At 28.1% G+C, this 53,269-nt stretch overlaps 7 protein-coding genes and 1 long non-coding RNA gene across 14 annotated transcripts; 6 read left to right on the top strand and 2 right to left on the bottom strand.

Annotated features, from left to right (window-relative positions):
• Positions 1-373: 373 nt before the first annotated feature.
• Positions 374-6,691, bottom strand: LOC132951945 (tetraspanin-33-like). Of its 2 annotated transcripts, XM_061024021.1 has the most exons (8): positions 6,298-6,668; positions 5,941-6,146; positions 5,639-5,842; positions 2,560-2,733; positions 2,363-2,494; positions 2,251-2,298; positions 2,053-2,169; positions 374-1,907 (listed from the first exon to the last, which is right to left on the bottom strand). In XM_061024021.1, the coding sequence occupies exons 2-8, from the start codon at positions 6,034-6,036 to the stop codon at positions 1,836-1,838; spliced, it is 843 nt and encodes a 280-aa protein (XP_060880004.1). In that variant the 5' UTR covers positions 6,037-6,146; positions 6,298-6,668; the 3' UTR covers positions 374-1,835. The 2 variants fall into 2 exon arrangements, with proteins under 2 accessions (XP_060880004.1, XP_060880003.1); XM_061024020.1 differs by lacking the exons at positions 374-1,907; positions 2,053-2,169; positions 2,251-2,298; positions 2,363-2,494; positions 2,560-2,733 and adding an exon at positions 3,412-4,494 and having other exon boundaries at positions 6,298-6,691.
• Positions 6,692-6,728: 37 nt separating this feature from the next.
• LOC132951946 (synaptosomal-associated protein 29) lies at positions 6,729-9,662 on the top strand. The gene is made up of 5 exons (XM_061024023.1): positions 6,729-7,536; positions 7,603-7,704; positions 8,448-8,625; positions 8,698-8,808; positions 9,221-9,662. The coding sequence occupies exons 1-5, from the start codon at positions 7,255-7,257 to the stop codon at positions 9,352-9,354; spliced, it is 807 nt and encodes a 268-aa protein (XP_060880006.1). The 5' UTR covers positions 6,729-7,254; the 3' UTR covers positions 9,355-9,662.
• A 997-nt stretch (positions 9,663-10,659) lies between these two features.
• LOC132952598 (uncharacterized) lies at positions 10,660-13,233 on the top strand. Of its 2 annotated transcripts, XR_009665477.1 has the most exons (4): positions 10,660-11,122; positions 11,205-11,268; positions 12,232-12,379; positions 13,081-13,233. It is a non-coding gene; the product is annotated as an uncharacterized LOC132952598 (long non-coding RNA). The 2 variants fall into 2 exon arrangements; XR_009665476.1 differs by lacking the exon at positions 13,081-13,233 and having other exon boundaries at positions 12,232-12,769.
• Positions 13,234-18,855: 5,622 nt separating this feature from the next.
• Positions 18,856-22,833, top strand: LOC132951877 (inositol oxygenase). The gene is made up of 7 exons (XM_061023901.1): positions 18,856-19,008; positions 19,172-19,352; positions 21,126-21,334; positions 21,596-21,732; positions 21,797-21,931; positions 22,043-22,138; positions 22,586-22,833. The coding sequence occupies exons 1-7, from the start codon at positions 19,006-19,008 to the stop codon at positions 22,692-22,694; spliced, it is 870 nt and encodes a 289-aa protein (XP_060879884.1). The 5' UTR covers positions 18,856-19,005; the 3' UTR covers positions 22,695-22,833.
• LOC132951879 (vacuolar protein sorting-associated protein 37B) lies at positions 22,746-26,066 on the bottom strand. Its single transcript, XM_061023903.1, has 4 exons — positions 25,660-26,066; positions 25,412-25,583; positions 23,241-23,323; positions 22,746-23,173 (listed from the first exon to the last, which is right to left on the bottom strand). The coding sequence occupies exons 1-4, from the start codon at positions 25,783-25,785 to the stop codon at positions 22,874-22,876; spliced, it is 681 nt and encodes a 226-aa protein (XP_060879886.1). The 5' UTR covers positions 25,786-26,066; the 3' UTR covers positions 22,746-22,873.
• Positions 26,027-28,866, top strand: LOC132951876 (NAD-dependent protein deacylase Sirt4). 5 transcript variants are annotated; one of them, XM_061023897.1, is made up of 4 exons: positions 26,027-26,086; positions 26,699-26,802; positions 26,860-27,305; positions 28,486-28,866. In XM_061023897.1, the coding sequence occupies exons 1-4, from the start codon at positions 26,064-26,066 to the stop codon at positions 28,801-28,803; spliced, it is 891 nt and encodes a 296-aa protein (XP_060879880.1). In that variant the 5' UTR covers positions 26,027-26,063; the 3' UTR covers positions 28,804-28,866. The 5 variants fall into 5 exon arrangements, with proteins under 5 accessions (XP_060879880.1, XP_060879883.1, XP_060879882.1 ...); XM_061023899.1 differs by lacking the exon at positions 26,027-26,086 and adding an exon at positions 26,115-26,467; XM_061023898.1 differs by lacking the exon at positions 26,027-26,086 and adding an exon at positions 26,115-26,486.
• Positions 28,867-33,181: 4,315 nt separating this feature from the next.
• Positions 33,182-34,648, top strand: LOC132951878 (uncharacterized). The gene has a single exon (XM_061023902.1). The coding sequence runs from the start codon at positions 33,185-33,187 to the stop codon at positions 34,040-34,042; it is 858 nt and encodes a 285-aa protein (XP_060879885.1). The 5' UTR covers positions 33,182-33,184; the 3' UTR covers positions 34,043-34,648.
• Positions 34,649-40,847: 6,199 nt separating this feature from the next.
• Positions 40,848-52,685, top strand: LOC132951866 (coronin-1C). Its single transcript, XM_061023884.1, has 9 exons — positions 40,848-41,487; positions 43,629-43,823; positions 48,131-48,285; positions 48,357-48,454; positions 48,545-48,723; positions 48,780-49,001; positions 49,069-49,275; positions 49,340-49,627; positions 50,000-52,685. The coding sequence occupies exons 2-9, from the start codon at positions 43,629-43,631 to the stop codon at positions 50,222-50,224; spliced, it is 1,569 nt and encodes a 522-aa protein (XP_060879867.1). The 5' UTR covers positions 40,848-41,487; the 3' UTR covers positions 50,225-52,685.
• Positions 52,686-53,269: the final 584 nt, after the last annotated feature.

Below are 53,269 nucleotides of genomic sequence, written 5' to 3'. Positions count from 1 at the left end.
TACATAATATGTTGTCAAGCGTTAAGCGTTCATTCAGTTTCATTTGTATTTTTGAACATCTAATAAGATTGTAAAATTTTATTTCATGTTAATATATTTTAACTATTTAATTTATAATGATATTTTGTTAACTTGGGCATCAATTGAAAACCAATAGGCACTAACACGTAATAATATGCAAATTTGTATAGTATAGTTCAACTATTAGCTTAACATTAGATACAATATTAAATTATCTTAAACGATTGGCAAAAGCACTTAATTAATTAAATTTGTGTCAAGGAATAGTAGGGCGAAGAGGAAGCGTGAAAACTATGCAAGATGATTTTTTTTTTGTAGACAAAATGTTTTTGAATAATCAACAGCCAGCAGGTAGTGTTAAAAATATATTTTTAATTGTTTAAATATTATCTTTGGTAATCTAAACAGTAAAAAAAAGTAATAAAAATGTATCACACTTAATTAGCATTATTAACATTACTATAATACACACGTATGCACTATAAATACTTACATTATCATATAAAAATACATCAGATCATATTTTTTAAGCTACAATTTAAAGAAGCACTTAACACAAAAATATAAGCAGTTTTAGTTTGAAAGTGTACTTAACATTAAGAAAAGTTGTGTAGGATTCACGTTATTCAATGTTATGTTTATTTTAATCTAGTGTTTGATTTTTTTTAAATATTTAAAATCCTAAAGAGATTTAGAACTCAGCCAAATTAAGTCATGGAGATATTCTAAATATCTTAATATTTCAGGAAAATAATAATTTTTTTGCAATGGATTTTCACCTATTTGTTTCTAATAGTACAGACTACATAGTAACATACAGTACAAATTTGAACGTTTTTATGTGTTGCGTGCTCCTTTAAGTATTTCTAAATAAATATAAAATTTAATTCCGTAAAATAATAAACAAAATATAATAAATTATCACGTAGTCAACATTAAAAAAAAAAAATAATAATGTTAGATATCGGTATAAAATATACAGGAGATTTGAAATCCACTTTACAAAAATAGTAGATATTTCATAATATGATTATTACGAAGCATCCACTATTTTAGTAACGTGGGGTTCTAAACATCCTGTATAATGTAAATAATTATAATTTTTCATTTGATTTAATTAATGATGGTAAAATAAATATTGAATAAGTAGTGAATTATGAATGAATTTAAATTACAATATAATTTAGGAATTGCATAGTATTCATGAACCAAACTAATAATGAATGAGCAAAAAATAAATTATAAAATACTAAATTTGATGTTAGAGATTACAATTAGCATCATAAATACAATTATACACGATAGGTATATTTATTTTATATTGATAAATGTTATCAATAAAATCATTATAAAATAATGGACATTTTAGTGCAGGCTAAAGGACAAAATATTAAATAATTTTTTATTACATAATATATTAGATAAATAGCCCATTATCACAGGGCGATTTCAAACTTCATTGATGTATTTTTTATTTATTTACAACCTTAAATTTGAATTGACTAAGTTAAAAAATTTAAATACATTTAGCGATACAAAAAAAATTGTCAGACAATTAAAAATTATGAACATATAAATTATAAAAAACACATAAAAATAGTTAAATAGTATTAATTAAAAATTGATAAAATAAAATAAAAATTTGAAATAATTAAAATATAGTTTTTTTTTCTATAAAAACACCACTTATGTAATAATTTAGATTTTAAAAAAGTGTTGTAGTAACTAAATACAATATTTAGTACCTTATTTTAATACCATATTATAATAGTATTATGGAAACCTTATCTTGTTTCTCATACCTTAATTATTTTTCAAGAAGCCCATCTGGATTTTTGTAAGTCAATTTGTCCTTCTAATGTTTTGGCTAAATTGATAATAAGTAGCTACAACAAGAAATATTTACAGTAAATTATTAGTAAATTAACATAGGTCTAATTAAAAGTAAGGACAGGATCTGAGATTTAGCTGTCCTTGCTCTACCAAAACCAAAACAATAACAATTAAAAATATTATTTTAGTTGTATTTACCTGAGATAGAGCAACACCTAATGCTACTCCTGCGATGGTATACAAATTTCTTTCAGCCCATATACGGATAACTTCAATACATCCACTAGTCCAAACTCTTTTACTAGCTTCAGCAACCTTATATATATGTTACATAATATGAGTCTTATAAATGTATACGACATATTAACATATTATATTTATTTATTATATACTTACAGAACTGTCTTGAGCGCCGTAACCACACATGACATTTACAAGTCCTTTCTAAATAATAATAGGTTGGCATAAATATTAAGAATACAGTAATACAATAAAAAGTTATACATACTGAAATATCTGTTGCATTGATACAACACGAATAAGGCACCCCACACTTTTCAACACTGGGTGATGTGCAGTTAAAATATTCATTTTTGGACCAATCAATATATCCTTCTGAACTAAGACCACAACATTGAAACTAGAACATAATATATAAGTATAATTTTTAATATTAAGCTGGTATTTTTATCAATATATTTTTACTTCTTTCTGAGCAAAATCTATGAGGTTTTGTAAATCTGGATCATCACGGTAAGTGTGAATAATTTTATCAGTGAATGATTCTTCCAAAGTAGCTTGCATGTTATGAGGAAAAACAAATCCGATAATTGCAATTCCCATTTCAAGTAGAAAGAATATTAAAAGACACAATGAGTACTGAAAAAAAAATGTTTCGTATTACCTATATTATATTTATCAGAGCAATTGTTTACTTATTATTAAACTTCAAAATAAATATATTTTGACAAGTTAGAGTTAACGCACGCCTAATAATTCCTTGGCTAATGCTTGGTTGCATAATTTGAAATTTGGCTATCATAGTTACAAGAAACTAATTAAAACTGAAGTAGTTAATGTTTGATTAGTTTTTTTTTTTATTAATTCTATCTTCAATAACATTTAACAACAATAAAAGTTCATAAAGGATCTCCTCATGGCAGTGATTAATGCTATTTGGAGTTCAATAAAGAAAAATATATATATATAAATACAAATCAACGAATGGTTTGGTATTCAAAGATTTGATACTTGCTAAAATAAACGTATTCAATGACTAATTTTCTGTCTAACCAATTTATATGCTCGTCAAAAGGAATACACAATATTCATCATAACTACTTTTATAAGAAAAGCAATTTATGCTTTCATGGAATTCATTTCTCACAGTTGTTATTGCATTTAATTTTGAAATGGAAATTATAACTAACAACGATTCTCTCAATTCCAAATAGTCATTAGATAATGCAATTTTCTTCCCGCACATCTTATAAATTATAATATAAAGCCTAGTTTACAGAAAATAGTAGGTGTTATAAATTACACATTAAAGAACTCTTAAGCGAAAAAAATATATTTTTTTAATAGGTGGTCCATATAATATAATTTTTAAAATACAATTTAAAATCCTTAAAATAATTTTATCAGTGTGAGTTAGTAATAAAAAATCTTATTTTATTGTATTTGCTAAAAGGTTAAAAACTAAGAATTAATTTTTGTTAGTTCAGGAAGGTAGTAATTGTAATAAAATAATTCCATTTTTCTGACTAATTTTTCAAGAAATAAATTGTCTCTCTTAACGGAAACAGTTATGCAGTCAGCTTTTGTGCAAACAAATAAATCACATTCTTCCATCCCAGTACAGTACATTTGAATTTGACACTGCGTAAAATAGACGTGGTTTTGTTTTAAAACAATCGTATTTTGTTCTTCATTGTATCTTAAGTATGGAACTCTAAGCTTTCCATTATCTTCATCAATCAATAAGGTGTCTTTACAAGTGTATGGACATTTTATTTCCAACAATTTTTTTACTTTATTATTTTGAATGACTAAACCATCTGGACTTGCACAAATCCATGGTTGTTTTTGATGTATTACTAGGCCACACTTTATAACATTGGCATTATGTATCAGAGAATACTTTTTACAAGCAAAATCTTCCATTCCAATTCCATATTCCACATATATTAAACCTTTTCCTACAATTTTTTTGTCTTTTATAAACCGTTCAGCCAATTCCTCGTTTCTATTACGTCTTGTATTTATCTGATGAGCTTTTGAACTTGCCGAGAGTCTTGTTTGTCTATGCAATCGCCAAGCACTAATATTTGCTTGCTCCTTAGTACTATACATTAAGTTAAGTATTTGGTCTCTATCAATATTTACATATTTTTTATAAAAATTCAATTGGCTGTCGTTCATTGGTTTTAAACTATTAGTGTATATTGGATACTTGGCTTGGATATTGAGTATTTCGTTATAAGAATCAAGTAGCTTAAAAATAATTTCATCATTGCTCCTGGGTTTTGACTTCTTTAATCTATCAGTATTTTTTGTACTGAAATTCGGTGTTTGTGAAACATTTAAATGGCTGACACAAACATTTGTAATCTGAGCAGCAAAATTTTTGAAAGGTAACTGAAATTAAAGGGAATAGTATTAAAATTGAAGACTGATTAGATTGATTAATACTAACCTAATTTTAATTAATTAAACATAAATTAAATATTAATTTGTACATAAAAAATATAACAAAAAAATTACAAAAAAAAATTGTGACTCACTGTCTTAAAAATTCTTAAAAACATTAAGATATTCCACTTAACATTACTTATTTGTTAAGAACACTAATATAAAATTATAAAAAATTAATAAAAATGAATTTTTAGGTATAACCTACTTGCCTATTAATGTAGAACAATGAGTATTTAAATTAAAATAACAATTAAAATAATATTAAATAATTTACATTTATAAAGTAAATTAATATTATACAAATTCCATGGAAACCCTGATTTTCAAAAAAGTTTTTTTTTCTGTAGTTAGCCAAATTTTGAACGCATATAGTAAAACCTCTAAATACAGGATACTCTAGGTTGCTGAAATGTCAGCTATTCTGAGGGTACTGTTTGTAGTTTGTTCCCAAAATTCTTCCACTATTTGGATGTGATATTAAGTGTCCACTAATTAAAGGTGTCCATTATAGGGATTTCACATTTATTTCATATACTAGCTATATGAGCATGGAGCCATGAGCCATGCCTGTGTAAACAATTTGATGCACATATAAGCTACAAGTCTCTGAATTAGATGCTTGATGTGCGTGTACGTGAGGCAAACCATTGCATATTTAGCCGTTGGTTGCTGATTGATTTTTATTTATATAATATATCATTTCAAATAGATAAATATTCTATATTTCTCTTTGCGCATGTCCGGTTTATTTATATATAACTAATTCAGAGACTTGTCGCTAATATATGCATCAAATTATTGGGACATGGGTCCATCCATAGTATATGATCTAAGGTTTTACTGTATACTTATAAGTTTAATGTTAGATTAGTAAATAACATTTACTTTTTTAAGAATATTTCATTACTCGTTAAATGGTAGAACACAAACTCAATCATATAATTATTTATTTACACAAATAAGTAAGTAACAGTGTGGCACATGTTAACCCACACTAGAACAATTTTCTTTGGAAACTGTGCCAGTCATTATGGACCATTTATCATTTAAACACTATGAAACACAAAGATTGGTAATAAATACTCACAAATTTAAGAAGTGTTGTATTTTCACGTAGAGCACCAATACATCCGGCAAAGCTAACAATGAATATAATTTGTCCGGCTATGATCAGAACTAGTGAAATATTGAGTATAACGTCTGAGAAGGTGTTCAACTTGATAGAACCCATAGTATTCCATTTTTCGTAAAATGCAAATGTGCCGGCTGCCACCAACAAACCGCCAAATAACTAAATTAACAATAATAGGTACATAATATATATTATATTGTTGTTATTGGATTTACAAATAGTTAATTGTATTACTGTTATACATGGTAAACACATACCCAAAACAAAAAGTTCAGCAAAAATATCATGTACTTGACGCAAGGGCTGACGTATGTGAAATTGTTCACGCGTCTCCGGTTCATTGCTACGGGCATGTTTATAATGCGGATGTTTGATTCACAGTAGACAAGTAACGGTCACTGTTGTATCTCATACCAAAACCAATGAAACAAGGTGAGAGACTTCTTAAAAATATTTATACTATCTACAAACAAAAAAACAATTATCAGAAACAATAATTATGGCGAGACGGACATCAATTCGCTAATGATCTCCTCGACACTCGACGTCACGCGAAGCAACGCTCCGCCGCACGAAACGTTGAAACAAACGATTAATGTTATTATTATTATTACCGTTTCTTTTGTTAACAGTCGGGAAATGAAATTTATGCGTTGTGCACGGCCGTGGACGATACAACGGCACACGCCCAGAGTGTCCGAAAATTGACAGCGACGTTCCCGGAACGTAATGATATCATCACAGACCCAGACTCCGACATGATAATATTTAATTCTGAATCATATTATTCATATTTTGTCATAAGTGTTGTCACGTTATTGTTGTTGTTGTTGTGGGACTGTGGGAGGGATCAGATTCACTATTCAGTAGTCGTGTCGCGGTGCCCACTGGCCACTGCCCTATAGTGATAGCAGTCGTCGAACAAACTAACAAAGGAAGCGAAATCTATTTAGTATTTTCAATTTTGTCATGAGTAGTGAGTAGAGTCCGTATTGTTGTGGTACTATTGTAGTTGTACCTATTGGCTATTTAGTAAACAGAATTGAGTGTGCGACCCGTGGGGCATAGACGATAGACAGCTGATAGACTACAACGAGTAACGACCTCACTCTCCATTCGCCAACTATAAGAATTATTCTGTGACTATAATAATTGTTACGATTCCGTGATAACAACATGCAAAGAAGTTCGAAACTCAATATTCAAAACATAGAGTAATTTCAAAAAAAAAAAATATCATTCCACAAAAAGGTTGATATAAAAATATACTGTGCTACATCTAATATCTAATATCTATTAATTTACTACAATGAGTACAACTACTATGGTCTATGATAAATGAATAAATGATTCATACGTCATCATAATACGTCTTTACGGCATAATATTATTATTCAAACCTATGGTATTAGGCAATATTGCAATTTATAAATTACAAATTATATTTTACTTGCCTTGAGACACTGTTTTTACTTTTTTTAGTGATTTTTAAACTTTTTTCTCTTGTCACATTAATTACTAATATTAGGTACTGTATAATTTGTTCACATTTCTTTATTGGATTTTGCAAAATGTCAAATAACCGATACGTAAGTAATTCATCGCGAGGGATATTCGACGACGAGGACGATGTAGATGACAATGAATTTATGTCCCGCGTTCGACCCAATGTCGGCTATAGAAATGACCTTTTAGGCAACAATTTTGGTAATCAAGAATTAGAAAATGCACATAGACAAAAACAACAAGTTGTTGAAACAACAAGAGATGTAGAACAAAGAACTTTACAGTCTACTGAAAGAACCTTGCGTTTACTCAGAGAGTCTGAAAATATTGGTACTGCTACAGCTGAAGTAAATAATTATAAATAAATATATTTAAACAAATGGGAATAATATTTTTGATTTTGACTATTACAGGAATTGGTTAGACAAAGAGAACAGCTGCAAAATACCGATAAACGACTTGATGAAATCAATTCTAATTTACGTGTCAGCCAAAAACATATACAAGGAATTAAAGTAAATAATATATTATAATTAATGTAAAAAAAAATCCAGATGTACCTAAAGAAAAAAAATTTCAATTTAAACCTTGAATTAATAATAATGACCTATGTTTAATATGTCAGATTCTCAGCACTATTTGTTTTCTCTCAAACCAGTCAAACCTACATTTAAATTTGTGTTCGGCATAACCTTGCTAATTAGCTTTAATTTAGAGCGAATTACCTATTATAAAACCCAAAGTTAGGAACATAATCTGTGTTTGAATGTCAGCTTTTTTTACATTATTTCTATATTTCTGCGATATATTATGAGCATATTAAATAATTGTAATATTTTACATAAGTACTCATAATTAGTGTAAAAATTAAAATATCATAAAAAAATATTAATGAATAATCCCAAATTATGTTCATAACTTGAAGTTTGATAATAGATAGGTCACTCTTATATTAAAACTAACAGCTTAAAATTGGTTCTGCTGAATGCAAATTTTCCATGTTGTGTGTGGGTTAGAGATAGAAAACAAATAGAGTGTTGACATCCTTGATTAATGGTAAAACTTTGAATTTTCTTTGCCTATACTATACACTGATTCTTTTAACAGTAAACACCCATTAACTCATAAAGTATTTACGGTTTTGAAAATATTTTGTTTACATTAATTAACTGTTTAAGTTAGGTTCTATCATTTATAAAATACCATTTTTGAAAATAAAAAATATTTTATACTATTTTGAACTGATTGTATTTTATAGAGTATTTTTGGAAGTTTTAAAAATATGCTCAGTGGTAAATCAAATTTACCACCACGTAGCGCATCAACTGAAATTGAGCCAACGGGGCCTCCATTAACAAATGAAGTGCGTAGAAGTACATTGAGTGAAACCTTAACACAAGCAAATTCTAATATTAGCTCTATGGATCAACATCCTGGTAAAAAATATATAATCATATTCTATTTTTTCAAAAGTTTTATAGTAATGTAATTTTGAAATTTATAACTAGGTTTAAGAATAAGAGGTTTAGTAGATAACGAATCAACTACACCAACTGATGTTCAATCTAATTTGGATAACAATTTGGATCAAATTCTTGGATCAGTAACTCGATTAAAAGGTTTATAAATAATTATATAACTATTTTTTTTTTTATAATAGGTAAATGCTTAACCATTTCACTGCTCCAGGTGAACTATTACACATGCAAAACATTTACACTATTCATTGCTCTATTATGTTCTTGTATTTTATAATATTATTATTTGCCGATAATCGTACAACATTAGATAACCCTTGCTACCATTATTTTGAACCCAAATAATTAGATCATATTATAGATCTCAAAATTAAAAAGTAAAAAATATTTTATGTATCATACACAGGTTGCAGAGTATAAATAGTGTAACAATGAAAAAGTTAAATAATATTCAATATTTTTTAATAAAAACATTATATTTATTTAAATAATTTTGAGTAAATAAATATAATATTCTCTTGTATCTTTTTAACATGTATTACTGTATTTATAGGTTTAGCATTGGGGCTTGGTGGAGAAATTGATTCTCAAAATGATTTAGTTGAAAACATTCTCGGTAAAGCAGATAAAGCTGACATAAATATGGAACGTCAAAACAAAGAGATAAATCGTATTTTGAAAAAATAATCAACTATGTCTATATCGAGCAACATTCCTATCACATTAGATATATTTGTAGCATAAGACTCCTATTAAAATTACTCATAATATCATACTTTGTTTATACATTTATAACGAATCTTACTTCCCTATTTATGTTTATATTACCAATTTTTCATGTTAGCTATGAAGTATTAGAATCATTGAAGTATCATAAAATTATATGAAATCATTATATGTGTCAATTCCATTAATGAAGAAAAATTGTATCAATTATATTTACTCATTATTCATTTGTATACTAATTATAAATAAATATCATATTTGCACAAATATATGGTATTAATATCTTTCATGAAAATAGTAAGTTATACTTTGTATTATTTAAAATTTTAAAATTATGTAGTTTACAACCATGGTCAGAACTCAAAGCATTTTCATATACATCGTAGATGTATGAAAACATTGCATAGTGGTATACAAATACGTTTGGAAGTATAAATAATTTAAAATATACAAAGTTTTATTTTGCATTTTTTAAAACTGTTTGCTATATCGATGCTTATTTAACAATTTATAACGTTTACCACCATAATTCATCATGTATTCATGAATTATCATTGATTATATTGTGTAGGGCAGAAAAATGTTGTTAAACAATGTAATCCTAACGATTAAAAACATGTAGTCATGTGACTTGATTTATTAAAAGACGTCATATACGAGAAGGTGGTTTCTTATATCTAATATATTCTTTTTTGTATGTTCATGAGCTATAAATTATAATATTTTTACAATTTTACTGTTGTTTCTTTAAATTTAAATTATTATTATTAAATGTCAAATATTATATTTAATTTTTTTTTTAATTTTTTCAAATGCTTATTTTTACATTTTTAGGTTTTTTGCAAGTTTTTTGGAGTATATATAAACGCATATTTTAATGTATTTAGGATCATGAATCCGTTACCTTGTTTATAACTATACAAATTAAAATCACAATTTATTATATAATCTTAGGGCTTGAAATAATTAAACTTATTAAATAATTACAACTTACAAAGTAGTACCCTTGTAGCCTGTGGTACAATATACAGACACAATTTCCACCAACTAGATAAATTAATTTTACACTAGCGTTATGACGCGTTTATTTCATAATAATATAATAATATATGATAATATAACCTAACCTAACCTAACCAATCAAATTACATAATAGAAACGATTATTTTGTACATACTTATATGCAATTACTTACTATTACATAGTATAACATGTTATTATTTGTAGGAATAATTGTTATACTCAGAACGTTATAAACTCTATTACATGACCGATGGGCTGTATCACGATTGAACATAATGTTATACTCAGACTTCAGAGTCCGGACCTAGAGCGGTGACATTTGGAGGGCGGCAAATGTTAACGATTTTTTTTTTTACAAAATTACAAAAAGTATTTTTCATTTGATGAAATCTTATTTTACTGATTTTGTGAGTGGACAAATTATTTTTATACAAAGTTACAAAAAGTATTTTTCATTTGATGAAACCAAATTTTACTAATTTTTTGAGTAGACAAATTATTTTTGTATCGACCCGCTGTCGGTCACCGACATTATGCTCCAAGTTGTCGACGAACTCCTGGGACAACGGCTTGCTAACGATTTTGGTCGCTTCGTCCGTAGTTCGTCGAAAACTTGGAGCATGAGAGAGATCGGTGGTGGACCGCGGTGACTCCAGGATCTCGTCTTCAGCCATCTCCAGTGCACGGATATTCGACTTGATCTGCGGTATATTATAGTTACTTCGGTCAATTTAATATTATACCTAGTTATAATACTTTTAGACTGTAAGTAAATAAATGATTTGCAGTGTTCGTTGAAAAATTCGATACTGAATGAAACAAAAATGAGTTGAAGACATTTCAAACTCTTAGGTACGTAGTTGTCCACAACGACAAGATTTTTATAATTTTTGTACATCGAAAAAAAAATAAATATTAGTATATTATTTATTATTTAAAAAACTCCCGACCCACTTATATATCCGACCTAGTGACTCGCACAACTCCTGGAAACCCATCACGGCGGCGTCTATAAGAAATTGGTACAGTCGTACAGATAATATCTTCTTAATGATTAACGATAATAACCGATGACAAAATGAAATAGACTAAAATGACCAACACAGTTTAACGCCTTTTATATTTTTTTGTCACGCCTGCACCGAAAGTTTGGTTTTTTGATAGCGGTTGAAGCGTTGGAAAGCGTCCTTTTTCCGTCCAGCGGGCGGTAAAGTGGGAATCCCCAATAGTGCCGGGCGGTAAAATGGAAATCCCAAAAAATGCCGGGCAGTAAAGTGGAAATCCCCAAAAGTGCTGTGCGCACATTTCACGCGCGACGCGCGCATACCCTGCAAAAACAGTAACTGAAATCTATACCTACTACGGTCGTCGGTTCCTTACAAATTATAAACTTTTGCCTTTTGGTTACATCATATAATCATATTATTATAACCTACATGCGCGACGCTTAAAATAAATAAAGCCAAATCGTTTCTTTCGTGAAATATATTGTTGTCGTATAATTATTATAGTCTAGTTGTTACATGGATCCCTGTGCATTACCTTTGCCGTTATCGATGAACGCAGAGGCGTGACAAAAATAGTATGTGTGGCTCGTGCGGGAAGGCAATTTCAGTCTTGGGCGAACTCGCCTGCGACTGAAATTAGCCCTCTTCCCACCCTTGCCACACCGCAATATACTATAATTGTACCTTCACTTTTTAATATTGGCTAGTATGCATGCTATATTAAATACCTACTCATATTTTGATATTTTTAATAGTAACTGGCTTGCATGAATTTACTTTGAAGTAATATTATTCATTTTCCTATCAGAATAGATGCTGAAGTAAAAAATCGGAGCATTTTTACTACCCCAAAAGTTGATGCCTGACAAAAAACACACATCATTGTAAAATCAAAACATCGCTACGTTCAGAATCTAAAGTGAAAAAAAAAATGTAGTAGCGGTAGTAGGTACAAGGTACTATCCTAAATTATTAATTGTAAAATCTATAATAACTCGATTAATAAGGATTTATATAATTGATCAATATTATCTAAATTAGGTATAATTTTCAGTCATGTGTAGGTAGTTGATTACTACTGATTACTGATTAGATATAGGTCAGGTCAGAGCAGGTCTACATGATTACTTCTACATGATTTCATAAAACATTTTAGTAGGTACCTATCTAGTGTACTAGCGTAGTACCTGTAATCTGTATTAATCAATTAATCATTGATGTATCCATCTACTATATGTATATAAATATAATATATAAATACCTATAAAAAAAATTTTATTATCATTATTAGGGAACGGATTTGAATGCAAATTGCATTTTTTTCTGAATGTCCGAAAACATTGGTTTCCAAGCAAAAAGTTCATTTCATACGTCAAAGAATTAAAAAATGTAACTTTTATTTTGCATTTTTTTGCATTTTTAAGACTTAAATGCATTTTTAGAGCATTTTTTGAAATTTTTAGTGTATTTTGTGGTTTTTAAGACATTTTTTCCACATTCATTCTAAAAAAAACTAAAATATCTAAATATGTATTATGTTACGAAATTACGAAATTATTGTTGACACGTGTATAATACAATGCTATGAAACAAAAGGTAAAAGTATAACGAATATACCCATCTAAATGGTATACCTATTAAGTTTTTTATTTTTTAGGGTAAAAAGAAGATGGACAGAAGATAATTGAAAATTAATTAATTAAGGTTGTATTGTATTTAAATATTTTTTATTAGATTTTTCATAATAATGTGTTTTTTATGTCTTAAATTTAAAATTTTGTTTTTATTGAATATAAAACCCATTTTTAAAGTTTTTTAGGGCATTTTTTTAGTGCATTTTTTGATGTTAAAGCATTTTTTTAAGGCATTAAATTGTATTTTTTTAAGGCATTTTTCTTGTTTTTTAGAGCATTTAAATCCGTTCCCTAATCATTATTATTCATTGTGAAACCAACATAAATAATCCTCTGAGAATCTCAAAAACACAATATAACTGAGACATGACGTCAGATGTCAGTTCATGTTACACCAGATTGACGTCACGATAAGGCATAAACTAATAATAAATCATTGGTGAAACTGGGAACTTGTGCACTCCCAAAAAATAAAAGACTTTTTCTATTATATTTTAAACTGTTCTACTCCTAATTCAAATTAGCCACAGTTAAAAAGTCCTTAACTGAATAAAAATGATTGTAATGGCATTATATATTTGTGAAATTACAAGAGTAGAGACGACCCCGTCATCCTGAAGTCTGAATAGTAGTTTTAAAAAAAATATAATTTACTGGATGGAAAAATCATGTTAAAATAGTTGTGTTAATTGTATTTTCTTAATCTGTTTCACTCACACAAACATTTGAAATTATTTTTAATTTACATATACCAACAGTGTTAAAGGTCTGGGACTGGGAGTCTGGGATTCTTTACAATTTGTGCACCACCAAAAACATTGGTCAAGGTGTTTTCAGTTTTCAATTTTTTTAGTTTTTTTTTTCAATAAATATCAATAAAGTTTTATCTGTTGGGCCAAAAAGTGTAAAAATTTAATACAAGGCTCCTGGTATATTAATACAATATCAGTTGAAAAATATTAAAAATACATAGGCACAATTTTTTTTTATAAGCATTTAAAGATCGCATTTTGACAACATTTATCAAATTTATAATTTAATAATTATTTTGCATTTAAACATGTATAAAATGTTCAACTTTTGTAGCTAAGGATTGAAAATTTAAAACAAGGTTCCACGTATATAAGTAAATATATAAATTACTTTATTCACAATAATATCATCAAATATACTTAGTAATATCATAGGCTGACAGACCGGTTTCGCTCAGAATCGTTTTTCTTATACAATGATATTATATCATTGAATTCAGATTTAACACCATCCGTTACAGTGACCACTTGTAACCTACTGTACAGCAGAGCGACATCCACTTACCCACCTTTTTTTAGTTTAATTAACTATCGTCATATAAAAATAATAGGTACCTAAAATTTAAAAAAAATTACAATTAGTTACAATTTACATTAATAATAATTGGAACTTATTATTTTCATGTAATACACAAACCGCGGCCAGTGACCTTTGTCGAGGCCTTGTATGTAAAAAATAAAAAAATAATTGGAACGTTTGATTGTGCATTTGTGCATTACATCGTAGTTTCCTTTACCTAATTATATGTACAAGACTTCTTCACCACGAACTTTTTATGCTTCAGACTTTCTTACCATTGACTTTTTATGCTTCGGACTTTTAATGACTAAATTGCCTTTCTATACAACCTCTTAATAGTAACTTCACAAATAGGTAACTTATAATAAACATGATAGGTTTAGGTTAGATCATGGGGGCCAAGTAGTGTGCTGTGTGCAAACAGTTCAACTCTTATATAGCGATACCACAATAAAAAAAAAAGGTTAGGTTAGGTTAATTTAATTTCCGGGGAGCTGTAATGCAAATCGCGGTTCTCTCCCCGGTCCTCAATAAAACGAAAAAAAAAAAAAAGGTTAAAACTAATTTATTTTTAAAATGTAACTTACGTATGGCTGTAATCAAGCTAATTAAATAATATTTGAAAACCCATTAGCATTTGGTATTTTTCAGGAAATACAAAAAAAATCTCCCTATCTAACCTTAGTAGTCGTTGTACTATTTTTTTTTATTATACCTATCTATAAAGTTGTTATGATTGTTTTAAAAATATACTATATACATATAACTTAAAAATATTTAACAATACAGTATATACATATACCCACATATTTAATCTTTTATGCAAAATATAAGTATATAAGTATCATAGGTATCATAACTAGGTACCTACTAATAACATTATTCTATAGCTTTTTAACTTGATGCGATAACTTCAAATGACCTTTTTATGTTAATAGCCTACGCGTGTATCAGCGCGATCACAACATTTGAATCTTTAAGATTTGTATAATATAGGCACCTATAGGCTAATGAGTAATTTTATAGCATTGTTAACTAATAACTATTATACATTTTAATTAATACAACCAGATAACATAATAGGAATAATAATTTTAACCTAATGACTTTTACCCATGATATACCTACACATATTTTTATATATAAATATTGATAATTACAAGTTACATGTATGAGATATATTATAATATATAATGATTAGGTACATCACTTATACAGCATAATTAGTGATGACGTATTGACCTAATATAATTTATAATATACCGTGTGTCCTCAAAAATAGGGTACAATTCAACTATAACTTAGTTCATATATATAATATATAACTCAGTAGTCAGTAGATACCCTATACCGATCTATACATATTTTTAATTCTGTTTGACGGACATGAAACTAAACTGTTGCCTGTTGGATCATAAATTCCTTTAACTTACAAATTATTGTTAACTCTTGTATGCGCAACAACTGCTAATTTAACAAGGACACACGGTATTATAAAAAAAATAATATTAATAGTAGGTATAAGAGTACTATTATACCTAATGTCCTAATACCTATATGACAATATACTAAATTAGTACCTATCTACCCAAATAATATATACACATTATATAGGTAATAATAGTAGGGTTCGAAGTTTATAGCACTTATAATCATCAAAATAAGCACTGAAATAAGCACTTAAAAATATTAAAAAGAAAAACAAAGTGCAACAAAAACGATCAACACAATTTTTTCTATATTATCGTTTAGTTTTTATATTTAACGTAAACAAATTTCATCTTTAAAAAATCAAAAACATTTAAATTTCTTATTATACTTCTTTTAGATTTTCTAAAAAATTAATTTAAAACTGTTCAAGAATAACTGAAAAAAAAATGATTAATTTGACCGGTTAGTAGATAAGCGAGCTTCGAACAAATACTAGTCGAGGGTGTTTATTCGCGTAGGTACATAGGTACTAGAAAATGTGATACAAAGGAGAAAAATTATTTTTAATTCTAGCTTTACCTTAAAGTTGATTTAATTATAAGCAAAATTTGTATTAAATGCTATAAGTCCCTGGTAATAAGTAATACTAAACTAACTAATTGGTATGTATAATAGGTACTAGGTACTTATGCTTTAGTTATGCACACCTACAGTAGAGTAGACATAATTTCTGAAAGGGGGGGGGATAAAAAAAAAACGACATATCTAAATATGAGAGGGGCAAATTGGAAAATCCCCTACCATCTCAATTTTTTTATTAAGGTAATAAAAAGCCAATAGATCCTCGTCCCCCCTTGTATACGCCCCTGCACACCTAAGCGGTTTTATTCTATGCACCTACATATAGTATCTTATCTTTTAGCGAATTGGATCAATATGGTACCTACTTTACTACTTTAGAGAGGTCATTTTTCGATTTTCTCAACAATTATGTCACGGGATAACCATCGAGAAATTACAAAAAACCGCTAAAAATGGGATTTTTATTTCTAAAGATTTGTTTATCAGCATAGAAACGAATAACAAATCGTAAAATTATCATATCAATTTAACTTACTGGCTATAATAAATACTAACAATATAAAATATCCAGACTAACAAACCGTCTCCGCTCAAAATCGTTTTTCTTATACAAATTAATACAATGATATTATATCATTGAATTCAAGTTTAATACAATCCATTATACATTGACCTAATTGTAACCTACTGTACAGCAGAGCGACATCCACTTAACCGGTTTTTTTTTTATTGATTATTCTGATAAATAATGGAAATTTTAAGTTGAAAATCGATGCATTTTTAACTATTTTTTTGATTTTTTCGTGTATAATGTATATATACAGACAAAAAATTTATTTTTATTAAAAAAACATCGCACCGCTCAGAATCTAAAATTATAAAAAAAAACGAATGGCTTACGAAACCAAAGTTGTATTTTGATACCATTTAATATTTGTAATATTAAACTACTTACTAGCAACAACAAATGTATGGATAAATACCTATATCAACAGTAATTAATGTACTACATATTTTGTAATAATTTTATATACGTATTAGTCGTATTACGTATACGTAAATAGATACAAAAAAATGTTGATGTTAATATATTATTATTATAATATAAATTAATAATAATACAAATTCGCTAATCTGTTAGATAACAGATTAGAAAAACGTGTAAATACCTACGCCATAATATTAAGTATTATAGGTATAAACTATAATATATATTAATGACTAAGGTTTTGGGAATAACGAAACGTTTAATCAATCAATTATATACATTATATACACGTAGGTATACGGGGTGATCCTTTTAACATAAGACACTCATTATTTCAGAAAACAATAACGTTTTTGAAAATATATCTTTTACATAGGTAATTTTAAGTCGTTACGAAAGTATCATTTATTTCAAGAAATAGTTTTCATTATTTTTTGTCGTTATATTTTTAGATTTTGAGCAGAGCTAGGAAGCAATTACCATTGCAGGTTTTACAATGGTGTTTATTATTTTTTTTTATCCTGTATACAAAATTTCTACCAGATACTACGATTACAACATTTAGTATCCCATATTTTAGAAAATTGTATCAAGATGGTACTTTAAAGAGGTCATTTTTCGATTTTCTCGATAGTTATTTAATGCAACGGGAAAAACCACCGACAAATTACGAAAAACCGCTAAAAACAGAATTTTAATTTCTAACGTTTTGAATATTATTTTCTATTACCATAGAAACGAATAAAAAATTATTATATTATAATATTAATTCAACTTACAGGCTATAATAAATAATAACAATATAACATATCTAGACTGACAAACCGTCTCCGCTTAGAATCGTTTTTCTTATTCAATGATATTATATCATTGAATTCAAGTTTAATACAATCCATTATACATTATTATACATTGACCCACTTGTAACCTACCGGCTACCGTACAGCAAAGAAACATCCCACTTACCAGCTTTTTTAAGTTTTGTACTCTTTTGAACGACAACATATTATATTTTTGGTTTCATATTGATATTCCGTAACAGAATATTATTGGGAGTATTTTGATTTATAAAAATCAAATTTCGGACGCAGGAGCCTGGTGGACCAACATACTTAAAATTATGTAAAAAAATATTTTAAAAAACGTAAGTAATTTTTGAAATAATGAGTGTCTTACGTTAAATGGTTCACCAGATAGCCAGGATAGGTATAGAAATATGATATCGTGTATATTATCTATCTATGATTTTCTTATTGATGTAGGTAAAAATAATTATATAATATTATAATATCGACATAAATATTGTTAATTGTTTATTTGTTCAATAAAATATTATTATTATTATTATTATTTACTACTTTTATGTGGCTAGATATAGGTAGGAGGTACTATCTACAATCGTTTATGCTAATGACGCGTGATTACTGATTATTTATAAGTATTCCAAAGTACAAATAAAGATGTTTAATTATAGGGCGTAAGGTAATTGGTAAGTATATAAGTTAGAAACTTGGTACCGAGTCAGCCACTCACACTTTTTTTCGCTAAACATTTATTAGTCAGTAAACCTATAGGATTTATTGTCAACATTATTTTGTACATCAACTATAATATAATGGTATCTATTTCTTTTTTTTTTACTACGCTTGACTATTATGTACTTTTGAATTTTATACTTACGATTTGTTATATTCTTTACATAAACATATTATATTTTATGTTAAATTTTTATCAATAGTATTTACTAATATAAACTAATATGAAAAAAAATACAATTTTAGGTAAAAAATAAAATCGCTATGCTAGATGTATCAGAACTATTGAGACCAGAGCCAGCATTTGCATCCAAACCTATTGGACGATACAGGGACTATGACATAGACCACGAGGATCCTATTAAGGAAAGAGTGAGGATCACATACACAGAGATGCACACGAATCAAACAGTAGATTACGTAAAAAGTAAGTCTAAATAAATTATTAGCCTTTAGTATAAGTCTTAGATCTTGTATATGATCTAAGGTATAAGTAGTAGTAAAAACCCTTAATCTCAAATTTAATGATGGTTTCTGGTAGTAAATTGGATCTAGTTGGTACTTCCGGAGGGCAAAAGTAAAATATTCCCAGTCGGTGTTTTCAAAATTGCGAAACAACAAGGATATTTACTCAATAATTTTGACAAATCGATTCATTTTTTTAATTTACATAGCTGAGGCATAACCATTAAGTTCAAAAGTTCCACATAAGTTATATTATTCTAACAGAAATGTTAAAATATCAAGAATGCATAATTATATTTTTTTATAGACGCTACAGACATTTTAATTTTTAAGTTCAAAACTTAACGAAATTGGATATTTAAACAGAAATAACGATTTTAGTTATTAATTATGATGTTGTTAATAAAATAATTCTAATTCAATAATTAATGTTAATCATAGGGAACATTTTGACATTACGTATGTATTGTTATTTTCTGTATCTATACATATGTGTGTTGCAATCTACATTGTAATTTTTTACAATATTGAGATTAATTTAAAAAAAAAAACTATTCTTTCGAATTTGTATTTTAATACGTCAATATTTTCAGAAAAATTATCTGCAAATTAATTTATAAAGAACGGGAGGGGGGGGGGTATGATTTTAAAAACAGAAGTTTGTATCTCTATACTCTATATTATAGACACTATTATGTAGTAAACAAAAATCTCAAGAATTATAAAATAATATTATGGTGTTTAGGTGGGTATTTCAAATAAATACCAAAAATCTGATTTTGAATAACTCGATAATTAAAGAAAGGCTTAAAGTACATTAAATTGTCAGTTGCGTTATAATATTAAATATGAATCATAACTTAGGTATGTTCTATTCGTGAATCCCGTTGGCCCAAGAATAGCATACAATTATTATGATACGAATTACAAGAATTTTCCCAATCATTGTAAAAACTATTCAAATATCATAAGATTACTGATTTCAGATTTGTACATATGGTAACCAATTTGTACACTTTATAGTTTATTTAATATTTTGACCAATGACCCGGGAACTAATTTCGTATCTATTATCAAGTATTAAAACGGCTATGTTACCTTACTTAACCTGCCTATTTAATAGGTGCATTAATTATATGCCTATATGTCTATATATTATTATTTATAATGAATACGTAGTCATATATCACTGCAGTTATTTTACAATTTTTACAAAATATTACCTATATTTATATTACCAAATAAAATATTTATTTATATTCATAATCCATACCTATGTCAAACTAATAGTAGCTGGTATACCTAATAGGTATACAGAGTGTAACAGAAATACCTGACCAATAAAAATAAAAGATTGATAATATAGTTAATATACCTACGTATCACAAAAATGATATGGATAATAAATAATTTGAGAATATATATCTAGGTACCTACGTTAGGAAATTCCCAAAAACATTATTTTGAAAAATGTATTACGTTTAAAACTAATTTATTCCAAAATAATATAGATATTTAAAAAAATAATTGAAAAATATGCTACTTGACAAATGTTTTTACCATCAAACTTTGTCTAAAATTAGATTTACGAATTGGCTATTTTGAAATGGTTTACTATTAATAGAAAATAATTTCTTTAAATGTATGTCAATTGTCAATTAAATTGTATTGTCAATACTCTCAGCTCAATAAAAATGTTAATTGTTTTTTATTTTCCAACACATTTGTAACGAAGGAAAGATGGCTGAATGGTTGTCTTTTGATAAATTTGAGGCGACTATCATGGAAGCATTGGAATCGCTCAACGATTTAGTGGACGAAAGCGATCCCGACGTAAATATTCCCAACATCGTTCACGCATTTCAAACTGCCGAACGTATACGCGCCATTCATCCACACCATGACTGGTTTCATTTGGTTGGTCTGATACACGATTTAGGGAAAGTGAGTAAACAGTACCTAAACGTGCATTTAAATTATTACGTAGGTAATTTAATATCGATTCTAAAAAAAATCTAAAGCAGTTATTAGGTATGTGAATGTTCATAACAAAAAAATAGCGAACTAGTAATACATACCTATTTTATATAAATAAACAATATATTATATAAGTAATACTATACTCGTCAGGCAATAGCTATTGATTGATTTTTATTTGGGTAGTTTGTTCACAAACGCATATTTGTTTCCTTCGTACTTATTTAGGTGATGGCTTTCAAAGGCGAACCTCAGTGGAGTGTGGTTGGTGATACATTTCCTGTTGGATGTGCATGGGCAAATTCTATAGTCTACAAAGACACCACGTTTAAAAAAAACCCAGACACGTATGACCCGAGATACAAGTAATTTTAGTATTTAATTTGTTGAGACTAATCTGGAGCCAAATTAACACTATCGTATTTTCAGCACCACATTAGGTATTTATTCAAAAAATTGTGGACTGGACAATATCTTGATGTCTTGGGGACATGATGAATACTTATACAGAGTCTTAGTACACAACAATACAACAATACCCAAAGAAGGACTAAACATGATTAGGTAGGTAATAACTAATTACTAATTATGTCGATTAATTATTTTCGGCGTATATTTAACTTTTAGGTATTTAATTTGTTTTTATAATTAATAATAATATATATTGGATTATAGATTCCATTCATTTTACCCATGGCACTCTGGTGGTGACTATGATTTTTTATGCTCTGAAGATGATTTGGAAATGAAGAAATGGGTCTTAGAATTTAAGTAAGTGGATATATTTTAAATGAAACTTAAACATTATATTGAAAATGTTTCTGTCTTTTTGCATCTTACGCATTCGAAAGGCACTTAATAAATACTTAATTATGTACTCTGTGCTTAAGGTAATATATTTGTATAGAGTTTTGAAAATGTATTAAAAAATAGATAATGTATATTATATATTATAAATTCAAACTCTAGTGGACACATACAATATAAATCTTCTAATCGATAGAAATCAGTAAATTTTAAGTGAGGAAAAATGTATTTGAAGGAGAACAAATAATTGTTTATTATATTGTAATGGTCATGACGTGATCATTTTGCAACATTTAATTAATAGTTTTCAGTTGTAAGTAATCAGAATTCAGGAAATTCCTTGTCACTCTGTATTTAATAAAAAAATTAACCAATTATTATGAAAAACTAATATTTTTTTTTCTTTTTTAGTAAATTTGATTTATATACTAAAGGAGGTGACATGCCAGATATAAAAGAATTGATGCCATATTATCAAACATTGATTGATAAATACATTCCAGGATTAATTAAGTGGTAAAGGTCAAAAAATCAAAAAGGTGTTTGCACAAGTTCAAAAAAAAAAAAAATAATAACATTCTAATAATTGTATTTTGTTCTATATACATAATTCAAATTTATAAATGTATATTTTAATAATAAAAATAATAAATGTAACATTATTGTTTTATATATAATTATTAATTAATATGTTTTGTATTAAAATTGTCTGTTCATAAATTGATTGCCTGGCATAGGCATATTAATGGGTACATTTGGATATGGCATTGAAGTAGGTTGGAAATAAAATGAATTGGGGTATCCAGGTTGTGGATATCCTGCTGTTGTTTGTTGAATGTTATTGATTGGAGGTCTGAAGGAATTATTACGTCTACTTAGCAATTCAGACATTTTATCTGCTTTAGCCTTACGCATATGCATATCCTTACGTCGCTTCAAGAACTCTTCTAAAAAGCCTTCTAAGTCAGTGTCGCCACTTAAAAATTTTTCAGCCAATTTCTAAATAACAAAAAAAAAAAAGTTTACAAATATTTTTTTGTTATAATTTTATGTAATTTATACTTACATCTGATTCTTCTTCAGTTTCACAAGAAGCAGTTTGCAACAAGGCTAATATAGTTTCTGGATTCATACTACCTTTGTGTTGTTCTAAAAATATAATTTTAATAACTGATTAAAGGATATTCAGCAAAAATAATAATATGAATAGGCAACTATTTATTTAAGTAGTATATAATTGACTTCAATTTTAATAGAAGATAAAAAAATAACTAAATTAAAATGTATGCATTTTCAATTTATTTTGAGCTCTTTGACGTATTGAACATTTTTTTTATTTAATAATAATGGATTATTACACAGAAGATAAATGATGAATAATATTAGGAACTATATTTATTTGGAGAGAGTTCATTGTATTTAATTAAAATTATTTTAACTAAGCAATTTTTTTACTACCTATATTTCATATTCTTTAAAGTAAGCCTATTCATATTATCCTATCTAAGCCTAGTCTAATAAGTAATAATCTTTTGTGAGAATCGCACAATCACATTAATGTAATTATATATGTATTAAACATGTTAAGTAACTCGAGATACTTTGAAATTTAAAATTTAAACTCATAGACCTTTTACTAATAGACCAGCTCTCTTCACGTTTCCACCGGGTCAAGATAGGTTAAGTGATTTTAAAATAAGTGCTTTTCGGTTACTGAGTTACTCTGTTACGGACTTTATATTTATACTAAACGGGCTGCATCTCTGCACCATGTTGGCGCGCGACTATCAATGTATTTGGTATAGAATGGGCTGGTCTATAAGTAAAAGGTCTATGTTTAAACTAAAAATGTCAGAGTATTAACATCATAAATAAATGGACAAGGTGTTTGAGTTTAGCATTCACATTTCAATATTAAGAAGAGTATATTTCTTAATTTATTTTGTAGCTAGGTCCCAACTAATATAGTAAAATCGAAAATTTGTATTATTCTCAAAATAAAAACAATGTCACCCATTACTTTGTGTTATTGTAATATACTATGTATAAATCAATCTATTCATACATTTACAGTAAAAATCAAATCAATTGAAAAAAATATATATAGTCAAGGTAGCTGTTTAATAAAATATTCAACAAATTGTGTATCAAAAAATTGAATACAACTGAAATTGATATAGGTATACCCTTATGTCCATATTCTCTAATGTCACCTAGTAGAAATTGGTTACCTATAAGTTTGTTACTGGTTGTAAAATTATATTAATGGTATACAAAGGTCATAAATCAATTCAATATTAGTTCAATATTTCTTAAACAAGTTGGGAAAATATTATTCTAATTTTTATTTTTTATAGATATACAACAATAACAATAATACAAATCTAAATATATTTTTATAAATCTCAAAAACCTGGTTTGGCATTTAATGTAATGATACACAGTATTTAGAAATAAAGTTAAGCTATCCCATACCAACTCCTCATAAAATCTTGATATTATTTATAGTGCATTTAAAAAAAATTGTATTTATTACTTTTAATATAATTATCATGCCAAAAAATTAACTCTTTGAAAACAAAATGGAATTATAGTGTGCAGAATTAAAATATAATAATAATGATTACATTTCAGATTATTAAAAATAATAATAGTGAGTTAATGTAAAAACTAAAAAGTATTTGTAAAAATGGTGAGACACGAGTTACCTATTTAACTCTTAACTATTTATTATACAATTACCTATCGGCAAACTTTATTTATAAATAATGAATTACCTAATATTAAATTAATACTTTTTCTCATTATTTAAATTTGATTGGTATGATGAAATTAAAAATAATAAAGATTAAAATTACTGAGGAGCTAAACATCTTATAATCGAGCCGGAGGGCCAAATTTCCTATACCTAATAATTCTAGGAGGAACTAATTGTTCCATCTAATATTTAGATAACTAAATGTCCATGAATTAATTTTGTTACGAGGCTGAAACAACCTATATTTTATATTAACATAGTAACATAATATTTTAAAACACAAAATGTAATTTATCAAGATTAACTATAGATATCAAACTATTGAAAAACTCCTTTCAAAGTTAAGGGATAACTACATACTTATGTGCAATGTCGTTAATTTTCGCTAGTTTTGTTTACAAAAAAAAAATATTTGTAAGTAATAGGTATTACACTTAATTTGTGATAGAACTCTTTTAAGTTAAAATAATTATACTTACTTAAAGTATTTACTTTCTCTGTAACACTTTTATATAGTTTTTCTGCTTCCTCGTACATTTCACATAATCTTTCTTTACCACTAACTAAATCTGGTTCTTTAGTAAGATTAAATTCAGCCAAGGATTGATTACTAGCTATTAACATTTCTTTTTCTGTATCTATTTCTTTGTTCTAAAATTCATGTTTTTTTAAAATATTAATCATCTTCAAATGATTATTATAGTTATTCTAAATCATAATTACTTACCGGTTTTAGTTCTTTAGCATACACTTCAAACTTACTATCGTCATTTAGTATTTCTTTGAGATCAGAAGCAGTTAAATGAGACATTAGCCCCATTACTGTACTTACAGCTGTTGAACTATTAAACATGATTTACTGAGACATTCGAGTGTGAAATATAAATATTATATACAGATTTCAAATAATGTAAATAAATATATATAAATGAAGATACGACAACAAGAATAATTCTAGGAGTGAATAAAACTATGAATAATAATGGATAGTAAGAGTAAATCTAAATTCATTAAAAATTGTACCCATGAATGACGAAGTATTGAAGACTGACCAGGTTGTCAAGTTGATAAAATGATAACAAACTTCAGTAAACAAAGTAAAAAAAATAACATCTGACCGATTTCAGCCGAATGCAGATTATAGCAGCATTAATGTATGTATATTATTTAATATTTATATTATCTATGCGGCATCCCCGAGCCACGATTGTAAAAAAAAATAAAGAAGTTTTTTATCAAGGACTGTCTACTGTCTAGTCTTCATGACGGACGTACCACGTACGTAGTTTTAGCCGACCGTCCAGTAGTCAACAAAAATTAGATTTGAAATTTTGAAATGGATTTCTTTAGAGACAAAATAAAAATGTTGTCCTTTTGGGCTGTGGCAGACGGCAGCATAGTTTATAGGTCTACGGACGGCAGTGGTGGCACAGAAATCAAATAACAGATTTACAATTAATATAAAATATCTTCGAATACTTTTGATCATAACATTATCACAGAATGTGATAATACTACATTATTATTTACCCATGGTAAAGTTTACATTTAATAGTAAGTTAAGGCCCATGGTAAAGTTTAATTACAGTTTAATTAGTAATTTATAGTTTCCAAATTAATAGTCCTAAATTAAAAATATTGCATTCAAAATTTAATAGTGAATATTCAATATTTATACGTATCGTTACCAATACTGTGCATTTTAATAAAATGATTTTTAAAACATGTAAAGTAATTTTAAATTCAAGTAAAAGTTTAATTTTTAGATTCAACTCTAATTTCGTACCAAAACACATGCCTGTGCAATCATCGGATGCAATTACTCTTGATCGTTTCATTAAAGAACATAAAAAAATCCTTGTATTAACTGGTAGAGTGTATCATAAATGGTTTATTTAATTATTGTAATGGTATTCATTTAACACAGGTGCAGGAATATCAACTGAAAGTGGTATACCTGATTATCGTTCTGCTGATGTCGGGTTGTACGCAAGAAGTAAAAATCGCCCGGTAATATATCAACAATTTATTAAAAATCCAGAAGTACGTGTACGTTATTGGGCTAGAAACTATGTGGGATGGCCTAGATTTTCATCAATGTCGCCTAATTATGCACATAAGTTTTTAAAGAATTTGGAAGATAAAAACAAAATTGTTCATATAATTACTCAAAATGTTGATAACTTGCATACAAAAGCAGGAAGTAAAAATGTTCTTGAATTGCACGGAACTGCATATGTTGTACATTGTTTAAAATGTGATTATACAATCGATAGACATAAATTTCAAGATGTTTTATCAAGTTTAAACCCTCAAGTTTCCATTAAAGAGTTGTACAGTGTCAGGCCTGATGGTGATGTTGAACTCACTCCAGTAAGTAAATATTCCATTTTTATTTTCTAATTGCATACATTAAAACATTTTTTCGCTTAGAACATAATAATAGGTTTATTGTCGTATATTGTATAGAAAGATTTTTTAAACTAAATACCTGTAATACACTTGTGATGTAGGAAATAGAAATTAAAATGTTTGAAAACAAATTATATATCATTATTTTCTATTGCAGTGTTATTTACTTATTGACTGAAGCACCCCATTGCCCGTATTGTTATTACTTAAAAAAAATTTATATTTATCAAGTCTCTATCTACTGTCAACTATAGCAAACAAGACGTAAATTTCATATACATTTTACCAGAATGAATTCATTTTTGAAAAAACATTGTATTTGCATACCAATTTTCCCAAAATGATCTGTAATTTTTCGGAAACAGTATGAACTACTTGCATGAAAGACCTTATATTCAATTTTCTAGTCTTAGCTTATACACATTTAATATTTTATAAGTTTTGAACTACAAATGAACTGTGGTTTTGATGAAATTCAAACTTTAAATGCTTATAAAATATAACCATGATGCCTATGTTAATATTTTAGCTATAATAAAAACTTACGTATAACATTTTTAAGCTTTTTGACCGGATAAATAATTTTTTATTGACATTTACAGAAGAAAAATAATTTTAATTAATCAAATACAGTCTAAATGAGGACGGTATAACCAAGCTGGTTACCAAACAATTTTAATAAAATTTCATTTTTTTTTCGCAATTATTCTAAAAAGCACTGAGCATTTTCAATTTCGACCTCTGAAAGTACAATTTGCTTCCAAAAACATACATCGGGCATCAAGGTTTATGATCAGAGCATTTTTTCTACCAGAAAAGTTGAGAAGTTACAAACATTTTAAAATACCTCAAATAAACGTCTGCAATTATTAGACTGGACAAAATAAAAATAAAATTGTAACTAATTTTTAAGCCCCCCCCCCCCTCATTGAAAAATCCTGCGTACGACACTGCTTTGTAGTTTGTACATAAAAACTTGATGGTCTTAATCTTTAACAAACCTTAAAATACATTTGCTTACTTCATGGGATAAAATTATCTCCTGTTACTATTTTGATTTATAAAGTATTTATAGAAAATATATAGGCAATAACCTTTGTTATAATATATATTTTACAGTTTTTTATTTATGATTCAATAGGAAGAAATTGGCGGATTTAAGGTTCCTGAATGTCCAAAATGTGAAGGAAATTTATTAATTCCACGCATTGTTTTTTTCGGAGACAACATTCCAAAAAAACGAGTTCAGAGGGTGAATGATTTTGTGGAAGAATGTGATTCACTTCTGGTTATGGGTTCATCTCTATTTGTATATTCAGGTTATAGAATAGTATTAGGAACAAAATCTGCTAATAAACCTGTTGCTGTGGTAAATATAGGGCCAACTAGGGCTGATGACTGTGTGGATTTTAAAATTGAAGCAAGATTTGGTGAAATATTACCATTGTTAAGTCCTTAATCTATCTTTAAGATTTTACTATTATGACCATTATATATTTTTAATAAAAATGTTTTGTTTTTACTTATCAGCCAAGTTTAATATGATCAGCCAATAATTTAAAAAAAATATGTTGGGTCTAAAATGTAAGTGTGTGTGTGTGTGAAGTAGGTATAATTTGTGGACCACCCCTTATATACAGACGGTTTATTTATTTATTATTTTATTTTAACAAGTAAGAACTTATTTTACAATGTATAATCTATAATTTATCTTATCTGGTATAACTTATAATGTTACTTCTGGTCCTTTTTATAATTGGCATCGCATCTGTCTTTTTTGATTTGTTGTGAAAATGAAACCATTTTTTGTATCATAGGCTTTGAAAAATAATGTTTTTCAAAATTCAATGAACATGATAATATGTGCGCTACATAAAATTATAAAACTTATTATTGAAAACAATTATACATTTTAGATATCTATACAGGTATAGTCCTATAGAACTATAGAATATAGGTATAGTACTATAGAATTAAGGATAATATTACATGGCTCAATAGTCAATTTCATAAGGGATTTGAATTTGTTCACTTGTAAATCAATTTAAGTCCAAAGTTATCTTTTGAAGTTTCACAAAATTGGTCAAAACTTTTATTAAGTATCTTTTGGAAACCGATGAAGTCTTACACCTTTTATAGCTTTGTGTAATTTACTTTTGCGGTCTTATAGCCAAACACAGAACTCATAGGCATTATAACAAAATTTGATGAATATTGTCTTTACAAAAATTATACAAAAAGTACCAACTAATGAGTAAACATGAAAGAAAGAAATGTCCTACATGATAAAATTTTCAAAAAATATTGATTTGTTTTTACTGTTAATGGACGTTTTTAGTTTTTTTTTTCTATGAACGTCAATAAATTTTTTTTTGGGTTAAAAAGCTTGAAAATTTAATACAAAGATCTTAATATATTGTTACAATGACATTTGAAAAATATTAAAAATCCAGTCACAATTTTTTTTTATAAGCATTTAAAGCTTGAAATTTGACAAAATGCGTAAAAATCATAATATGCAAATTATTTTAAGTTAGATTGTTAGAAATTCATAAAAAATTTTCTTTTTAAATCTAAGATTTTAAAATATAATACATGATTCCTTGTAATGTATGAACCTTATAAGGTTTATCAAAAATGAAATGTCTATAAGAAAGTCAAATTAAATTTTTATGAGCGTACATTTTTACAACTTTGGTTATTCACTCGATTTCTCATGTAGCGATTTTCTTATTTAGTTGTAATTCAAAAACCAATTACCGTAGACACTTGATATTTATATCACATGTTTATTTTATCACTTCCTATACTTTTGATACAATTTTCAAAATATTTTATTTGTTGGGCCAAAAAGCGTCAAAATGTAATACAAGGCTCCTGATATATTACATAAATAGCAGTTGAAAAATATTAAAAATACATAGGTACAATTTTTTTTATAAGCATTTAAAGTTCGATTTTGAACACCATTTATCAAATTTTAAATTTAAAAAGGTGGGTAAGTGGATGTCACTCTGCTGTACAGTATGTTACAAGTGGGTCACTGTAATGGATGGTGTTAAATTTGAATTCAATGATATAATATCATTGTATAAGAAAAACGATTCTGAGCGAAAACGGTCAGTCAGCCTATGATATTACCAAGTATATTTGATGATATTATTGTGAACAAAGTAATTTATATATATAACCTATTTACGTGGAGCCTTGTTTTAAATTTTCAATCCTTAGCCATAAAAGTAGGACATTTTATACATTTTTAACTACAAAATAATTAATAAATTATAAATTTGATAAATGTTGTTAAAATTTGAACTTTAAATGCTTATAAAAAAAAATTGTGCCTATGAATTTTTAATATTTTTCAACTGCTATTAGAACGATATATCAGGAGCCTTATATTAAATTTTCACGCTTTTTTTACCCAACAAATAAAATTTTATTGATATTTATAGAAAAACAAACTAAAAAAATGGAAACTGAAAATGCCCGTAAACAGCTCAAAATAAGTCAAAATATTTGGAAAATGTTAAAAACCAAAATCGATTTTCTCAAAAACAGATTTTGCGTAAAAATTCCCGTTTTTCCTTAAATTTTCTTTCGTTTTTCACGTCGCTTTTGAAAACTACTGGGAAATATTCAACTTTTATATTTAAGGATTGAAAATTTAAAACAAGGTTCCACGTAAATAGTTTACATATAAATTACTTAATTCACAATAATATCATAAAATATACCTGCTTAGTAATATATCATGAGTTGACTAGCCGTCATCGCTCAGAATCGTTTTTCGTATAAAATGATATTATATCATTATTGAATTCAAATTTAAAACCATCCATTACAATGACCCACTTGTAAGTTGTAACCTACTGTACAGCGACACCCACATTTTTTTGTTTTATGAGTTTATTATACTCGTTACTCGTGTTTACTACGACTAGTGCCAGAAGGCAGAGAAGTATACCTACATATGCCCACATAGGTACTACTATAAATACTAAAACCTATAGTATAGTTATTAATAATTCTACTATAAGTTTTATAGTATTAATACAATCCGATGGCGCAGAACTTGGAAGGTGCCTCCTCGCTCCCCTAACCCTAGGTGGACTAAACTGAGAGGTCTGTGTCTGTATGACGCCAATAAGATTATAAGACCTCGAGTTTTACAACCGGCATGCGTATAAGAAGCTATTACTTGTCATACTTGATACATTAACTGGCAGGGTTACATACAATATAGATACTTGAAGTACCACGCCCCACCCCTCACATTTAGATAATACCTAATTTGTTTAGCATTTTATTGCATTTATTTGCATTTTATATAGCAGTTTTGGAGGGCGATAAGGAGGACTGATAACTGATAAGGTGACAAAAAAATTTACGATGTGATATAAAAACAGAATTTATGGTAAGTGAGTAGTATACATTTGTATGTTCACAGTACGTTATTTTTCACGCGTACAAAAAAATGTCGAAATATTTTGAACATTTTATCATGTAGGTGCCTACAGACAATTATAATATTTTATCATAATTTTCTAAAAATTTGAAGTATCTATTTATAGTTAATTTTTGAATTACAACAAAATATCAAAAATCGTTTGAGGAGAAATTATTAACTAACGGTTGAATATCTATCGTAAAAAATGATTCCAGTGTTGGGAATAGATATCTACTACTATTATATTTTAAGAAAGTATTAATTTATTCAAAACAAATAGGCTATACATACATAATATTATACTTTAATAGTTTAATTTATTTTTTACTTAACTATTTTACTCAGATCACTTAAAATTAAATTATATTTTTACTTATTTATGCTATCTAATTACCAAGGAACACTTCCTTCACCCATAAAGTAATCAGCAAATTTATCACGAATTGTAGTAGGTGTTTTTCCTGAATAGTTGTCTGTTCTTTCATCTTCATCTTGAAACCCTTCATATGATAATGTGTCTTCAAACCTTAATGAATTACTATCTCGAACACGAACAAAATTGTGTAATAGTACACACGCTTTTATAATATTTTCAGCGAATGGTTCGGATACATTTAATGGCCTATGAAATATTCTCCATTTATTAGACATAATACCAAAAGCACACTCAATAAATCGACGAGCTCTTGAAAGCCTATAGTTAAACACTCTTTTCTTTAGTGGTAAATTTTTTCCGGCATATGGACGCATTACATTATGACTTAAACCAAACGCTTCATCTCCCACAATAACGTAAGGCAGTTTATAGTCACTCGCTCCTGGAAGTACTGAATCTTCGGGAATGGACAGTTCTTTTTTAATCATTTTTTTGTAAAAATTTGAGTTTTTAAAAATTGACGAATCGCTATTTTTTCCGTAGTCTCCGATATCTACGGCGATAAAACAATAATTTGCGTCACAAACAGCTAAGAGAACAATCGAAAAAAAATGTTTATAGTTGTAGTATAATGAGCCGCTATGTGCTGGTTTGACTACCCTGATGTGTTTTCCATCAATCGCGCCAATACAGTTAGGAAAATTTGTAATGCTACAATAGAGTTCTGCAATTTCCACCCATTTTTCTTCCGTTGGCTCTGGCATATATGCATTTTTTAAATTATCCCAAATTGCAACACAAGTCTCTTGTATGATATTACTCAATGTAGATACTCCAATTCTGTAATCGTAATGAAGTTCTGTTAATGTACATCCTGACGCGAGATATCTGGAAATAAAGAATATTCGACAAATAACAAAAAATGTCTTAAGACACTTCTACTAAATTTATTATTATTTTATTTATATAATTCAATAAAAATAATTAACTTACAAATAAAATATAAATTATGAAATGTTTTACACTGTAGTGCAAGAGTTACAAAGAAAATGGAAGAGTTTGAGGAATTCATTTTCTAGAGAACAGGCTAAAAGAAAGAATTTGAAATCTGGGTCAGGAGGAAGTACATGGAAAACATATGTTTATTATAATCAATTATCGTTTCTTTCTTCTTGTGCAGCAAATAAACTGACAACTTCAAATTTAAGTTCATCACATGATTCTCCAGATGAAAATGAAAATGACATTGAAGAAGTTAATAGCGACTTGAATGAAACTACTGGAGAAGTTTTAGAAAATGTTTTACGTCACAAGCCCGTCAAAAAGCAAAAAACTGTTGAAAATGAATATGAAAATGAATTTTTCAACTCTGTAACGAAAAGTTTACAAGAAAGGGAACGCAGAGAAAAAGTATACATGGAAGATCCAGATCGCTTGTTTATGTTGTCACTTGTTGATGACCTTAAGCAAGTACCTGCCCATTTAAAAATGTCAGTAAAATCGAATATTATGCAAGCTATATCTAATGGATTGCAGATGCAAAAACCTCCAGCTATGACGGCGAATTTTGATCCATATTGTCAACTTAATAAGCAGTACAGTATCCCCATGTCACCCTTAATTCATCATACACAATATAATAATCAATATCACCGACCACAATCCAACTTTCAACAACCATTAGTGATAACAGGGGAACAACAACATAGCCCTTGTTCATCTAATCTTTCTAATCACTCATCAACATCGAGGTCAACTTCTCTATCAGAATCGTCACAAAGCTACGTCTCTCCTATTGAAACATATCCTAATCAGTCATCAAATGAACCAAATTTAGTAACATATATAAATGATTACAATATTAATGATTGATACTTTCATAACATAAATAGTGTAAAAGTAGTTAAATATTAAAATTGTTTATCTATTATTATTTAAGTAATTTCTTTAATTTTTATATTTCTGGTTGATTTATAGCAAGTTGTTTTATCATTATTATTTTATTTTAATATTATTTTTACAAAGGTGTTTATTTTTTATTTTATTTTATTTCAACTGTTCTTATATTTTATACTAGTATGTTTTAGTTTCTTTTTATATAAATTTAGATGTTATATTTATCATTTTAACTCTAATAAATTTCAGTGTTACTTATTAAAGTACGTTTTATATCTTAATTATCTATATAGATAAAAAATAAACTTACCTTAATGTTACAGCTAATCGTTCTTCCGTAGTTATCGACTTGCGCATATTTGTATCCTCTTTTCGGATATCATATTTTATAGCATCGTGCAATTCAAAAAACGAATTCCTCGACATACGAAAATAATTAAAAAACTTTGAAGGGTATTGTAAGAGATCAGGAAATAAATTTTGAAAATGTCCTTTTTCATTTCTTTGGCTGACAATTGGATGTACCCACAATAGTCTTTGTTTTTTAATTTTTTTGTTTCGTTTTTTAATTATTAGGGCATAAAGCATGATTGCTGTATCTACGTCCATTTTAAAAAATTAACTAATTAAAAAATGTATACGTATTTTAGTATTTAAGTATTTTAAATAAACTAAAGAGCCAAAGAACCAAGAGCTCGCACCACGAATAGGCGTCTGGAAAACATTTTTACATTTTTACATTTTTACATTTCAACATAGTGAATCGGACACGAGTGTATGGTAAGTGTCTCGTGTGAAGCAATGTCTAATTTTTGTGTACGGTGGCAAGATTCTTGTAGCCGGCCACAAAGTGTCTCGTCTGAAAGCGCTCTTAGTCACAGTTTTTTTTTATACACGTTTAAAGTTCAAATCTTGAAAAAATACGGAAAAATCACGAAAATTTGCAAATTATTTTGAGTTAGAAATTCATAAAAAATTTTCTTTTTAAATCTAAGATTTTAAAATGTAATATAAGATTACTCATAAGTTTGTCTACCTTTATCAAAAAAAAAATGTCTAGAAGAAACTTAAATTAAATTTTTATGAGCGTCTGAAATTTATATTTATACAACATTTGATATTTACTCGATTTCTCATGTAACAATTTTCTTATTTTATTGTAATTAAAAAACGAATGACTGTAGATATTTGAAAATTTCACTGAATGTTTATATTAGCATTTTCTATACACCATAAAATGTTGAAAATATTTTGACTCTTTTTGAGCTGTTTACGGACATTGTCAGTTTTCAATTTTTTTAGTTTTTTTTTCTATAAATATCAATAAATTTTTATTTGTTGGGTAAAAAAGCGTGAAAATTTGATATAAGGCTCCTGATATATCGTTCTAATAGCAGTTGAAAAATATTAAAAATACATAGGCACAATTTTTTTTTATAAGCATTTAAAGTTCAAATTTTGACAACATTTATCAAATTTATAATTTATTAATTATTTTGTGGTTAAAAATGTATAAAATGTTTAACTTTTATGGCTAAAGATTGAAAATTTAAAACAAGGCTCCGAGTAAATAGGTTATATATAAATTACTTTATTCACAATAATATCATCAAATATACTTGGTAAAATCATAGGCTGACTGACCGTTTTCGCTCAGAATCGTTTTTCTTATACAATGATATTATATCATTGAATTCAAATTTAACACCATCCATTACAGTGACCCACTTGTAACCTACTGTACAGCAGAGCGACATCCACTTATCCACCTTTTTGTTTTATCACTTCTAAAATAAAAACAGTAAATGTACTGTATTATCAGAGATATTTGACTTTTTAAACAATACTATTGATTTTAAATACTGGAATTTATTTATTAATGGTAACACTATTAATTAAATTATTAATTAGTTATTGGCTATTTCTAACGTTATCACACAGTACACACTGCACGCTACGACCCACTATGAAGTCGTCTTTCTTATATTTGTATATTTGTACAATATATTGGTATACTTAGGATTACGATTATCTACCAATTTTGGGGGTACACCCACCCCTTAAAATAGGTGTGGCAACTAATACATGGGTTCGGCGCCATTGAATTTATTAATAATGATCGTAGGTAGGTGGTGTTATATTAAACTGCAAGAGGGATATGTTATGAAATTAAAGATATTAAGCATCAAGTTATGGAACAAATAAATATATATAATGAAAAGTTCAAAACCCGACATTTCAGTTGATCCTAACGATTTCAGATCATATATAAAATGTAATGGAATACTACACTTTGAAATTTTACATAGCATCCCTCTTGACAATAAATAAATCTATTATTTCCTAATTTGTGTTCTGTACTTGAAATAATTATTTCAGTTTTATAATAAGGTTTGTTGGGGGGGAAAAAAATTTGGTGTGTGTAAATGATAATTAATTTGGTATTAATGTAAAAACAGTAAATATTTTTGGGTAAGGCGCAAATATAGGTGGACAACGAGTGTGAAATCTCCCCGTGATTTTTGTTACGGTAAAATCATTGTGTTCAAGCGGGACATCCTCGCTTGAACGTTGTGAAATTACCGCAGTGAAAAAAAAAACATACTGTGAACATACAAATGTATAATACTACTCAAATGTATTATTTGGCCTTGGGTACTTCACGCGTGTAAAAAAAACCAAAAATCAGAAACTTTAAAAAGCTATAACTTAAAAACCAAAGATTTCAGCGAATTTGTTTTTTGCACCACCGTTCTAAACTCGTTAATACGCCTATGTAAGTTCTCAAACAAAAACAAAAACGTCCCCCAGTAGAGTAGTTTTATACCAAAAAATACGGTAAGTGATAACACGAATCTTCCTAGCTGTCGCGATTGTCTCGGCTCAAGTTTAGATTCAGATAGTTAGCTCCTCAACCTGTTCTTAATATACTTTAAAGTCGAAAAAAGGTAGGTACACCCACAGGAAGCAGGCCCACCGGGAAAATTATCGGCATCCCACCGGCCCAATCCGTGCCTGGGTAGGTATGTCAGCAACAATACGAGTTTTGGTTCGGTTAGCACTTGGCGCATCGCACCCTTTAGGTACATTTCCCCAGTCATGACACTCATAATTGTCGTAATTCGCCTCATCTATTTTGTCATGCATGGAAGTGTGTAGGGAACAAAAAACAGGTTGACCGGAGGGCGGCGGCAATTAATATAGTCGGTGCGAAAGAAAGCGCGATTATGATAGGTGGACGGGTCGAACTTCGTAAATGTTTCGGCGCCCGCCGCGATGTCTACCGATTATGGTGCACAAACAAGGGCCTAGGGGGGGGGAGCAGTAGCACAAAATCCGGCCTAGCGTTCGTTATGCTTCGCACCTATGTATATTGTATATTATTATGTAATGGACCGTTACGTTCGCAGTGCTCAGAGTTTGGCCGACATCTGGACTCCGCCAACTTCGACACCCAGCTCAACCAGCCTTGTGAGCCACTCGGTTCCTGACACTGCAGACAAAAGTTTACGCCGCCAGGTTAGCCGATCTCCTGAGGACCATCATCGCGTCATCGAACGAGTTTCGGGGTGGTTCCAGCGCCATGCATGCAGTTAGGTACTGACCGTTTTGCGTCCTCACTACCACACAAAATTGAAAACTACACAATTACGACCTCAGTGAGTCAGCGTCAATGAGTCCGTCCACGGAGGACTCAATTTTATATCGGGGAGATAATCACCTGTCAGCCGTCTATGCGAGGATCTTCAAAAATCCGATGACCCGCGATGTCGCCACCGTCGACCGTCACGTTAAGGTTAAACGGACGTTTCGCCCCCGGTAATTATTGAGATAAGACGTTTCGTCCTGGAGAGTTATTAGCCATACTCGCCATAGGACGTTTGGTCTCGAAATGAAAATACTACAAAATATACAAATACATAATCTGATAATCAATACATACCTACAATACAATTAAAAATAGTCAAGATTAAAATAAATCAAAATTATATTAAGTCAACACAAAATGTAGTAAAAATGAATAAATTAAAATTAAATACTATAATATTAAGATAAATTATATATTTATTTTTAGGTCAACTGGCTTATGTTTTTTAAATAGTATAAAATGTCATTTTCGTCATTATATTAGAATCCCGTACAATATGATTGCAATTTATTTTCCTTAAGGGGATTCCACCCGGTGATTTTCTGTCTTTGTCTAACACACGCGTGCAACATTGTATTTTAAACGTGTTTTTTGCCAAACATATGAATTGATCTAATGAAGCGATAAGCATTCTGAAAACAGATTTGAACTCGTCGTCAAGTCTACTTGAAATCGACTTTCCCACATTTTTGATATTATTCCCCAAATTCCAGAAAACGTCATATTAAAAAAGAGTATTTAAACAGTTTTGTATTTCAATTTCTAAGCTAAAATCAAAGAATCAAAATTGTGGGAAAGTCAATTTCAAGTAGACTTGACGACGAATTCAAATCTGTTTTCAGAATTCTTATCGCTTCATTAGATCATTTAATATGTTTGGCAAAGAATCCGTCTAAAATCCTATATCGCGCGTGTGTTAGACAAAAACAGAAAATCATGGTATGGAATCCCCTTAAAACTATTTTCGGTTATTATGTTATTTAATTTTGTTTTTGTACCAATGCAGTCGTATTGATTCAATAATTAATATATACAAGTTAGGATGTTTAATTCTTACAATTTTTTTAAAATTTATTGTTGAACCCTTCTGACACGTTGTTGGTAGTTGGTCCGACCATATCCTTCTTAAGTGGCATTGTAAACGTTCCACATGCGCGGTAAAAATATTGGTGGATGTCGTAGAAAGCGAGTTGTACTGTATTCCGTTGTTATGGATTTGTATGTCCATTTGATCAAAATACACCAAAATATCGTCTAATCCTTCCAATGATTTAAAAGAATTGGATAGTAGTGACATTCCTACACATTCCTACTCAAAGATTACATAAATTTATACATAAAAAAAATTATAAATTACCTTTTTTTACAATATTTGGAGGAAGAAATGCTAAGGCTGCAGGAATCATTTTTACAGCCTCTCTAAATTTCTTGTCTTGTTTATATCTAATGGCTAATCCACGTTCTTGAACTTTTCGCCAGATAGATTGGTTTAAATGGTAAAAACACAATTGTACGGATACTTCATTATTAAATACTTGCTTGATTGCCAGAACCAAAGAATGTTCGAAATCTATTGAAATTATTGAAAGTGATTCAAATTTTTCTTTTAGAGAAGTCAGTAATTCAATATGAGTTTCTTTATTAATACGCTGAAGTAAAGCGTGCACCACAGGAATAATAATATTGTCTATACTTGCGTGTAGTATATAAACTTGATAAAATTCGGAAGAGGGCAAGTAGAAAATGAAGAATACGGATTTGTAATGAAAATAAATCGATTTGGATCCATCATTGATGAATTTTCATCCAATTAAATATTCAGAATAGAATACATAAAAAAATTGGGCCTTGTAAGGTTTTATATATTTTTTGGTATTAATTTTGATAATATTTACTTATCATAAAAAAATTAAAAAAACACCCAGGCATTTTATTTTAATATTCAATTTATGATTTATAATACTACTTAACAATAACAATAATTTTTATATTACATAATGGCAATTTTTATAATTTACTAAAAATATAAAATTTAAAAAAACACCAACATATTTTTAACCTTTTGAGACAGTCCTAAGTCTGCTTATCTACGGAGCAGACCAAATTTTGCACACAATATTACAATATTACATGTATATAATAATATGTGTATAGGTAGTGAATGTCTATTATAAATTTTAAATCCTATATACGCTACTTGTATGAAATAGGAAGTAATTTGTGCTGTCAAAAACGTAAGCCGTTTGGAAAATTGCAGACCTTTTTATGAAAAACGTGAACGGAACAGGCCTACAGTCACATTAATTTGGGCGGTCTTTGAATATTTTTTAGGGATTAATATCTTAGCCATTACCAAAACTTCAAGGTCTATAAGCTTGTGCGACTGAAAAAGAAGCAAGAACTAGTAACTACTAAATTGTCCGTGAAACATCAAGTCTGCATTTATTATAAAAATTATAAATTTTTCGCTGCTTTTGAGCTGTATAAAATATTCAATTTTTTAACGAGAATTAAAATAATAATACATATAGTAATATAATATGTGATAACTCCATACAAATTACAATACATATTTTATAATCGAACAACGAATGTCGATAAATAATAATCGTTCGGCGTTGCATAATAATATATAATATTATAATATATCCCGTCTTGTTATAGTATACTGTATAGTTGTTGATGATATAACAGATAGGTAATAATAATAATATTATGTTATGCGTGTGCGGTGTGCAAAAGATTTCACGAGTCATGACACGAATACGAAACGCGTGTCCGCCGTGTTGACGAACAGTAGAATTAATAATAAATAATTATATTAATATAGTCGGTAAAGTATGGCGCAGTTCAGCAGAATGTAGTCGCGTACTACCGAGTACCGATATACCGCATCCGTTTGCGGTATGTCCGTATAATATGTATTTATTATATATTATATAATATATGTACACAAATACATCATGGTACGTGTCAGACGTGCGCGACGACGACGACGAGCGACACTATAGTCTATAATATAATGGTAATACCGTCGTCAAGGCGTCAACGGCGTCAACCGCTCACCGCGGTGGTGCCCGCCGCTCGTCATCGCGTGGGGGTCCCGTGACGTTGGCGGCACTGCGGCCACGGCGCTCGGTGTCGCACGCCTGCCCCGTGCGTCGTTGATTGTAAATAAACCGGCGGACCGCGGACGACCCCCGGCCATCCCATCCATCCGTCTCACCGATTCAGTAGCCAGCCGTCGCGTTTCCATTCGCAAACGCCAAATATGGTAGAGTGATTCAGTGATATTAGACGGGGACCTTTTTTTTTTCCCTCCGATTCACGGCCAGTTCGCCGCGCCGTTCAGCCGTTGTCCGCGCCGCTTAATATCGCCTTCTCCCCCCGCGCCGCGCTGTCGAGACGACGACGACGTTCCGGTTATCTTGTCCGTCTGTAATATTTATTTGATTTTTTTTTTTCTCCGTCAGCGCACATTTACACTATAATAATTATTATTAATTGTCGTGTGCGATTCGGCTGATCGACGATATCTCGCGAACTTTGGTACTTTTCAACAAAATAATACATTATTCCCGTCCGCTTAGCACACTCGCACCGCCGCCGCCGCCGCCGCCACACGCACACACTCGCGCGATATAATATACATATTATATATTTGGCTGGACCGTCGGAGCTCCGTGAGCAGTTTCCGAGATAACGCCGGGAAAAAATATCAAACATACAGATTATACTCGGAAGAGAAATTCCCGTTGCATGAGTCACCGAGGTGAGTGTTCGCTTAAAGCTATTTTGTCTAATTTATAATAAATTATTATAATATTTACCATCCAAGTCGAATTGAAAAATGATCTATTCGACTCGCGACGGGCACCCGGGTAGAGCGGTATTATTCTTACCCATGTGTAAATACCTACTACGGCTCCTAAGCTTTTGCCTGGGGGCGTGAGTCTTTTTACACTTGTGTTACACTGTTTTCAAATTACTCACTTTGAGTTTATCGGCGTGCCAATTTTATTTCACCACTATTAATTACCAGCTCGATAATCTGGATGTTGAGTACCAGATTGTGTCGTGCGTCGAGGGCTTGTCTGTTGCACGCCCATTTTTTGAATCCGTTTGAGTCTCGATGAGAATGTTTGTCAATGACAAAATTGTAGAGGACATCTGTCTGCATTACACAAATTTTTTTTTTCTGGCGTAAAGACGAGCATTTATTGTATGGTTAAATTAAGACATTAAACAACAAACAATTTAGATTCTAGAACTCAAGAATTATAGAAGTTCACTTTTTTTTTCAAATAAAGTCAGAGATAATCACTGGTTAATTATTATTATCGAGGGTTTATGTTTCGAACATCTGAAGAATATTCAAATTATAAAATATAGGTAGTCATTGCTAATTTGTATGCATTTATTTATATTATTTCCTAATTTATTATGTCGTGAAAATGAAAAAAATGTAAAGGTATTTCAACTACTTGGGTATCTATAACCTTATTTTTTTTAAGTATAAAATAAAGTCAGAATAATAACTATAGGTATATCTTAAATTTTAATTTTGTTCATATTAGGTAGGTACTATAAGAAAATATTAAACTTATATGTTCTTATTTTTTATTTAATGACATTTTTAATAGTAGATTTGATTCGATTCATTTAAACAAATGTTGTTGGGAAATCAAATATTACCTATCCCTGATACCAATGTATTATCTGACCACTTATTTAGTTATTTTTTAAATCAACTAAATATTATTGTGATTAAAATATTTTTGATTGCCAATTCTGTAAATGCAATTACTGTACCTATAGGTCTTCAATTCATATTATTACTGTAACATTTTAGTCTATATCAAATAATTGTAATGTTTAATTTTGTACCTGTACAATTGTAATTATCGAGCTATCATAGTTTCTACTAATAGCTAATAAAAAAAAAAAAAAAAATATTATTGTGGATATTTTTTATGTTTAGTTCTTACCTGTATTAAAAATTCAAAAAGTTCACTAGTTAATTTGAATTAGGACAAAGTTAGTAAATCAAAACTTAACCAAAAATACAATGTGAATATGTGGTACATAGCTAGGCCATTTAAACTTGCATTTTTGTATAACAGTATTCTATTCATATTCAAAGTTGTGTTCTAAACACAAAATATTTTTTGTGGGTAAAGCTTTTAAATTTGAATACAGTTTTGATTGAGATTTTGTTATTAAAGTTGTAGACATTGTGATATAAATTTAGAGAGAAAATCAAGCATCAACACATTATTATACTAATATACCTGTACTGTAGTATAAATACATTTATTTAAAAAAGCAATGATACCAATGTGTTATAATAAGCAATTTTAATTTAAGTACCCATCTTCTTATCCAATTGGACTTCTCAAGTTGTTTGATATGACTTAGACATTTAATATGTATGATAAAGTATTTACCTACATAATATGTGTTTTAGGTACATAATTGTATGCTTCTAATTTGTTGGGGGAATTTACCTATAGTAACCATGGATAGGTCCAATGAAGGTTATCAACCTTCTTGAATATGCTTTTCAGAGGTGGATTGGGAGGTAATCAGCCCACAAAAAGTATTCTACAATGATACATTTATAAGTAATATTATTAAATGTTTAGCAGCACCCCAACTCTACCACCGACTTATTGAACTCTTATGTTAAGTACATTATGTTTGTACTCCCTGGCTAATGACTCCTTTAATTTATCACTAAAATGGTGTATAGGAACTACAAAAAGCATTAATCATAATGATATTTGAGGTAAAAATATATATATACTAACTATATTTACTAATATTTTTTGTATTGCATATAAAATAATTTAAATATTGGCCTACTCTATACTATTGTATAATTTAATTTTTAATAATTTTGTTTATTTACAGATGTCTTTTAAAGTAAGAAGTAGTAAGTTTCGTCATGTTTACGGCACAGCTCTAAAACGTGAATATTGTTATGACAATATTCGAGTATCCAAATCTTCGTGGGATTCCACATTTTGTGCAGTGAATCCTAAATTTGTGGCCTGTATTGTTGAATCAGCTGGTGGAGGTGCTTTTATTGTTTTACCTCTTTCAAAGGTAAGTTATCTTAAATGATTTAATTTGACGTTTTATATATATATATATATTAAGTAGTTATCCATAAAACCTGAGGATGATGTATTTATGTTAAATTAAATATAACTGAATTACTAGTGATTAAGTATATATAAATGTGTCATAATATATGTACTCATATTATTCAAAATCATAACTTGTTTTCTTTAACCCTGCTATTACATTTTTCTTATAAAGTTACTATTCAGGCATTTTTTTTTTTTGTTATACTTCTCAAAAATCTAAGCTTTCTATTAGAATAAAAATAAATACAATTTGCTTATTAGATCGAAAGTATGCCAACAATGTTGCGAATCTTACTATTTTTGTTTGGAAAAAGTAAAAGAAAATTAGAAGTATCTGGCATAGATACTTATAGATTATTTTAGTTAGGATATTATGACAGTTATTGATATTATATATTTTTTTAACCACACATAAGAAGAAAGGATTAAATATAAAGTTTTATCTTTTAGTAACAGGATAGTTTACATTATGGATTTCATTTCATCATTAAATTAGGTACTGTTACATTAAGTATTGAAATCTAAGTAGTGAATTGGAATAATGTTTTAGTTATTTCTTTGTGAACATTATCATCGACACCTAATAATATGCAATGTAATGTGATGATTTGTATAACTATTGTAATAAAATATGATGTAGAACCTATAGTAGCTAAACAAGTAGCAATAAATGTATTAATATCATTTTTATATTGTTAGGATTTAGTTGTTGACTATCTTGTTATGATATATTATATTATGTATTATATTGTAATAATTTTGAGATATTACTTTATCTATTTCTAGAAGGAAATTATATATAGATCTACAACAAGTTTTTCCCTGTAAACAACTTTTATTCTAATGTATTAATTTGTTTTTTTATAAAATTATTCCCTCGTTAAAAAACTTAAATATTTTGGTAGGTGTTCAAAATATAGCTTCAAAATAAAAAATAATTAATATTTTTAGTGTTATTTAAAAATGTAAGATAGGTTTATATGAATTATACTTAAAATAATTGTCATAGTCGCTGACTAAAAGCTAATAAAATAAAAATGTAATTAAAAACGAATACGAATCAGGTAGGTATATATGTATTATAATTCGTAAATATTGGAAATCTAATATCAAATTGATTTTGGAAAACTTTGGCTTCAGATTTGGCAACCCTTTTTTATAAAGATTAATTCAATTTATCAATAATTATAATTTTTGTTAAATAGGTACAAACAAAATAAGATTAAAAATCATTACATTAATAAATTGTGGACTATAGGTATCTACTAAGAAATTAATTTGTGACCAGATACAGAAAAAAAAATGAGTTAAGACTCGAGATAGTACGATAACCTAGTTCATGATGGTATCATTTTTATTTACCCATATCTATTAATAAAAATTATTGCAAAAATCACAATAATAACTGTATATTATTATGTATATTAATGCTAAAAACAAAGGTCTAGCTGAGTCCAACCATATTTTTAAAACAAATATCCAATAATTGTAATTAAGAGGTTTGTATGGTGCAGTGTATTTTTTTGATTCGTTTATTTTCTGTGGTCAGCACTCGACATAACCAGGGCAACCCCACTTAGTGACGTTGTATGCCTAAAATAATTTATATATAATAACCGTTCATCGTGATTTCTATATTTAAAGTTCTCCCAGGAGGTTAAAATCATCAAAAATACATTTGAACGGTTGCCGTGTGCAAAATGCCAATTTTTCATTGCGCTCAATTTGTAATAAATTTCAATATTGATATTTTTAGTAAAGATAATTGTGTCAATTATGAGACAATAGTATTATATAATATTATTGTAATAATATGGTAGTTAATATTTATCCTATTAAAAATATTAAGTATTTTTAATTGGTTAAATTGGCACAAATTAAAGAGTTGTAAAATGTATAAAAAAATATTTAATATTATCTATATCAAACAGTAATAATAACAGTATAAATATGATATATCTTATCATATTTATACTGTTATTATAAGTTACAACTTATTAAACATAACTAAAATGGTTAAATAAACACCTATAAAATAAGTAATAAGTAATAACCGTGCGTTGTAACAATATTACGGCTATACGGTCATTTAATTTCATTCAGTACATGTTCAATGTATTTATCTTAACGGAATGACGTCATAATTAATATTCATGGTCCATACAAACATATTGCCAAGAAATAAGAATACGGATAGAATAAAAATGATGGACCCCCTACCTAGATAATGATATGAACAATACTTGCCTATGTTTTGTTATTTAAACTATTCGTTTATATTTCATTCAATGATTTCTATGACATTCTACGTAATAATAATAATAATATACCTACCTTAAATTTTGCATTTTAAAAGAATTCGTATTTGTGCAATGCAAAATATTGGCGTTTTATAATTTTATTGTTTTTAATGTTATATTGAGGCACATTATTATATGAGTCATATTATGTTCTGTGTTACATTATTTACAAATATAATTATGTACTGAGAACAAAACAAAATCATTATCATCGTACGAAATTATTTATATACAGTTGTCTATGGTACATATTTTATAAATTATAGGTACTAACTATTAGTAAATAGTGACTCACATCACTAAGATATGTGTGTTGTACGCGTAGAAAGAACTTCCCAAACAATAGTTTACAGTTTATATAATATAGTGTCCTTATAGTTGTTTTTTCGTATTATTAATTATTTCGTAATAGGTGGTTGGATACTTTATAAATCATAATTCATAGTACCATAACATCCATAACAGGTGTGTTTTTTGTTTGTTTGAGTTACATGAGTAAATGTAAATGTGCAATATTTTATCTATAACCCCATAGTGTACAGTTATAGTCGAGGTGTATACATTTTCGATTCAAAGTAAATCATAATACGTTGGTGGTTTTCTAATTGATTTTTTTTCCTTGATATTTTTTTTTTACTATAAATATACTTGATACTAACATATACTGATATATGTAATTTGAATTGTAAGAAATTGAAAACTATCAATGTTAATGATTTAGTTATAATTAAAAAATTGCAGACTTGGAAATATTTTATCAGTCAGTATACAACAGAAAATCTTCAAACAATTTGATGGATTGTTTAGTTATATTTTAATTTAGAGATTAATAAGGGCCTGTTTTACAATCATAGTTTAAACCTCGGTTACGCCTAACCCACTGATTTTACCGGCCGAATTTGGTGGTTTAACCTTAATTTAACGATTGTAATACGGGCCCTAACTCGATCGTTTTGACCAGAGTCTACGGTGGTAACTCAATATTTTAATAATATACAATCCCTAGAAAATATTTGTTGAGATTTATTTTAATTGAATTCTTAGTGTTAGGTATATTGTTTGTTTATTAATTATTAACTTTGATTTTAATTCAAGGTTATTTATGTATTTATATATTTAAAAATTGTTATCACTAATTATTTTTAGTATGGTGTAAATAGACCCCTGAACATAAATAATTTGAATATTATGGAAAATCGAGCTTCCCCAGTTTGTATTATGATTTTGAATGCGATAATTTATTACAACACCATATTTTTATTATTAGCATGATTAGGGTTTCCACTGAAAATATTTTTAATGAACCTGTCAGACGTCAGTATTCGGTGATTTTTAAATAACAATAATAATATTATGTATTATTATTAAATATTTCGTGAATAATACTATTTTGGTTCTGAAATCTGAATTCACTTAGGCCGCCGGGGCTATACACGGCGTATACCGCCGCGTTTTAAACGCCGATATAGCCCCAGCCTTAGGAAATAATAAAACAATTTAATTTAAACTTCGCTATTGTAACTAAAAATTGGTTTTAGCTTTATGGTGGATTTTAGGCTAATTATTTATAGAAGTCGCGTACTGTGCTATTTATAAGAGGAATTTTTTTAAATTTACCAATACAATGTTTTCCTAAAATTTGGCTAGTTGTATAGAACTAAATTAAATAAGTTTACTCATTCCTTAGAAAGCTTATTTCTTATGTAAAATTAAACTTACTTTATTTATAAATAAACGCCATACTTGTTGTTTTATCTGAATGGTGGAGAATGGATATCCCCACCTATACACTAAACTTTTGCCTTCATATGAGGATGATTATTTTCTTATTACACGCTTATTAATTTTAAATACAATTAGAAATGGATTTGTAAAAAACAAAATAATATTAAATAATCGAAATTAATTTTATTAATTTTCATGACTCAGGATAATATTAACTCCTTGAAAAATGCTTTTTTAGACTGGTCGATTACCCGCTGATCAACCTGTAGTTGGTGGTCATAAAGGTCCAGTGTTAGACATTTCATGGTGTCCGCATAATGATAATGTAATTGCTAGCGGTTCTGAAGATTGTGTGGTAAAGGTTTGGCAAATTCCCGACGGTGGAATTTCACGGTATGAGTACATTTTAGTTTTTTTTTTTAACCAATTTAATTTTATACTATAAATCAAATTTTTTTATTTAGAACATTAACTGAGTCAGTAGTAGATTTAATTTATCACCAAAGGAGAGTTGGTCTGGTTTTATGGCACCCAACAGCTCGAAATATTTTGTTATCTGCTGGTAATTTTTTGTTTGAATTTTTATTTATTTATTGCATTAATTAATTATTTTAATTGTAAAATCCAATATTTATACTTGTTCGGTTTATAGGATCTGATAATCAAGTAGTAATCTGGAATGTTGGTGTTGGTGAACCACTTATTCATATCGATTGCCACCCAGATATTGTATTTAGTGCTTCATGGAATTTTGATGGATCACAATTATTGACAACATGTAAAGATAAAAAGCTTAGGCTTATTAATCCTAGAAGTGGGGAAATTGAGCAGGTATACATTTTAGTTAATTAATTTGAAATATTTTTATTTATTCATTATTATTGTAGGAAGTAATATGTCATGAAGGTAGCAAAGCATCCCGAGGTATATTTTTAAAAGGCGGCCTTATATTTACAACTGGTTTTAGTAAACTTTCTGAAAGACAGTATTCATTGAGATCTCCTGAAAAACTAGACGATCCTATTGTTATGGTTGAATTAGATACAAGCAATGGAGTTATGTTTCCACTGTATGATCCTGATACTAGTATGATTTACTTGTGTGGCAAGGTAATGTGTTATTTTTAATGATGTTTTATTATTTGAGAGAAACATATAAATAAATATATATTTTTAGGGTGATAGTGTTATTCGATATTTTGAAATTACTGCGGAGCATCCATTTGTCCATTACATTAATACGTTCCAAACACCAGATCCTCAACGAGGAATTGGTATGATGCCGAAACGTGGTTGTGATGTATCCATTTGTGAAATATCAAAGTTTTATCGTTTAAATAATTCTGGACTCTGTCAAGCAATCAGCATGACTGTTCCAAGAAAGGTAACTTATTTTTTATTTTTGTAATTCTAAATTTAAAAATTGTAATTAATTTTTATATTTTTAGTCAGAGTTATTTCAAGAAGATTTATACCCGGATACTATAGGAGATATTCCTGCAATAGACGCTGAAGATTGGTTTAATGGTCAAGATGCTGAACCTATCCTGATATCGTTAAAAGATTATCATCAGCCAACACGATTGCCTACTGCTTCTGAAATGAAGGTTGCTAAAAAGCCAAATATATTAGATAAACCATCAGCGAATAAAACAGTCAAGTCCAGTTCAAACAATACAACCGCAGCACCACCTGTAGCTAAACCATCATTTATTCAGCCACAGCAATCAATTCCAGTTAGTAAAAACAATAACATTTACAATATTATTAAGTCATTTGTTATAGTTTAATAGTTGAGGAGTTAGGTTGATCGATAAAAATTATGAACAATTAAGATATTTTATGATAATGGAAAATGCAATAATTTATATACTTATTTAAAAATGTTTTTATAATGTTAATGCCAATGTTAATTGCATACACAATTGATTAATTTAATGGTTCACTAAAATGTAACGGACTTATCATAAGTCACTAATTCAGGTATTAGTGTACGTTTGGTTCATTACATTTTTAGTAATTGTTTATTCAACCAGGTATAAAAACATTATATTTTTATGTTCATTTTAAACTGAGTTTTTGTAATGTTAAATATTATTTACTTTTAGGATGATATTGTGAAAGAATTTAAAGAGGAAATTCGGAAGTTAAAAGCCATGATCGTAAAACATGAAAATCGTATTAGGGCTTTAGAAGCTCGAGCAGCTGAGGATACTACTGATACAGCCAAAGATGGGGGCGATTCTCTTGTTCTTAAAAATAATGACCAGAATGATGTGGAAACCAAAGATAATGATACGGAACACGTGGATACTAATGAAGACGATGACTAATTGTATGGTACAAACATTTTTTTTTAACAATTATAAGGAACTTTGAGATAAACTCGGTGTATTCCGGTTATATTTGCTCTATTTATGACAACATACATTATTTAATTACAAAATAACATGCTCAAAGTGGTTACAATTCTACTTTTCTCTAGTCTTCAGTGTGTGTTTTTAAAAAAATTATTATCGATATAATATATTAAGTTATGTTCCTCTTTTTCCCTCAATTTGTAATTGTCCTTTAATTTATAATGAGTTATATTATTATTTTTATTCTTTCAGCACTTTTTATTAACACACAGAGTTAATTTGTTAAATTCATATTGAATAGTTTGAATAGTTGTGCCCAACTAAAAATAATATTAATTAAATTCTGTTTGTTTGGTTGAGTTGATCAGCTACGCATAAATATAATTTTTTTTAAATCTAGATTATTGGTTTTGGAACTTTCAATTATGTGGTTATAAACAGTTATGTTAAATACAAAACAATATTAAATTTCTATCTGGATCATATAATTAAAAATGTGCTTCCAAACAAATTTAACTACTCCACGAATCTCTAGTCCTTTATTGAGCATTACAATAAATATTGGATACAATATATTATTGCAAATAAATAATTGCTGGTTTGAATACAAAAAGTGTTACATGAAACTATAACAATGTTTTGTGCTGATAGAATTTAAAATGATTTATGTAACTTTAATAATAGAGACAATTTTGACTGTAAATTATAAACATTGTTTAATTTAAAAAAAAAACCATTTATTTATAAGATAATATAACTAAGTGCTTGTATAAAACAAATTCTGAAAAATTATTGCATTAAATATGATACACTTATTAATTGTTTTTAATAAGAATTTTTTATTAAATTAATATATATTTTACATTTAACAACGAAATTTAATTATTTTGCTATAGCTTATAATACATTTGTTTATTATAAGATAGTAACCCAATTATTATTTTAGTTTTAATTCTGCCAGTAATATAATATAAAATACAATAATTAAAAAATTATTTGTATGGATATCCCGAGTATAGATTGTTCTATTGAATTTTTAAACATAATATATTTATTAAAATATCTAACATTACTCATATCTATTACCAACCATTACAGTTAGAAATCTTAATAAATAACTATTAAAATGTTTAAATATTATTTGGTAAAAAAATAAAAAAATAAACATTTACATAAAGTCATAACAATAATTTACAATATCATTGGAATGTTCTTGTATTAATTTACATTTTTTTCGTCCTATTATGCATTTAATATTTTTAATTTTATAAATTGCATTATTAATAAGTTAACATTCAGACACAATATTAATATGTGGTACAATTGTAGACTGTAGTTATTGCATACTATTATCATGGAAAGTCTTAACAAAAATTCACTTGTTATTTAAAGCATTAATACAACAATTTGTGTTGCATTTTTTTTATAATAGAGTATATACCAAATTATTAATTTTCTTTCAACAAAATGCTTTGTATTAAAAAAAAAAAAAAACAGTACAACTTTTTATGATGAACAGGGTGCTTATGCGAATTTGAATATAAATAAAATTACATATTTATAAAAAAAAAACTCAAGTGCCAATTTTATATAATTTAACTTTCATTATTTCAAATTTTGTAATAATCAGTTGTATAATACAAATGCTCAACCTGTTTTGTGATTCCCATAAATACTTCCATGAAAATGCAATTATTACTTCAGTAACTTTATCTCATATATCTTTTACCATACTGAGCATCACATTATTGTGTTAAGATAATTTCAGAGTTAATGCGATAGAAATAAAACTGTAGCTTCTGTCATTTATAATTTTTTTAATTCATATGTAAATATATTATACTTTTTAATACATTTGTTATCTATTTTTATACATTTCTGTAATACGTTTGTCATTTGAATGTATTATTATTATTATTATTATTATTATTATTATTATTACTATTTAAACTATTAGTTAATGGCTATTTAAATGTCATGCAACTTTATATACGAGTACATCTGAACAAGGATAATGCGCTTTTTTTAATCCAAATATTTTAACCATAACTTCTTCCCTTACGTCTTACCTATTGTCAACAGATTGAATTTAAAATACCTTAAGTATAGTTGAAAAGTATTGTATTTTGTTATGATAATAATATACATTGTATTTTGTACTCTTTTCTTATGTATAACATTAAACATATATTATATTATGTATATATATTATACACCTGTTTGTATAATATTAGATTAAATAATTTTGTGTGTTGATGTGTGTGATCAGATAATGAACAGAGTGTATTAAACTTTTTGAAAACAAATTGTAAAACGGATTGAATTTTCACTATTTATTTATTTGTATTGTTTTGTTGAATATATAAATATGTTCAGTGATGTGCCATTTACACACAGTAGTTGTGTATTTTTTTGATAAATGACAAATGATAATTTGTAATTAACCTATATTTATTTTATCACCTTTCACCCAGAAATGTTATTTGACGTGTAACAATCATAAAAATTATTTCTTAATATTTTCTGCTCTCATATTGTTTTACAATGTATTGGACAAGAACTTGTGTAGTTTATTAATTTAGTGATTGAAATATTCAATATTGTAAAATATTAAACGTGACTTGGCCACATTTGTCTGAGGACTGAGATTATCAACTGAATACAGTTATTATCAGTACCTAGACACTAGTCCTAATTTTATTTGGTTCAGGCATTATAATATGTTTTTATATTATTAACATCATACAATTTGACCACTTATCAACTATCAGAATACTGTTAATTAGCTTGAATAAAATCATTAAACACAATACATTTTAATAACTATGTCCAAGGGATTGTTTTAATTGATATAACTTATGGTGATCATTTATATTCATATACCTACCATATACCTATGCCTTAGTATCTAAATATATTATTTTATTTAAATATAAAATCACACAAATTAAACCCTATTTTAAAGGCCTGAAGTATATCTACCGTAAGTATATCTAGTTAATTTGTTAGTATTGAAAC

This window comes from Metopolophium dirhodum, chromosome 9, assembly GCF_019925205.1.
Source record: "Metopolophium dirhodum isolate CAU chromosome 9, ASM1992520v1, whole genome shotgun sequence".
Taxonomy (NCBI): domain Eukaryota; kingdom Metazoa; phylum Arthropoda; class Insecta; order Hemiptera; family Aphididae; genus Metopolophium; species Metopolophium dirhodum.
The sequence above is the reverse complement of the archived record's forward strand: the minus strand, read 5'-3'. Positions and strand labels throughout refer to the sequence as shown.

Bases quoted from the DNA above. Each gene is read 5' to 3' on its own strand.
- LOC132951945 (XM_061024020.1), bottom strand. From the start codon at position 6,036: ATGCCCGTAGCAATGAACCGGAGACGCGTGAACAATTTCACATACGTC. The intron at 5,843-5,940 runs GTATGTGTTTAC...TTGTTAATTTAG, and splicing joins TGCTGAACTTTTTGTTTTGG to TTATTTGGCGGTTTGTTGGT. The intron at 4,495-5,638 runs GTGAGTATTTAT...CTTTAATTTCAG, and splicing joins ATACAACACTTCTTAAATTT to TTACCTTTCAAAAATTTTGC.
- LOC132951946 (XM_061024023.1), top strand. From the start codon at position 7,255: ATGTCAAATAACCGATACGTAAGTAATTCATCGCGAGGGATATTCGAC. The intron at 7,537-7,602 runs GTAAATAATTAT...TGACTATTACAG, and splicing joins TTGGTACTGCTACAGCTGAA to GAATTGGTTAGACAAAGAGA. The intron at 8,809-9,220 runs GTTTATAAATAA...CTGTATTTATAG, and splicing joins ATCAGTAACTCGATTAAAAG to GTTTAGCATTGGGGCTTGGT.
- LOC132951877 (XM_061023901.1), top strand. The intron at 19,353-21,125 runs GTAAGTCTAAAT...TTTGTAACGAAG, and splicing joins AACAGTAGATTACGTAAAAA to GAAAGATGGCTGAATGGTTG. The intron at 21,733-21,796 runs GTAATTTTAGTA...TCGTATTTTCAG, and splicing joins ACGTATGACCCGAGATACAA to CACCACATTAGGTATTTATT.
- LOC132951879 (XM_061023903.1), bottom strand. From the start codon at position 25,785: ATGTTTAATAGTTCAACAGCTGTAAGTACAGTAATGGGGCTAATGTCT. The intron at 23,324-25,411 runs GTAAGTATAATT...TTATATTTTTAG, and splicing joins AGAGAAAGTAAATACTTTAA to AACAACACAAAGGTAGTATG. The intron at 23,174-23,240 runs GTAAGTATAAAT...TTTGTTATTTAG, and splicing joins AAACTGAAGAAGAATCAGAT to AAATTGGCTGAAAAATTTTT.
- LOC132951876 (XM_061023896.1), top strand. From the start codon at position 26,643: ATGATTTTTAAAACATGTAAAGTAATTTTAAATTCAAGTAAAAGTTTA. The intron at 26,803-26,859 runs GTAGAGTGTATC...CATTTAACACAG, and splicing joins AAAAATCCTTGTATTAACTG to GTGCAGGAATATCAACTGAA. The intron at 27,306-28,485 runs GTAAGTAAATAT...ATGATTCAATAG, and splicing joins GTGATGTTGAACTCACTCCA to GAAGAAATTGGCGGATTTAA.
- LOC132951878 (XM_061023902.1), top strand. From the start codon at position 33,185: ATGTTTTACACTGTAGTGCAAGAGTTACAAAGAAAATGGAAGAGTTTG.
- LOC132951866 (XM_061023884.1), top strand. From the start codon at position 43,629: ATGTCTTTTAAAGTAAGAAGTAGTAAGTTTCGTCATGTTTACGGCACA. The intron at 48,286-48,356 runs GTATGAGTACAT...TTTTTTATTTAG, and splicing joins CCCGACGGTGGAATTTCACG to AACATTAACTGAGTCAGTAG. The intron at 49,628-49,999 runs GTTAGTAAAAAC...ATTTACTTTTAG, and splicing joins AGCCACAGCAATCAATTCCA to GATGATATTGTGAAAGAATT.